The sequence below is a fragment of the Melanotaenia boesemani genome, chromosome 7 (assembly GCF_017639745.1).
Source record: "Melanotaenia boesemani isolate fMelBoe1 chromosome 7, fMelBoe1.pri, whole genome shotgun sequence".
In the NCBI taxonomy this organism is placed as follows: Eukaryota; Metazoa; Chordata; class Actinopteri; order Atheriniformes; family Melanotaeniidae; genus Melanotaenia; species Melanotaenia boesemani.
The window spans coordinates 37,484,821-37,556,909 of NC_055688.1; the positions used below are offsets into that span (position 1 = coordinate 37,484,821).

Consider the following 72,089-nt stretch of genomic DNA (forward strand, 5'->3'; position numbering starts at 1 on the left):
TATATTTCTATTCATTCATTCCTTTATTGTTTATTTCTGATCATAGAAAGTTATTAAGTTTCAGTGTCTAAATTCTAATCAATCCTTTGTGAAATGAGAAGCAATGAGGTTGAAGAAATTCAGGATATGTTGCGAAAACTTTGGTGAAAGCTTTTTTTCAGCAAAAACTCATGTACAGTAAGACAGTCATTTCTCCTTCTATCCTCTCCAAAGTGTTCCCGCTATGCAAAGAAATACAAACGTGCATTGTGACGTGTATTGGACTGTTGTTAGGTGCAAACATCAAGATTCTATTTGAGCTATAACAAACTTGCTCGTGAAGACTGGCTCTGCTGTTTCTGCTCCATCTCTGCTGCATTTTTTACTTGATCTCCTCTGTCTTTCCGCATCTTTTTGCTGTCGTTGCTGCATTTTCTGCTGCATTTCTTCTGTTTCTGCTGCATTTCTTCTGTGTTTCTACTGCATTTCTTCTGTTTCTGCTGCATTTCTTCTGTTTCTGCTGCATTTCTTCTGTGTTTCTACTGCATTTCTTCTGTTTGTGCTGCATTTCTTCTGTTTCTGCTGCATTTCTTCTGTTTGTGCTGCATTTCTTCTGTTTCTACTGCATTTCTTCTGTTTCTGCTGCATTTCTTCTGTGTTTCTACTGCATTTCTTCTGTTTCTGCTGCATTTCTTCTGTTTCTGCTGCATTTCTTCTGTGTTTCTACTGCATTTCTTCTGTTTGTGCTGCATTTCTTCTGTTTCTGCTGCATTTCTTCTGTTTGTGCTGCATTTCTTCTGTTTCTACTGCATTTCTTCTGTTTCTGCTGCATTTCTTCTGTGTTTCTACTGCATTTCTTCTGTTTCTGCTGCATTTCTTCTGTGTTTCTACTGCATTTCTTCTGTTTCTGCTGCATTTCTTCTGTTTCTGCTGCATTTCTTCTGTTTCTACTGCATTTCTTCTGTTTCTGCTGCATTTCTTCTGTGTTTCTACTGCATTTCTTCTGTGTTTCTGCTGCACTTCTTCTGTGTTTCTACTGCACTTCTACTGCATCTCTTCTGTGTTTCTACTGCACTTCTACTGCATCTCTTCTGTGTTTCTACTGCATTTCTTCTGTGTTTCTACTGCATTTCTTCTGTTTCTGGTGCATTTCTTCTGTTTCTACTGCATTTCTTCTGTTTCTGCTGCATTTCTTCTGTGTTTCTACTGCATTTCTTCTGTGTTTCTACTGCATTTCTTCTGTTTCTGCTGCATTTCTTCTGTTTCTACTGCATTTCTTCTGTTTCTGCTGCATTTCTTCTGTGTTTCTACTGCATTTCTTCTGTGTTTCTGCTGCACTTCTTCTGTGTTTCTACTGCACTTCTACTGCATCTCTTCTGTGTTTCTACTGCATTTCTTCTGTGTTTCTGCTGCATCTCTTCTGTGTTTCTACTGCATTTCTTCTGTGTTTCTACTGCACTTCTACTGCATCTCTTCTGTGTTTCTACTGCATTTCTTCTGGGTTTCTGCTGCGTCTGTTCTGTGTTTCTACTGCATTTCTTCTGTGTTTCTACTGCACTTCTACTGCATCTCTTCTATGTTTCTGCTGCACTTCTGCTACATTTCTTCTGTGTTTCTACTGCACTTCTACTGCATCTCTTCTGTGTTTCTACTGCATTTCTTCTGTGTTTCTGCTGCATCTCTTATGTGTTTCTACTGCATTTCTTCTGTGTTTCTACTGCACTTCTACTGCATCTCTTCTGTGTTTCTACTGCATTTCTTCTGGGTTTCTGCTGCGTCTGTTCTGTGTTTCTACTGCATCTCTTCTGTGTTTCTGCTGCATCTCTTCTGTGTTTCTACTGCATTTCTTCTGTGTTTCTACTGCACTTCTACTGCATCTCTTCTGTGTTTCTACTGCATTTCTTCTGTTTCTGGTGCATTTCTTCTGTTTCTACTGCATTTCTTCTGTTTCTGCTGCATTTCTTCTGTGTTTCTACTGCATTTCTTCTGTGTTTCTACTGCATTTCTTCTGTTTCTGCTGCATTTCTTCTGTTTCTACTGCATTTCTTCTGTTTCTGCTGCATTTCTTCTGTGTTTCTACTGCATTTCTTCTGTGTTTCTGCTGCACTTCTTCTGTGTTTCTACTGCACTTCTACTGCATCTCTTCTGTGTTTCTACTGCATTTCTTCTGTGTTTCTGCTGCATCTCTTCTGTGTTTCTACTGCATTTCTTCTGTGTTTCTACTGCACTTCTACTGCATCTCTTCTGTGTTTCTACTGCATTTCTTCTGGGTTTCTGCTGCGTCTGTTCTGTGTTTCTACTGCATTTCTTCTGTGTTTCTACTGCACTTCTACTGCATCTCTTCTATGTTTCTGCTGCACTTCTGCTACATTTCTTCTGTGTTTCTACTGCACTTCTACTGCATCTCTTCTGTGTTTCTACTGCATTTCTTCTGTGTTTCTGCTGCATCTCTTCTGTGTTTCTACTGCATTTCTTCTGTGTTTCTACTGCACTTCTACTGCATCTCTTCTGTGTTTCTACTGCATTTCTTCTGGGTTTCTGCTGCGTCTGTTCTGTGTTTCTACTGCATCTCTTCTGTGTTTCTGCTGCATCTCTTCTGTGTTTCTACTGCATTTCTTCTGTGTTTCTACTGCACTTCTACTGCATCTCTTCTGTGTTTCTACTGCATTTCTTCTGGGTTTCTGCTGCGTCTGTTCTGTGTTTCTACTGCATTTCTTCTGTGTTTCTACTGCACTTCTACTGCATCTCTTCTGTGTTTCTACTGCATTTCTTCTGGGTTTCTGCTGCGTCTGTTCTGTGTTTCTACTGCATTTCTTCTGTGTTTCTGCTGCATCTCTTCTGTGTTTCTACTGCATTTCTTCTGTGTTTCTGCTGCATCTCTTCTGTGTTTCTACTGCATTTCTTCTGTGTTTCTGCTGCATCTGTTCTGTGTTTCTACTGCATTTCTTCTGTGTTTCTGCTGCACTTCTGCTGCATTTCTTCTGTGTTTCTGCTGCATTTCTTCTGTTTCTGCTGCATTTCTTCTGTGTTTCTGCTGCATCTCTTCTGTGTTTCTACTGCATTTATTCTGTGTTTCTGGGATAGTCCTATCTTGGTTTGCGCTCACTAGAGGGTTTAGATGTTTGGATCTCCACCATCCCTGTCACTGCGGCTCTGGTTCCAACACCCGGTGACCCTTTTAGCTCTTCCATATTCTACTCTTTATATAATAACCAAGTGCACAGCTGAATGGTAGATTTTTTAAAAGTTGACTGGTTTTATTTTGTTTTTAATCAAACTTTACAATAAAATGTCTATTTTTATATGGAAATCAGTCTGTTGTCTGGATACATTGTTCGAACTTGTAAAAATACCTTTACAGGGGGTGTAACACCCCCTGTTGATGTTGTCGAGCTGTTTAGTATATATAGTAAAATTTAACTCCTCCCACACTAAAAAAACTAAGAACACTTAAATAAATTCCAATCAAAAGTTAAACTAAGACTTTTTTATACAGAAATCGTTAATTTCCATCTATTGCCAAACGTATGATTTTCCATCCTCCCCGGCATGCTATAAATCCCCAAAACCAAGTCTCAGATTGGACAGTTGCCTTTTTCATCAAATCACTGGAACGTCTTACAGAAAACACTAAAATTGGATGTTTTTATTTCTGTCTTTTTATGACATTTGTAAATTGTTTTTACCACAATTAAACCCCTCTTTTAATATTCAAATGATGTACTGCAACTCATTTTCTACATTGAGAATCGTTTAATGTTTCTTTATATATTTTTATTTATTTTTCCTGCCAGGTCAACAATGTAAAGAAGAACTTGTTCTTGTTGTTGTGCCGGGTAAAATAAAGGTAAAAAAAAAGAACACTATTGTACATCTGCCATTAGCTGTAATTAAAATACTGTTAATATGTTTATAAAATTGCTTAATTTTTCTTTTTATTTAAACGTTGAATTAATTCATTTACTACATCCTTCCTCAGTTCCTTACGTTTGGAACTATTCAGATTAATGTGAACAAAATTAAGCAAAACAGAAGTTACATCTGCGATGTTTTAAACATTGGTCTTTATATCTGCCTGAAACAAAGAGTACATATTGCTCGTCATATTATTTAATAAATCATGACGGTAAAGAGTCAGAATGTTAGTCTGCATTTGCTCTGTGGCACAATTAGAGAGGAGAAAAGTTGACAAATCTGTTGAATGCATGGCTGATTTCATTCAGCAAGCAGCAGCAGGGGGTTAATGGGATTATCATGCCCTGCACGTGCTGCCATATGAGACCTGAAGGGAAGGCCTCATATGTGCAGAAAAAGAATGAAACATAATTTGTTTCAATGGTTTGTTGATTTACTGTCAACATCCTGAAAGAATTCCGGCTTGTTTCAGGATCATTGTTCCTGCATCATCGTCCCACCTGCTGATGGGAAGCAACGTGCAAAGCTAATCTGCTAATAGTACATTTAAAATAATTCCTTCAAGAAACTTGGTTTGTGTGTCGTTCACAGTACAGACCTGCATGCAGCCTTATGCCACTGTTTTTACCAATCCCCCCCCCCCACACACACACACACACAAAACAGCTATGTCAAGAATAAAACCTGTATTTCTTGTCATGTCCATGTCTTTCCCCCTTTTTATAGTATACATGTATAAACTGGGAGGTATGATGTCACAAGCTATCCTAAACTTTGTGGCAGTGGCAGACGTTAGACTAGAGGCATGTTTACCATTATGTCACATCACTGCTCCTCTTCATTACACTTTTTAATAATTTGGGAGCTGAGTTTTCTGATTGTTGGAGGTTTGCAGATGAGTCTGTGTCCTTTACTGCTGAAACAAGACTGCAGCAGTTTTACAGGGATTCATCAGGTTCTGCTCCTCACACAGTCGTGCAAATTTAAATCTATATATATATATATAAGTCCAGGCTAAATGTATTTTATCTCGTATGGAAAGAAAGTCTTAAATCCTATCAACAAGCAGTAAAAGAAGCGAGGACAACTTTTTATTCTAATATTATTACAAAAAATCAATCCAATGCTAGAGTTTTATTTGAGGTTTTAGACTCAGTTACTAACCCTAAGCTGTCATTTTAATGATGCATCTACAGAACTGTGTGAACTGTTTTTAAATCACTTCGATAAAAAGGTCGATGACATAAGAAATCAAATAGTTGCTCCGAGTCACACCATCACTGTAAGTAGAGAATTTCCCAAGTGTTTTAATTGTTTTACTAATTTTACTCCTTCATCTCTCTCCTCTTTAGCTGATGTTTTATCTCACATGAAAACAACCACGTGCAGTCTTGATGTCAAACCCACCAAATTCCTCAAAGATGTTTTTATAACAGTTGGGCCCAGCATGTTGTCCACCATTAACCTGTCCTTGTCAGAAGGTGTTGTCCCTCCTTGTTTTAAACATGCTGTGGTCCAGCCTCTTTTAAAAAAGCCTAATTTAAGTATTGATGATTTTAACAACTTTAGACCGATCTCAAAACTTCCCTTTTTATCCAAAGTTTTAGAGAAAGTTGTTTTTAATTAGATTTTAGGTTTTATAAATGGAAATGACATCTTTGAGAAATTTCAGTGTGGTTTTAAAGCTCTACACAGCACTGAAACAGCTCTCCTCAAAGTCTCTAATGAGCTTCTTTTAGCCTCAGATAGAGGAGAAAGCATCATTTTAATTCTTTTACATTTCAGTGCTGCATTTGATACCGTTGATCACAATATTTTAATTGATCATCTTAAAACCTGGGTTGGCATCACAGACACTGTACTTGATTGGTTTTACTCTTGTCTTTTAAATTGAACTTTTGCCATCACCACAGGTAATTTTACTTCCTCCTCTGCCCCCATTGCCTGTGGTGTACCACAAGGTTCTATTCTAGGTCCCATTTTGTTTTCTATTTATGTGCTCCCCCTAGGACACGTTATAGCCGCCATAACGTGTACTTCCACTGTTATGCGGACGACACACAGATATACCTCCCGCTGAGACCAGGGGACGCTGGAGGCTGAGCTGCTGTGTTAGAGTGTTTCAATGATGTGAACAGTTGGATGGCACAAAACTTTCTACAACTCAACAGTCCTAAATCTGAAATGATCTTCATCAACCCTCCTCACTCCACCACCCATACTGAAGACAGTCTCAGTCCTCTCTCCTCTAACATCACCCCCTCTGCCAGAAACCTGGGTGTTATACTTGATTCCAGTCTTAATTTTCATCTTCACATGAAAAAAGTCAGCCAGTCCTGTTTCCTTCACCTCCGCACCATCAGTAAAATCAAACCTGTCCTCTCCCGGCCCGATTTAGAAAAGTTATCAATGCTCTCATTTTCTGCAGACTCGACTACTGCAGCTCCCTCCTCTCCGGTCTTGACAATAAATCCTCTCTCGCCTCCAACTTGTTGAAAAGGCAGCAGCTCGGCTTCTCTCTGGTTTTAGCAGAAGACAACATATGACCCTGTTTTAGCCTCGCTGCACTGGCTCCCTGTACGTTTTAGAATTGATTTTAAAGTTTTACTGATTACTATTAAAGCTCGTTTAGGTCTGGCACCCGGCTACATGACAGAGTTACTGACACCCTACGAGCCTCCCCGCAGCCTTAGATCCTCAGGCAGGTCCCTTTTAGCTGTGCCAGGGTCCAAACTCCAGACCAGAGGTGACCCAGCTTTTTGGCTCCGAGCCCCTCGACTCTGGAACGACCTGCCTGAGGAGATAAGGCTGGCACCATCAGTTCATCTTTAAGTCACTTCTTAAAACACACTTTTATCCACTGGCTTTTTTATTTACTTTATTTATTTTTAAAATGTACTCGTGCATGTATCTTTTCATTGTTGATTTTATTACCTTACTTTACTGTGTGCTGTTCAGCACTTTGTAAACCTGGTTTTAAAAAGTGCTAAACAAATAAAGATTTATTATTATTATTATTATTATTATTATTATTATTATTATTATTATATAAAACTCGTCCTTGACCCACCCTCCCCTCTCCCTGGGTAGGCTGGTTGGCTGTTCATCTCTCAGAGTCCTGGGAGCTTGAGGGTCCTCCAGTATCTTAGCTGTTCCTAGGACTGCTCTCTTCTGGATGGAGATGTCTGATGATTCTCCAGGTATCTGTTGGAGCCACTTCTCCAGTGTGGGGGACACGGCCCCCAGAGCTCCGATGACCACTGGTACTACTGTTACCTTCACCTTCCAGGCTTTCCCAAGGACTTCCTTGAGTCCTTGGTACTTCTCCAGGTTCTCATGTTCCTTTTTGCTGATACTTCCATCGTCGGGGATGGCTACATCCATCACTTGGCTTTCCTTTGCTGCTTATCCATGAACCATGAAAAAAATACTGTGACACCTTTCCACTCATTTCCTTCTCATCTACCTCGCTTTTCATTGTATGTCAGTGGTATTTTCTCAGCATCTGATAGATTATCACACAATTTCTGTCATATCCCGTTCTTCCCGTCTCTCTTTCTTGCCCACAGACTGGATTTTCTGCTTATGAGTACTTTAGTTTTATATCAGTCCTAAAAACACCCTCACCCCAACATTTTTCCTCTCACTCTCACATCCTCTCACTTGTTCGTCATCAAACAAACAGTGACATTATTCAGCATGGGACAGAGTCTGAGAGAACGCCAGGCTCCTCTTCATCTGCCAATCACAGCGCTGCTCTCTTCTGATCTCTGAGCTCTGATTGGTTGGAGGAGCTGCCCTGCTCCTTTACTCTGGGGTCTGGATGATTGTGCATGCAGATGAATGATCATGCAACACCTTCTCCATCTCAATCACTACAGGCTTGGCAGGCGTGCACACACACACACACACGGACAAAAACACCTATAACACACTTGCTATTTCTGACTGAAAGGGACTTGGGAAGCTAACAAGCATGTGACATTGAGAAGGGTGAACAGTGCAACACACACACACACACACACACACACTCCATCTGTATGCATAAATCAATAAGCACTCTGTAGCTGCATTTACTGAGGTTTGGATGATAGGAAATAAGAGGACAGTGCATGTTCGTGCACGCGTGAAGGAGTGTGGCTGCACAACGGACAGACTGAGCGAGAATAATGAAAGCATCGCTGAGAGGAGACGTTGGGAGGAAGAGAGGGGAGCTGAAGAAGAAATGTGAGTCAGAGCCACAAAGGGGTGAAGAATCAGAAGACAGGAAGGTTAAATGGAAACTGCACCAAGTGGAGGTCAAAGGGGAGATAATGGAGAGATGAGCAGGAGGAGGAGGAAGGATGAGAGAGGGCAAGAAGGAAGCTGAACCATTTGCTGAGAGTTTTGGTGACACTGTCATGTCTCTAAAACAACAGACTATTTGATTTGAGCTTGAAGAGGCTGGCCAGGAGCAGCCCGGGATTTACTTTTCCACTCCTCTATCATTTTACTGTCACTGAGAGGAGAGGATGTTACTGTTGCATGGCCTCATCGTAGTCTGACATTCATATTCATCTTTATCTTGTATGTTAACCAAAGCTTTTACTGAAAAACTTTGTGGAGCAGCCTGATTTCTCTGATCATTTTGAATCAGGCTTTTGGAAAATGCTCCACTGAATCTCCTCTAGTGAAAGTTTCCAGTGATGTGATGATGGCTGCAGACTCGTTACACAGTTTTGGTTTTACTGGATTTCACGTCTGCTTTCGATACCATAGACCACAGTATACGGATAAATTGACTTGAATCAGAGATGGGGTTTTCTGGATCTGTCTTCCAGTGGTTTTTCTCATATATGGAGTTGCGCAGGATTCTGTTCTTGGTCCTGTTTGTTTTTGTTAAACCTGATGCCTTTTGGTCACCGGTTCGTCATTTTAAAAATGTGTCCTATCCCTTTTATGCTGATGATATTCAGTTGTTTGGTCATTCATTGATTCAGCATTTCACTTGTTATCCAAGCTCCTGGAATGTATGTTTTGCAGCAAATATTTGCTTTTTCAAATTACCTTCAGATAAAACTCAAGCAAAACAGCAACTCTGATTATTGCTGCCAGTAAAAATATCCCCCTGATCAAAAACCTTCTTGGTGCTCTGGGCTCGTCTATTATTTTATGTTTATTTAATCTTCATTAATTTTTATTTTCTAACTTGTCCTGTCCAGCATGGTGGCAGCAGAATGATGGTCTTGCTGCTGTGTTACGCAGAACAATTTGCTTTGGTTTATGGGTATAAGGCTCCTCTTGATAATCTGATTGATTTAATTTTTATTTATTTTAATCTTCTGAATTTATTTTGAATTATGGAATTTATGTAATCTTGCTGGACCTGATTGGAGGAGAGAGAAAAAAACAGTAATAAAGGAAAGTAGAAAAAAAGAAGCGACACAACAGATAGAAGCAACGACCTTCAATCCAACCTGACACCAGACAACCAGCTGCTACACCTGTACAGAAACCCAATAAACTCAGTAACTTAGTAAACTAAGCAGACAATCATCAGGAGTTACTAAAAAAAATAACCAAGACAGCAACAACATATATCACAACAACCAAAAAACCAGAAACACACACACCTGAACCAAAGCCTCTCTAGTGTATAAACCCACTGGACACCTCAGTGACTGTCAGCATGCAGAGGATGAGGAATGAGGAGGATCAGAGATGAGTGTGATCCTGCAAATGTGACCACATCTCTACGGAGGCTAGACACAGACTAGGGCGGCCCAGAGACCTGGGCCATCAGCAGCATCCTTGAGCACCAACCCAAGCCGCCCCACGAAGACCAGCCCGGACCCACCAGGGTCTTTGTGGTCTTCCTTCTTTTCTTCATCTTCCTTCATGGTCTTTGTCTGCCACCAACAGCAGAGAAAGACCATCCTGGACCCCTCCCTTACCCCCATTCAGGGCCCCAAGAGCCCATAATGCCCCCTTCCCCCATCTATCTCGTAACCCATCACTCACAACCTCCCCTGTGCCATATCCACATTACCACAACACTCGCTCTCACACGCCCACATCACACTTAACCCTCCCACCATGCTCTGAGGAAGACAACCCCAGTGGACCAGAGAATACCGAGCCCCAAATCCGGCCCACACCACCACCACTAATGCAGCAGGCCGGGCAGCCCCCCAGGGCAAGCAGCATCTCCATCAGCACAGACACTGGCTCATGGGGCAACCGCCCCCATCCTCCTGCCCCTGGTGGCACCCAGGAAACAACAGTATGAGAGGACCCCATTACCCTCTCCCTCCCCATTCATGACTGTTTGTGAAGTGTGTGTTGTTTTCAATTAAAATTAAGGGGCAGTAACCACATCATGCTGGGAGCGAGGTCAGATGAGCGGCCCCGCCCACCATGCACTACCTGGCACACCCCAAAGAAGTTCTTTGCTGTTTTTCTTGTGTTTTGATGTCTAAGATTAATTAAAACTGAGAGGCGAGTCGCCACAGGGTGGAGCCAAGGAGGCCACTTAGATGGCCACCTCCGCTCCACCCCGCATGACCTGCATGCCTCTCAAGACCATACGTGTGTGTGAGAGAGCAGGGAATGAGCCACTGGTGGCAGTAGGCACCCCTGTTTCCCTGTTTCCCAGAAGGCCCCCCAGGGCAGGACAGGCCAGGAGCAGCCGTCCCCCACAACCGCGACATACAGCGACTGCAGCCAATGAGCCGCCACCAACCCTAGAAGCCCCCACCCACCACATGCGGGTGAGGGAGGAGGGAGGAGGACAGTGGGAGAGCCCTGACCTACGGCTTTATGGGCTCGTCTGTTATAAACCAGCCTCAAGGTTGTGTTTGATCAAGCTGCGACTTTGGAGGGTCGTTCCCGACAGCCGACCAAAAATGGTTTGTGTCATGTGAGAAGTGTCTCTAAGGCAAGGAGGATGTTGTCAAAATCAGATCTTGAAATGACCGTTCATGCTTTTATCTCACCTCATATTGATTGTTTTCACTTGTTTCAATAAGCCGACTCTCAACAGACTTCAGTTAGTGCAGAACTCTGCCGCCAGACTACTGACAGGTCCGCCCAGAACAGCCACATCACCCCTATTTTATCAAGACTTCACTGACTTCCAGTCAAACTTCGTATTGACTTTAAAATTTTAGTTATTACTGTCCAGGCAATACATTGTCAGGCCCCCAGTATATCGCCGACCTGTTGTGTCCCTACTCCTCTGGGCACACCCTTCGGTCTTCAGGCCAGAGCCTCCTGAAGGTCCCAAAAGCCAGTTTTAAAACCCAGAGAGACCTGCTTTTCCGGCTGTAGCCCACAGACTCTGGAATGGCTTCCCTCGTCCCTCCGCATGGTTGATGTGGACGATTTTATTCAGGAAAGTTTTTAGTTGATGGTTGTGTATTTTTATGAAATTATTATGTATCGTTATTGCACCCATTTTATTTACAGCCCTTTGTGATTTTTATCTGTGAATCTGTGGATTTTAATTTCCTAAATTGAAGCGCATGATAAAAACACAAGTTTTAGGAGAGCAGAAGTTTCAGGAGGTGCATGTTCGACAGCTCAGGCTCAAAAACAAGATGTTGCAGTAACCCTGTTGGGTGAGGAGGAAGACCTTGTATTCAACTCTGAGTGGGACAGGAACCTGGTGAAGGGACTTCAGAGCGGGGGTGATATGATCATATTTGCAGACCCTCATCAGGATCCTGGCAGTGCAGTTCTGGATGCTCTTCCCAGATATCCCAATCAGAAGCACATTACTATAGCCCAGCCTGGAGGAGACACAGGCGTGGACATGCTTCTCTGCATCCACCAGGGTGAGGGTTGGACAGAGTTTGGGGATGTTCCTGATGGTAGAATGAAGTCTTACAGAGGTGTTTGATATAATAAGGATCATCTCTGCAAAGTGTCCTGAGATGATGTCGTTGTGAATTAACCTTTACAAGGTTTAAACTACACTGGTGGGAGGGTCAAAAACGTTAGTGGAGATGTGATGTAATTATGTGGTTCAGTGGTGGTTCACCAACCCTGACCCAGCACTGGAGCCATTTTGGTTGAAAGAAGTTTTTCAGCGAATGGGATACACGCTGGGCTGCAACAGTGTGCACAGTTCAGGTTTATTTATAGAAACACGTTTATTGACTGATGATGAGGCTGATTGATTTACATAAAGGAAAAACAGGTGGCATCTCACCTTGAGAGAAAGAGACAGAGCCAAAGATAAGCGTCAAGACTGTCTTTTATTATAAAAGCCCAAGGTAAATTTAATCTAAATTTGAAAGGTTTTGCATTTACTCAGCAAATATAAGTTTAGAATTTGAACATAGGCATACATGTCAGCTGCTTTCTTAAACTGAATTTCATAACACAGAGCTTTAAGCCTGCAGCTGTTTCTCACTGTTGCCCTGAAATTTACTCCCTAAACCCAGCAAGTAAACCCGGTCCCTGACCCCAAAGATGTGAGGCAGCTCAGAGAGCGGCTGGCCAAAGGGGTGTCAGGTCTGGCCATGTACCAAACCCAAAAGGCCAATCCATGGTGTGCATCCTAAAATCGAGTGTCGGAGAGTGTCAGCAGAAACTGGGAATCACCCCATGGATGACCAGGATGGTGGTGACAAAGAGATGGGAAGAAGACAAATCTGTTTGGATATTTTATATATTTTTATGTTTTTTTAAACAACTGCTTCCTTTAAAAGATGTGTCCTATATTTCATCTTTTGTGTCAAGTTATGATTTATCTAAAACCTTAAAGCAACTTAAGTTGGTGAAACAGTTATTTTACTGCATTTTATCCAGTAACAGCTCCAGACCAATGAAACTTGTGAAAATGGAAGATCCTTGTTCACTTGTGTTTAACTTGGTACAACCGAGGTTACACAGCAATAATAGATAGAAATTTATTTTTTTATTCACATCCTCACAGATAAAATACAGCATGTGGACATCCCAGTGTGTGTGTGTAGCAGTAGAAAAACTGCACGTTTATTTCATAAAGTTTAATTATTATGTACAGATTGTGTTTTTATGGATGGTTATTGTTGTAATTACTTAAATGTATTTGACCCCATTTTTCTTTTTATTTATATGTATGAATGATGTTCTTATCCTTCTCCCACCCAAAAACACCAAGAAAGAAGCAATGCTGATTATTCTATGGATTGTACCATCAAGTCCTATAAGCTCTACATCTTTGCAGAGGAAAATTTAGGACATTTATTCTCCAGTCAGGCAACTATTAACTTACATTTACATCCGTTTTGTCATGGAAGGGCCTTATGAGAGAGGGGATGCCTGAAATGTCAGAGTTCCAGCTGTGGATACCAGTGAGCAAACCTTCAGGTGGGCTCCAGCCTTCAGGGTTATGGCATGTTTTGCACATGAAGTAATCCAGGCTCCATGCAGCTCTACTCTGACTGAAAAAGGGTCTATGTGGTTTAACGTAGCTTTGTCATGTTTGAGAAATCAGTCCTGGTGATGAAATTAGCTACAAATACAGGAGTTAGGAAGACGTGGACATTTAGCAGGTAGGAAGGATCTGAAGGTCGACACTGATAGGCTGATTCAAAGTCAAGTGTGGGATGAGTGTTTCAAGCTTCACCATCTGTGGGAACTAAAAGTCAGGATCACTCTGCCTCCACTCCAGCAATTTGGGTAATTATTTTCAACATTTGTCTCTGGCAGCTCATCCTGCTTCACTGTTACATGATTATAAACCACTGACTGGTGTTAAAACAGTGAGAGGACTCCCTGATTTCCCTGAAGTCACCGTCGGGTTTGAGCTTTAGCAGGAGAAAAATATCAGTTACTTGCTGTTTTTCTTTGTAAGATATTACCTCCTGCCTTTTACTGGTTTATAATCCCACCAACTGCATCACAGTGCATTTACAGACCTCCCGAAACTTCGGTTTCTAAGGAAACAGCTGTTTGATCTTTGTGGTGCTTGGTGATCAACGGGAAACAAAATAAAAACTTGTTGCATCCTTGATCAAAAAACAGCTCAGACACAATCAAGATGAAGCTCCGATAAACTCATTTGCAGAAAGGAAACAGAAGACAGTAACAGCAGTAACCATCCATACTGCGTCTAAGATTATTTAAACAGCAAACAGCCTGTGGAGAATATTTTGGGGACCTCTCCAACTCTGTTTCAGTGCACCTACACATCAGTGCAGTGAAATCTAAATCTCTTTGGCTCACTTACTGGGCTATAATTTTAGACATAGCAGGCTGCAAAAGCCAAAGGCCTCTTCAAGTGCCAGTGAGAGGTAGATGAAAGATTAGCCTGAAACACAAGCTTCATTATGCCAACAATAGTTTGATGGGATGATGCTTAACAACCTGATTGGTCGTCTGCAACAGTATTGATTTTGTTAACTAATAGCTGTTATCATTTTTATCAACAACTAATAAACAAGATTAATGAACAAGGATAAAAACTATGATAAAATGAAAATGAGATCCAATCAGATGTAGTTTAGTTGTGTGGAAGAGATTCCATCAGATTTAATCTCGGTGTGTGGTGAAGAGGAATTCATTCAAGGAATTCAAGATGATACAGTTAGCTCTAATGTAGTCTGGAGCCGTCGCTGTCCAGCAGCGTCCAGAGGCTGACGCTTCCAGGACGCTGCATGAAGCTGCAGCTGAGTTTCCGTTTGCACACTGCGCCACATGCTAGCAAGCGGATATAAACACACCTGCTGTATTGAATGCACACCATAACTGATTCAGAAAGAAGACATTATTGGAGGAAGAGAAACAGAGTAAGAGAAAAGACAAGACTCAAGCTAAGACTGTCTTTCACTGGCTGGAAAGCTCTAACAGTACCGGTAGGATAAAGATGATGCTGGATTAGCCGTTGAGGGGGTCGCATCACTGAGAAAATCTGCTAAAGTTCTGTGGATCATCTTTTAAATACTACTGCTTCCCTCTGCTATAATTACATAAGAGGATGACCTGTAGATTATTTATCTCTAGTTGCCTATAATATTTTATTTAGCTGACTAAAGCTAGACTTGAACTCCACAGATTCAGAAACTAAACTGACTAAAACAAAATGAAAATGTAGCCATGAGACCACAGCTGCACCTATTGATGAGGCCACAGAGGTCCAGACCTCAGTATTTTTCTTCCTAACACAGGTAACCTGTTACAACCACCAGGGAATCGGGTGTTAATCATGTAAATTTGAGTGTGCAGGAGTGGGGCGCCCTCTCTCATCTCCTTCTACTCCCAACCAGCCACAGCCTGCCCACAATACAGCAGCATCAGCAGGTCTCCTGTCTGGTTTTAGTTTGTAGGGGTGGGCTTCCTTTTTGTTTTCATCCAGTTTTCTCCTGTGTTGTTAGCGTAGGAAGCTAAGTTGTTTGTACTTTCCTCTGCGTTTGACAATTATCTCCTCCTTTACAGGTAGTTCTGTTTCTTGTTTTGGCCTTGGTCCACCCTGAAGTAAACGTAACTTCTTTTCTGTTCCCTGTGCTTTGTCTGTTTAGTAAAATTCTTCACCTGTTCAGACCTTAATGATGTCTCCATGGCTGCTTGGGACTTAAGGAACATGAGTCATGTTCATAGCGCATAAGAAACTAGTCATAAGTATTGTACTTCAGTTCAATTCAGTACAGCTGGTACAAGTGTTCATAACTAGAAATTTTCATTGGTGCCAATGCAGCTACTGTCTTCTGAGATATACATATATCTGCTTAAAAAAACGCAACATGGAGCCAGCCATGATGGAAAATGTCAGAAAGAAGTAGCTGCCTTGTAAGTGGTTGTTATGGTGATGGAGGCGGTCCTGATGAGTTTGAGGGAGGGGCTGAGGACAGGTGTAATGTCTGACATGGAGAAACACTATAATAAAGAACAGGTATGTGCTTGTGTGCATGTGAAATGAGAGCATGCGAACATGCACAACCATGTTTAAATGCTGAGTCATCTTTTTGGAATCATTGGAAGTCATTGTGAACAAATAAAACTTCTTGGTTCTTTAAATGCATCCTGGTCCTCTGAACTGCTGCATGTTGCTATTATTAGGAGGGATGTGCATGATGCCAATGTTACACACACAAAACTGCTTAATTCTGATGTTATGTCACTATTTAATATGGTCGGTTTAAAAATCGTACAATAAATATTTTGGCATCTGAAATCAACAACATGCACTCTGGACATGATACACAACAACCATCTGACTTTCTAAAAACAGTTTTTACCTCAGTAGAAAGTTATCTCCCACTGATAGTCCTCTTTTATTTACAAGATTATTTAGAAAGTTGTATTTCACCGGCCTAATGACTTTTTAAATGTAAGTGGAAATCTTAATAAATTTCAGTCCAGCTACCGTCCTCATCACAGCCCTGAAACAGCTCTGGTCAACATGGTAACGGATTGGTTCTGGTCTTGTATTAGTCCTGGTTCTGGTCTAGTATCAGTCCTGGTTCTGTTGGATCTCAGTGCTGTGTTTGACACTGTAGATCGCAGAATCCTCAGGATGACCCAGCCGGGCATCCTGCCTTAATGTCACTGGGGTTGTTTACGTGCTCGATAAACTGAGAAAGCTCATTAGGTTTGCTGAAGTGTCTAATCCTGTGTGAGGAACAGACAATCTCTTTGTTTGTATTTCATGATGTGCTGTGACGTGATCATTCTGCTTAAAAGATGCTGCATGTGTGTTTCTTATCAGATTCTGTTCAGATCTCTGTGCTGTCAGACCTCTGAACAGTCTCTCAGGAATTGCAATTCTATTCTTTCTATTCTTCCTATTCATTCTATTCTTTGTATTTTAATTCTGTGTTCGAATAAACTTGTAATCATTCTTCCCTTCAGAACCAGACTCCTCATTCCTTGACAGAGTAACTTTTTTTGCCTCAACAAGACTTACTCTGTCAGTGTCTGGAGCAAATAAACACCTGGATGAGGGAGAATTTTCTACAATTAAATGAAGAAAAAGCTGAGATTATTCTGTTTGGTAGCAAAGAGAAGAGGGTCAGCATTAGCAAACACCTGGAGACTCAGGTTTTGACCAAGTTGGTAACCTTAGAGTGTTGATAGTAGCTGCTGAATGTCAGATCTGAGTTTAAGTTCAACAGGGCTTAACATTTCCATCCTCTGGACTGTTTTCACAAGTTTCAGCAGCAGTACAGAAGTTTAAAAACATGGAAACTTTAAATTATCTCCATGGCATTATACTCCTATATTCCTTTTACCTTTTATATCTAATATTTATATTCCTAACTGATTTAATTATTTCCATAAAAAGCATTAGCTTTTACGTATATTATTCACAGAGCATTAAGGGAGCTTGTATGAATTTTAAACTTCCTTTAAATTCTATGGAAGTATTAAACACAAACAATATGTCCATACACAAGCAGCATCTGTAATGTCACATGTGGATGACTCAAACAGCAGCATTCGTTCATCTTTCTGTTTTGTGGGAAGGCTTTTACAAAAACATGCAGTCTTATTCAAAATGCAAAAAACTCCCACAAGAACCCTGATATGGAATTACATTACATCCTCCTGCATAGACTTACTGTCTCATTAATTTTGCAGTATTATCTGTATTATGGATGATGATATATCAGAGATAACGATGTGAAATTGATCATGCAAGGCTTCCTGGAGCTTTAAAAGGTAATAGGGCATCAGTAGAATAGATAAAAAGGAGGATTAAACATGTAACATGTTTTACTGAATGTACTCTGTGTAGCATGTATTGCCCTCTGAATATTTATTTGCTGGGTGCATTAAAATCCATGTAAGTGTGTTTGCAGTGCATATTTCAGAGATTAATGTGAAATGTAAAGACGGAAAACAAAAATAATCCATAATTTGCTTGGAAAAGCAAAATAAAACACAAATGTTAAAAATCAAGTTAAAAAGGACACAATTAGAAAACAAAAAAAAAGGGGGGGTGGGAGGTGCTGAAAAGCACATGTGAAGCTTTACATGTGAAAAGCACGTGAAGCTTCACATGTGAAAAGCATGTCCACATTTGTCTACATTTGCTCACCATGTGAAGCTGAGTGAGACCTAAACGGGCCTGGTTGCACCTCACCGGCTCCCACGTTCTGTATTCATGCCTCTTTTAGAAGAACAGCACAGTGTGTTTCTTCTGTCATTCGTATATTTTTTCTTTCCTTTGGTCAGACAGTAAAACAAATCAGAACATGTGACTGAAAAGCAGCAAATGAAGACGACGCGTCAACTCTGGGTCATAACCAGCAAGTCCAGGCTGTTGCTCAGCTCTTCTAAACATAAGCTCTGTGCAGTGCTTTCGGCTCACTTTCATCTATAATGATCCTCCACAGAGAAAGTTAGAAGCAGCAGAATTTCCACAGCAAGAGAACGAGGTTGATTCATTTCACTGTTTCAGTTGACAAAGATTCAATATTTGCTGATGTCACAAACTGCCATGAAAGGATTTTCATTTGATTCAGGAGCCAGAAATGATATGATGCTGAAAACACAAGAAATATGTTTTTACTCCTGAACTGAATCAGATATTTAAATGAAAAACAATCTGTTCTTTGAAGAAAAATGGCAGCTGTAGCACACTCCAAAAATTTCAGATAATGTAAAACTGAAAGAATAAATTTCAGTTTGCAGACATGAAATCAGGATACAGCCAACGGCCACGTCACCAGATCCACCTTCACTCGTTAGTGGCATGGCTGTTGGTCTGAGTATTTACTGGGATTTCCACAACCACCTGTAAGGTTTCCAGAGAATGGCAGGAGATGAAAGGCAACAGGAAGTCCAATCATCTCTGGTTCCACACACCAGGGGCCTCCTGTCAGCTAAGAAGTAAAACATGGAGCTGCTTCAGATCCTAGGGTCTTGGGTTGATCAGATTTCTATCAGAATTTTTACTGAATTCTTCTACATCTGTCCAGGAGACGTTTGTTCCATCAGAGCTGCTATCGTCCCACACACGTATGTTTTGGTTGAGTTTAATGGATTTATGTTTGTAGGCGCAACAGAATCCACTTCTTTGATCCGGTTCAGGGTTTGTTTGTGGATTCTCAATACCCCGAGGGAAAAGGGCTTTCCATGCAAACTGACTGGGACGGGAATAAAAAGCTCTGTCCTGCTCTGTCTGCTAATGACAGCGATTTTATTTATTTATTTGTTTTTATTGTCTAAACGACCGAGAGGTTTTCCAGATTCTTCCATCCTGCTCTGGTCACAATCAACCATTACACAGATGCAACAACGGTTTGGTGCATCACCACCACCAGCTGGTCGACCAGAAGATCAGATGAGACAACTGACTGGTTACCGTGTGATATATCAAATAGATCATCCTGCAGCATCCTCGAAATAGAAGCTAGAAAGCTGGTAGAATCTTCATAAATAAAGAGGATAAAGTGGTTTGTCGTGGATTCTGTTCACCGTTGTGACAAGGCCCAAAATCATGTCTTTAATATGGACTGAGTAATAATTTAATTGCTTATGCATTAATCCGTTAAAAATGAAACCTTTTGCATTAACACATTAATCAATAAAAGACAAATAAACATAAACACTGAAGAGAAATGTGTCCACATGTGCACCACTTTCAGCACACACAAACACACATGGATGCACATAGCTGCAGAGATATATGCAACACATACACAGAAAGAGAGAGCATTTGGATGCTTGTATAATTCTCTCTGTGGGTGTCAATTAAATCTCTCAGCTCTGTCAACAGCACAGAACACAAACACACACACATAAACACACACTCGACAGCTCGTGCTTCGTCAACACCGGCTGGCTTGGCACAAGCTAGAGATAAGAGATGAGAACTGGTAACAAGAGCAGGAAAGCACTGCAGGTAAGGAAACACTGCAGCAACACACACACACACACACACATGCAGCATGCTATGACTCTCAAATGAGCTGCAAATGCAAATGTGCACACGCTGGAAGCATCCCTTCATTCCATGCAAACATAGACATGTTAAAAACATACATGTTTCCAGCATCCAGTAACAGACCTGCAGGCTCAGACCAGTCGGACTGTTTTCTGACACACTGCACACGATTCAACACTGCAGCGACAAACTGAAGCTGGAGCTGAATAAACACGGTCGTCTGCAGCAGAGGTTTGCTGAGGCGTCCTGATAAGAACTTCAGACCCACACTGACTCAGTGGAAGGAGGATTTCCTCTTACACAAGGCTTTTATTACAGCTCTAAGGGTGGTTAATGTGATGCCCCATTGTGGAGCAGTAGACAGCTGAATCTGAGGGCTTTTAGTGTAACTGACAGCAGCTGTGATTGTACAACAGTCTCCAGACCAATCAAGCTCGGTAAATTAAAACCACTGACTTCAAAGAGGTTCACCTGGAGTGATGTAAATATGTAAGTTTAGGTTCTTGAGCTTTTTCTAGCTTTTACTAAAACTTGTATGCATGCTCTTTGTTTGGAGCTGTTAAAATGTGCTATACAAAATAGTGAGTTTAGTACCAATCCACCCATCTTTTCATTTAGCTTGAACAGGATACTGAAGCTTTCAACGTTGTTCTTTGGACAATCAGATAAGTATTTAATGTCCGCTTACACGAGTCATTTAAGCATAAATCTCCTAGCTAAAGGGATGAGTCAGTGTTGTGTCTCCTCATAACAGTCTGACTGACATACAGTTTTTCCACAATAAGGTGATTCCTAAAAAGCCATTCAAGGAAAACTTGGTATATGTCAACATGGTTTACAGTTGGAGTTAAAATAGATGGAAAGTGGAGGACAAAATAAGAAATAACAGACCTAAAAAAACTGCAGCAGATGAACAGGATCAGAAATCCCGAAGAAATAGGAACAAATCCAGCAAAGATATGAACCAGGACCTGAGCGATGCATCTGGACCTTCATCTGGTTCATTTAATGTTGGCTGAAGCCTCATCAGAAATGGTCTCCATGGAAACGTGGTTGTCAGGAAGTCATTCTTAATGAAGAAAACAGTTAGAAAAGGCTGAGGCAGGTCACATGACAAGAACAGGACTAAAGATTAGTGGAAACAGGTCTGATTGAGGTCTGGGATCCTCTTCAGATCCCATATCTTAGATTGTCTGATTGAGGGACGGATCCTCTCCAGAACCTGGGCCTCAACAAAAGGTAGAAACATCCAAAGAACTTTGGAAAGTCCTTCAGTGATCCTGGAGAACTGTTCCTGAAGACTGCTTTAACTTAAACAAGACTGCGATGAAGAGTAATGGTGGCCATACCAGATTGCACATGCTGGAAGCATCCCTTCATTCCATGCAAACATAGACATGTTAAAAACATACATGTTTCCAGCATCCAGTAACAGACCTGCAGGCTCAGACCAGTCGGACTGTTTTCTGACACACTGCACACGATTCAACACTGCAGCGACAAACTGAAGCTGGAGCTGAATAAACACGGACCCAGCTTTTTAAACATTTTTTCTCTTCTAGACTGTTTTTCCACATTTTACTAAATCGCTGGTTGTATTTTCTGTTTTATCAGCAATATGTGAAGAAAAGTGGGATCTCACTACTCTCATTATACCTTACAGTACATACGTATTCGGTGTGCAGCGGCCATGGCCTCTCATAACAGTCAACAACATTCTGAAGGAAATGGAACCACAATAACCAGACGTAGCATATTTAATTTCATGCATCTTAGTCAAAAATCAAAGCAGTATTTTCTCATCCATCTTAGACTTTGTCTCCCTGCTCAGGGTGATGGGAGAAAGTCAAGGCACACCTACACATCACAGACCAATGGGCAAACAGCTACAGAGCATGCTCATTCTCAGACCTTCAGTCAGTCTGGAATCACTTCTAGATGTAACATAAATGCTGTTGAAGCAGACAATTTCCTGTCTGTTAGAACTGTACAGAAGTGGGAAGAGCTGAAAAGTTTACTCAAATAAAAGTAGCATTACTTCAAAATAGGGCTACTACAGTAGAAGTATAAAAAGAAAACTCAAATACTTTTATTCAAACGTGTGTTTATGTTTTTATTAGAGCTGTGCACATTAACATATTATTAACTTGCCATTAAAGTTGCTATTGCATGTTAACACACTTCTTCTCTTTTTCTTTTTTTTTTCTTGCTACTGGCTCTGAACCAGAGGAACCTCATACAGAGGCTGCATCCAGGCCTCTTCCTCCATGTCTGGTCCTGCTGCAGCGGTGATGATGGAATCAAGCGAGAGCGGTTTTATTAACACGAAGAAACGTTTTCTGTCTGGAACTTAAGAAAGAAGAAAAAGGACCAACATTCCTCTTTGTCATCAAAACCCATGCAGATGGCAGAAAGTTGTGATTTTTGGACGGGAAAATGCCCAACAAAGACAATGGGAAATGTAGATTTTTTGTTTCGTTATGAACTAAATGCAGTTTTATCCTGGTAGATAGAAGTTTTGGGGTCAGACAGCAAAGGTAAGACATTTTCTGACCATGTTTTACAAACATGCAGCATAAATCGGGTCTTCTTCTGCCTCTGGTTCGGTGAATCTTGGTCGTATTAAGATGAAACTTCCAGCTGTGGAATCTGTGAGATGTGAGCTTTCAGTAGAGGAGCCATTGTTGTGTGTACCTGGTCTTTTAACTAATGTTGTCTTAACTGTGTTTGTTGGTGATAGAAATGGTTTTACTGAGCTGGTAGCTGAGATTCTGGACTTTCTGTGGATACCACACATGTTTATAGTTACATCTACAGACCTGACGCTACACCTGGAAACCAGATGTTAACTCTTAACTCCCGGTAGCGGAGGCTGCAGGTGCAGAGGTGAAGCTAAACAGTCAAGCTAAGAATGAAAGTTTAGAGAATTTATATCCAGAAATGTGGATAATGAAGCAGTGAAGGTGCATGGATGGAAGTTATTGTGCATATTGTGAATATTTCTCTCTCCTCACCATCTAGAAGCTGTGAGATTCTCATCCTGCTTTCTGTCTGTTCACCTGATGCTGATATTCATCACATATTGTTCCTTCTGTGTTTAGAAGGAAGCAGCTTCACAGCTTTAAATCCATCCTGCTGACTTTTTACCTTTTAGTTAGTAAATCCTGAACATTTCATGCTTCTTAACACATTTTTATGTTTATTTTTAGGTTTTAAAATGAAGAAAAACATCTAATTTTTGCAGAAAGAGAACAGACAGACTTTCTTTTATGTGATGTAGATATTTCTGAAAAATTATGTAAATAAAAGTCCATAGTTTTCAACCTAATGACTAGAAAAATAGATAAAAAAAATATTCCTGGGACTTTTAGTGTCATTAAGTTGTAGAAATTCATGCAATTATTCCATGAAAAAAAAAAGAAAATTTGCTAAAAACCTGCATTTGTTGTTTTTTTTTTTTTCTATATTTAAAAACATGAGTTAGTTCTTTAGCATGTTTAGCCGTGTGTTAAGAGCCATTGTGGAAAGTCCAGACGGCCACTTGCTGCTCCAAAGCCGCGGGTTGAACACCCCTGATTTAGTGTTTGTAAACCAAAATTCACGGCATTTTCTTCATATAGCAGCAGGTCTGCTTCCAGAGGAAAAAGGATATTTTGTGCCTAACAATGCGATTAATTGTGATTAATCGCAACATTTCAAGCAATTAATCGTGAGTCAGCATTTTAATCATTGCCCAGCACTGGTTTTTATAAATTGTGTAAACAGACAAATAACCCAATATTCATAATGTGCAATAGATGGTAGCTAACGCTAATTCACTGCTCTATAGAAAATGTATAGAGGTCGGATTAGCTTATGCAACATTTAATGCAACCTTTGAAATCTGTTTTTTTCTCCAAATTCTATCAGCTGACATCAGAGTTGTGCTTAGACTGTAACTATAGCACATATCGAGGTAACATCCACACCATGACACATAAAAGCTCCCTGCCAAAGTCATTTGGCTTGTCAGTAATTTCACACTTGCAGCTAATATGTACCACCTTCTTGCTGTTTGACAAATCATTAAAGAAAACCATTAAACCATCTATTAAATTAGATGAAAGTTGTTCCTTTTCTGCACTTGACACCATGGGTTTCATATGTTTAAACACAGCTGCCTCACTGGGTCTGCGTGTCCGCCATCAACACAGTAAAATCTCAATTAAAATGCCTGCAATGCATCTTACTGACAGCTCTCTGTATCCACACACTTAGATCTGCATGACCAGCCATCGCAGCAGGTGCTAACTCTGTTTGCATTCTGCAAATGAGACAAACACAGAGAAATCAACACTCCAGTGTTTCCCAGCAGCACAACACAAAACATAAAGCCAACATTTAACTCTGACATAGTCAACTTTCATCTCATTTCTATTCCATTTTAGGTAGCGATAAAACATCTTATTCTTCTGTAACTGTTAGCAGACCGGATGGCTGCAGCATTAGTTTATTTTATAGACGTATGCATTAGCTTAGCTTGTGTAAAACACAAGCAGATAAGAAATAATCTAATTAGAAATATAACCAACAACTGATTAGTGGGTTTGTATGGATGTGAAATTATGTGCTGTCGTCGCATTTTTTAAATATAATTTAATATTTGTGAATTTATTGAAAAGGTATTAATAACTAATTTATTCATTTATTCATATGTAATGTAATAACAAGTGTAAAAACTGTGAAATGTCTACTATGGAGGGTGGAGCAGGACCAGTCTGTGGACATACAGAGATTACGTTACGTTGAAGTAATCGATTACTTTCAGTCTGCTACCTGTGTGTTTTTGTTTAAGCAAAATAAAAAATTTAAAATGTTGGAAAAACCTTGTTACAGCTTGGGAAGTACGAGTCTTAAACTGGTTAAAAAGATGGATCTGTTAGGAGCACCATCTTTTTTTGTTTGTTTATTTATTTTTTATTTTTTTTAATTAGAAGACTGAAAAGACTATCGATGGATTTGAGAATAAACTCAACGTTAATAGAGCAACCCATGGAAGTCGCCTCTGCGGAGAATGAGTGTGTTTTAACACACACTCTTTCCTGGTGAGAGAGTTCCACAACCACACTTTTCCTGGATTTTTTTTTTTTTTAACTCGTCCTGCGTCCTGCAGCAACATGGCTGCTCTAGAGGATCTCTGGTCGTCTCCCTCTCCTCTCATGTTACTCCGTGAATCATGGCGGCTGTCGGTGATCAGCTGATCGGCTTTTCTCTCTTGCTGCTGAAAAGGAGGAAATTAGCGTTCATGGTTCACACCGTCACATATTTACCCCAAAGTCTTGTCGTTGGCAGGACCTTCTCTAACACAGTAGCTGCTGATGGTAGACGAGGTTTATACTTCAGCTATGCAGGGGCGGGTCTAGAAAAGTTCTGATGGGGGGGCCAGGAGCACTGACCAGGAAAAGGGGGGCACAGATGAGACACATTTTAGGTCTAGATTTTATGAACTATTGAACTGATTATTACAACAAAAGTGATAATCTGATGTAAAAAAAAAACAAAAGAAAAAACATGTAAAACAAGCAGCCAATGGTGTGTTTTACCAGCAGGTGTTTACTTTGGGTGATGCTGCTGTAGGACTTTTATCACTGCTGCACAAACACACTTCAATGATAAAAGAAAAAACAGTTTTTATCCAGATCATCAGTTTTATCAGAGTTTCTTCATCAATGTCGGCTGTTTAACTTCAGTCGTCCCATCTGCTGCTTTTATGACAGAAATTATCACCATGGAGACGGTTGGTGAGATGATGCTGTATGAATTCTGAATTATCTAGAACATGTAGATCTAGAACAAGGTAGAGATGATTTAGAACAACATACAGAAGTATATTACATGCTGCATTTACTGACCCTTGGACATCTGACTTTTACCCAAGAGAAGCTCAGTTAACAGTAAATATTTGTAGCATCGGTTCATTCTGCTGATATGATGCAGTAAAAACGGGCAGATTTCAGGCATAGTCGCAATTAATTATGATTAATTTGTAAGCTGTGATTAATCTGATTAAAAATATTAATCATTTTACAGCCCAACCAATATATATATATATATATACATATATATATATATATATATACATATATATATATATATATATATATATATATATATATATATATATATATATATATATATATATAGGCGTTTGATACTGTAGATCACAGAATCCTGTTGCACAGGCTGGAAAACTGGGTTGGACTTTCTGGAGCGGTTCTTAACTGGTTCAGGTCCTATTTAGAAGGCCGGAGTTATTTTGTTACGATCGGCAGCTATGAATCGGAGCGAGTGGCCATGACTTGTGGAGTCCCCCAGGGGTCAGTCCTTGGACCTCTTCTGTTCAACTTGTATCTGCTCCCTTTGGGTAAAATATTACAGAACTATAGCATTAGTTATCAAAGTTATGCTGATGATACCCAACTTTATGTGTCTCTGTCTCCAGATGACTGCAGTCCAATGGACTTATTGTGTCAGTGTCTGGAGCAAATAAACACCTGGATGAGGGAGAATTTCCTACAATTAAATGAAGACAAAACTGAGATTATTCTGTTTGGTAGCAAAGAGAAGAGGGTCAACATTGGTAAACACCTGGAGACTCGGGCTCTTAAAATCACCAACCAAGTTTGTAACCTGGGAGTGTTGATAGACTCAGATCTGACTTTCAGCGTCCACATCAAAGCTTCACTAAGAAGCTTTTTACCAGCTCAGAAACATCAGCAGAATTAAAAGTTTATTTTCCCAGAAAGACCAGGAGAAACTCATCCATGCATTCATCTCCAGTAGGCTGGATTACTGTAATGGTCTTTAACAGGACTTCCTAAAAAGAGCATTAAACATCTGCAGCTCATCCAGAACGCTGCTGCTAGAGTTTTAACCAGGACTAAGAGATCTGAACACATCACACCAGTTTTGAAATCTTTACACTGGTTTCCAGTCAGTCACAGAATAGATTTTAAAACCCTTCTGATCTTTACAAATCCCAGAATGGTTTAGGCCCAGAATACATCTGTGATATGTTCAGAGAACATAAACCTAGCAGAGCTCTTAGATCCAAAGACTCTGGTCAACTAGTCCAGACCAGAGTCCAGACCAGAGTCCAGACTAAACATGGAGAAGCAGCATTTAGCTGTTATGCTGCAAACAAATGGAACAAACTGTCAGTGGAGATTAAACTTTCCCCAAATGTAGACATTTTTAAATCCAGGTTAAAAACATTTCTTTTCTCATGCGCCTATGCATGAAATCTGCACGTTAACTTTTTAACTTATCTTACTTTTAATCATTTTAATGTAATTTATTATTTTATTGTGATTATGTGTTGATGCCTTTTACTATTCTAAATATCTGTAATGTCTTTGTTTCATGTAAAGCACTTTGAATTGTCCTGTACGTTAAATGTGCTATACAAATAAACTGCCTATATATATATATAGTGTAGACCCTCTGCCTTCGGAAGTAGAGGGCTGTCTCTGGGCTCTTGGGCCCTTCACTCTGGCCGCCCTGGATGGCCGGCGGCTGCCGATCTTCACCTGCCAGGGCCTGTGCCACGTGACCGCAGGGGGGGCTCTGGCTGGGGCCTTCCTCGGCCGCCCTCTGGGTGGGTCCGGGGTTTATGGTGAGGTGGCTTGGATTGCTGCTTTTGGCCCGGGTCTTTGCCTCTACCCTCTGTGGAGGCGTGGCCACCTCACTGAGGTGTCCAGTGGGTTTATACACTAAGATATGCTTTGGCTTTTTTTTATCTAAGTTAGTATCTGGTACTTTGGTTGTTGTTGTGATACATTTGTGATATGTTTCTTGATTTGGTTATCATTTAGGAACTCTTTATCACTGTCAGCTCTGTGTTTTTTGTAAAAACTCTACGAAATGTGTGTTTCGGTACAAGTGATTGGAGTTTGTTGTCTGGTGATAGTTTGAATTGAAGCTTGTTGCTTCTATCTGTGGTGTTTCTGTCTCCTCTTTCTGCTTTCCCTTTTGCTTCTTTTTGCTGTCTTCCTGCTTTTTCTGTCCCTTCCGATCTGGTCCAGCATAATTACAGAGATTCAATAATTCAAAGTAAATAGATAAATAAATTATTCTGATTATCAAGAGGAGCCTTATACCCATCAACCTCCCCAAACTTGTTCGGTACAACACAGCAACCAGACCATCATTGCTTGCTATGATGCTGGACAGGACAGATTATATATATATATATATGTATAGTTTGTTTGTTTTATTTATTTATTTTATTTTTTCCATAGTGAACTAGCTCAGACTTTGAATCATCTCAACTCAAACAGTTTTATGGTGTAAGGAAAATAACTGGGAGTTAAAAATGTCAAAAATCTTGCTGCAGTAAAAGCATTGCCTCCGCGTCTGCTTCTCTTTTAAGTAATCTGAGTCATTGCTGCATGTCTCATTGTGTACTCCATCCTTAACATTTTACCAAGCGTTTACATGCTAATGTGTAAAAAAAACAATCACATGTTCAATAAACTCGCTGCTTCAGAGCAGCAGCAGAACTAAAAGTCTGCAGGTCTCATCAGGAGATTTTAATTTATATTCAGCTTTCATCTGGCCTCATCTTAGCACAACACACATCCAACTTTTACACTCCATTTGCTTCCACTTTGATCTTCACCAACATTAACTGTTTAATCGTTTGCCATCTGCAGGTAAGATGATGGTTGGGCATGAACATTTCAAAGAACCTCATTTGATAATTAATAAATATCTACAATTAATAAACATTCCTTTAAAACTTAACTATGTTCAAAGGCCAGTTGCAAACTTTTTCAGTTGATTTTTCTCTGCCTGTGACATCTTTTACATTCACATAGCTACCTACGTTTTACATTTGATTTTAACTCCTAAAATTCCACCCAGTCTGCGAGGACTGATGCTTATTTGTCATCAGTGTCTCAGAGCGGTAGTGTGTAGCTCTGTGGGGTAAACTGTGATGGATAGTTTATATTTAGGTAATCTGCAGAGGTTTTCCAGCATTTCTATCCCGTCCAGGAGGTTTACAATCCAGCCACTAAATGTAGTTTTATTCAGAGACTCTATCTGGTGAATCCATAATGATCCATGATAACAGCATTATTTATCACATTTCATCATAAAAACATCACCATCACTACTATGTTGCTAAGAGACCTCTATTTAGACCTGGACATGATGATGAAGCCACTTCCTGTCAGACTTTCCACCAATCAGAGAGCTTTTTACATTAAAAAAGAAACAAAAAAAAACAGTCAGACCTAAAACAATGAAGATTTAAAGGTTAAGGTTTTGTAATTGGTTCTTAAAATCTGTTACGGTCTCACTCCAGCCTAATTCATCACTGCTGAAATCTGATTGGAGGTCAGGAGATTGACAGATTACTGAAGGAGGAGGATATGAACATCTTTGCATGAATCTACAGTATCACTATAGCAGTATCACTGCACCAGAACCAGTATACACTACGCCAGTATACACTACACCAGGATCACTACACCCATAAACACTACACCAGGATCACTACACCTGTACACACTAAATGACTATCACTACACCCGTATACACTACACCAGCATCACTACACCCATATACACTACACCAGGATCACTACACCCGTACACACTAAATGAGTATCACTACACCCGTATACACTACACCAGCATCACTACACCCATATACTACACCAGTATCACTACACCCGTAAAAACTACACCAGTTTCTCTACACCCGTAAACACTACACCAGTATCACTACACCCGAAAACACTACATTAGTATTGCTACACCCGTAAACACTACACCAATATCACTACACCCGTAAACACTACACCAGTATCAATACACCAGTATCATTACACCCATATACACTACACCAGGATCACCACACCCGTAAAAACTACACCAGTTTCCCTACACCCGTAAACACTACACCAGTATCACTACACCCATATACACTACACCAGTATCACTACACCCGTAAACACTACATCAGTATCGCTACACCCATAAACACTACACCAATATCACTACACCCGTAAACACTACACCAGTATCACTACACCCATATACACTACACCAGTATCACTACACCCGTAAACACTACATCAGTATCGCTACACCCATAAACACTACACCAATATCACTACACCCGTAAACACTACACCAGTATCACTACACCCATATACACTACACCAGGATCACTACACCTGTAAACACTACACCAATATCACTACACCCGTAAACACTACACCAGTATCACTACACCCATATACACTACACCAGTATAGCTACACCCGTAAACACTACACCAATATCACTACACCCGTAAACACTACACCAGTATCACTACAGCCGTATACACTACACCAGTATCACTACACCCGTAAACACTACACCAGTATCACTACACCCGTAAACACTACACCAGTATCACTACAGCCGTATACACTACACCAGTATCACTACACCTGTAAACACTACACCAATATCACTACACCCGTAAACACTACACCAGTATCACTACACCCATATACACTACACCAGTATAGCTACACCCGTAAACACTACACCAGTATCACTACACCCATATACACTACACCAGTATAGCTACACCCGTAAACACTACACCAATATCACTACACCCGTAAACACTACACCAGTATCACTACACCCGTTTACACTACACCAGTATCACTACACCCGTTTACACTACACCAGTATCGCTTCTACCGTATACACTTCACGAGGATCTCTACATGAGGATTATCTTCACCAGTTTCACTACACCAGTATTACTAAATCAGTATCACTACACTAATCTGAAGTAAATTTTTAACGTTGTTTCCTAAATATACATCTTTTAAAAAAATTGACCTGTTGCTGCACATTTCTAGAAAAACCTGATGTTAGCATGAAGCTAGGTAGCAGTGCTAATCTATGCTAGCACTGGATTAGTTTTATGCTAATGTGGGGAAACCAGGGGTGTGTCCCAAACCGCGCACTTCTATACTTCGGACACTACATTTAAGTGCTTAGTGCGCTGACACAGAAATTTCAGTAAAAACTCAGTGCACTGAAAGTACCCGGATGCTGCCCTAAACTCGGGCAAAAATCTAGAGCGAAACGATGGACACTACACGCACTAAACGGATGCCATCTTGCTGACGTAGCGGAAGGGGAGGGACTTTCAACCAGTTTTTCAGAGCTGGCAGCCACCGACTCAGCGGTACCGATGCAGGCGGAGGGTATTTTCAACTGTTGTAAGTATGAAGATATTTGATCATAATTCTAATATAAACTGCAGCAGGCTTCTTCTCTCTTCTATCCCTGATGACAGTTATGGATCTGATCATTTGTTGGAGGCTGCAGTAGAGTTAGCAACGTAAATGTTAGCAGTTTTATAGCCGATTTCGCGGATCTAGATGGACTATAAGTGATAAAAATGATTAATGCTATAGGTTCCGTATGTTTATTCATGATTGCTGAACCTCCAGATGAAGCACTGCGGGGTCTCTGGCGTAAACGAAATGGTCCTTGATCTGAAAACTGATTAGGAAACACCGCTGGTTAGAGAACCGGCCCGTTTCGATGGTACCGCTGACGAAGCCGTCGCTGATTGCAGACTCTTATCTAAAGTGATGTACAAAGTACCCATAAAGTACATAATAATGTTTGCTTTTATATAAACTTCCATTCTGTGTTCACCGTAGGTCACTGTGGCATCAAACTACCGAGCCAGCAGTGGCACTGAAGCATTTACCACCTGCGGGCTAGGACGCTGCTGTGGAGAAGAGGAGGCGGCAAGAGAGAAATTATTTAATTAAAATTTTAAATAAAATGTTTTCTGCATCCCTGTTTTAGCGTCTTCATTACTGCATTTCATATTTTAAATGATGATTTCTAGTATAATCGGTTTCCTGTTGCAGACGTGAACGTATCAGTGTAAACACTAATGAAAACAAATGTATAATGTAACGTACTTTAATTCAGTTAAGATATCTTTGCTTATTTAAAAGCTGTTTTAGCATAAAAGTATGACATGCAAACACGTATGTTGACGTGATTTTGGATTTTGGAAGAAAAAAAAAGGTATATTTACCGAGCGGCGCTGCTAAGCTAGTACGTCACTACCGGTAAGTGCAAAACGTTAGTGCTCAATTTGGATCAGGACTTACCCACGATAGTGTGCACTACAGAAGGTAGTGCTTAGTGCGCACTACGCACTACCTTCCAGTGCACTCATGTAAGTGTGCGGTTTGAGACACACTCCAGGTCATATTTAGTTTTCAGTGAGTGTATTTAGGGACTACACAGGTCATCAAGATTTATTGGACATTGCAGCTGAAAATAAACTACAAAGATGCTGAAAGAGAACCTCAGTATACATTTTACTTAGCGTTGACTAAGCTAGCACTACATTTTTAGTTTAATTTTACAGGACGCTAGCAAGGCTGCTAGTTGGTTTAAACATCATGAAAATGTGGAGAAACAGATCCTGTAACCAGTCTGATTTAGTAGAGGAACCTAGAATGAAGAGAAAGAGTGGTATTTCTGACTTTTAGTAAAGAGGAAGGACACAGATCAGGTGGAGACAGATCTCAGTGGAGTATAATTCTTTCACTACATTAGAGTTTAAGGTCATGCAAGGTTGGATTTCTTGTTTTTTAATCCTTTTTTATTGTAATTTTTTATTTGCATTTTGTAAAGGACTTTAGTTTTGCATGAAAAGTTCTTTACAAACAGTTCAACTGATCTGTTATTATAGAAGCATATATGTGTAGACCAAACATAATGACAGCAGAAAACCACCAACATGTTTCATGGCATGTCATGAAACATGTTCATGTCTTAAGTAACGGTCCAACAAACTGCTGTGCAACTGCTAAATGACATGATTTGCCACATCATCATAAAAAACAAAACATAATTTGCCTGCAAAGTGTCAGTATGAGACAATATCCAAAAAGATATTAGAAATGCAATTGGTAGCTATTTAAAAATTAAACCCTACACCCCCCCCTCCATAATGAAGCCAAATCCAAATAAATACTGTAAGCGCTAAATCTGTGGTGTCAGGAGTCTTTAAGCTGCCTTCAGCAGAGTCCACACTATTACCAAAGCTGGCCAGCTACATGTCCTTGAGGGGCCAATTCATTAGTTAGCTGGAAAGCCCAATCAATCACAATGTATCTGGTAAGACTATGGATCATAATTCAGCTCAGGTACAGCAAAGAGAGAAGACAAGGAAATCAGATGATGGATGGACGGAGACGCAGGAAAATAAGACAGAAAGCCAGAGAGAGCGAGAGAGAGAGAGAGAAAGAAGGATGATTGCAGCTTTAACCAGTATCCCTGGAGCTGCTTGGTGATGCAGTAATTAGACATCGCCTGTCAAACTACATGAATGCATTTCAGACTTTTCTAGAAAGAGTCAGACAACAAAGTTAAACAAGCAGGATGTGGGAATAAATGGAAATGCCTCATACAGCTCACCTTTAGCTCCTGCAGAGGTGATAAAGCTACATTTGTTTTGTTTTTCTGTATTTTTCTAACACTAGTTGTACCTCCGTTTATGTTCTTAGAGGTTTGGGTTCCATTACATGATATAAGTTATTGATTAGGAAAAGCATGAGCGAAAGGAAAGCCTCTGATGTGCTCTCCTGGGATGTCAACAGAGGTAAACTCGTAGGGGCAGTCCCAGTGGTCTAACTATGCCTCCTCTACTTGTTTGCAATTGTTCCCTTGTCTTCATTGATCCCTCTTAGATCAATGTAATAAAATGGAAACAGGTGTAGGTTTGAACCCAGAGGGACAAGCAGCGCACTAATCACAAGCCTTTGCTGTGATACGGCTGCCTCTACCCAACACGTCGGTGACCGTGATTCTTTAAGCTAAATTAGAGGGAATGTAAAGACAGTTTGGAGCTTTAATGTAACGGCTGAACATTGCTGTGATTTGGAGCTGAGGAGGTGTTAAGTTGCTAAATGGATTTAGTCACGTCATTTTATCAAGTACGTCCATTCATGTTTGATGCTGTTTGGCAAAGGCTGCTGGGGGAGGATGTGCAAGTAAATAAGAAAAAATGAGAAAGAAGAAAGAAAATATTAAAAGAATTGTCCAAATTTAAGGCTTATAACAAAACAAATAGTCATTACTCAGTCAAAGTTAGTCCAGAGAGATTTTCACATGATGACACAAACTAACGCACCCTCGAATTTTAATGGAACATCAGCTTCTTGTGCGTTATTTCAATCCATTAAATTCTACAAATTCTTTGCTGGATGTGCTTCATATGAAGAAGTCTAAGCAAAATAAAGCTAAATGTCATACAACATGATCCGAGATGTTAACAGCATTAAAATATTCTCTCACATTTTCCTTCTGCTCCAGTTTGGTTGTTTCCTCACTTAAATAAAGATTAAATAAAATAATATTTATTATTATTATTATTATTATTATTATTATTATTATTATTATTATTATTATTATTATCATAAGGGTTCTTATAATAATTTCTGATTCTGAAATAAATATGTCCGTGCTACGCAATGACTCAGAAAAACCAGTAAAATGTTCTCGGGTCCTTTTTGTGAGTCAGATTTTATTTAATCTGTTTTCAGCTCCAGTTTGGTCAGATTGTGAAACATTAACTGTTTTCTGTCATCTGGTTCAGCCAAGAATGGATTTATGAGCATGCTGCCGCTTCACCCTGAAAACCTGACCAAATTAACCCCTTTGATGCCAAAACACTCATGAACTTTATTTATTTTACTTATTTTTATCCAGTTAATTTGGATTATTTATCTATGTGCTATTAATTGACCGTATTTTGTATTTATTTTAAAATATTTTATTTATTGTGTATATTTACATATCAATAGTTATTAATTTATTTACTATTTATAAAATCCTATTTTATATATTTTTTTCTTATTGTTATTTAATTCCAGATTTTTTCCTGTATTTATTTTGTTTTAGTATAATTGTGATTAAATTCAGGCATTGAGGGATTAAATAAATTTGACTGCGTCAGATTTGAACCCTTTCATGCATCGTGTCTCCTGTTTCAAAGCGGTTTAATTGTTTTGGTGAGGAACGAGACGTTTCCGTGGTCATCAGGGAGTCATCCAACACACTGCCACTCACTAAATAAATACAAACACTGAAATTACCAAGTTTGTCTCAGTGATCAACAGGAAAGAAAAATACAGTTACAATGTTCTACAACATTTATAAAAATGGAAAACATATTATTTTATAAATATTTTGTGGAATAGGTAAAATAAGAGAAATAATTAAAAAGTAAAATACTATTAAATAACATTGGCCAAAAGAAACAGAGAAGCTAGAGCTTCCTGAAAAAAAAGGTTTCCTGTTTAAACAGGAAGGGCAGGAAAGATCCACAGAAACTATAAAAACCTACGATTAGCTAATTGTATTTATTGAGGTATTCCAGACCTCACGTGCGCCTCTTCCAGACCTCACGTGCACCTCTTCCAGACCTCACGTGCAGCCCTAGTAAGCAGACGGTTACGCGGAGGTACACCCTTGTGATTGGTCAGTTTGGGATCACGTGTTGCGGATATCTGGATCTTCTCGCTGAATTTGTGTGGTTATTGTTTAAAAACAATAACCAGTGGATCAAGTTGATGAGAAGCTGATGAATTATTTCTTTGTTTTCTTCCACAAGCTAATAAAGACACTGAACCGTACTGGAACCATCAAAAGAACTCAGACCTGGAGAGTTTACCTGCCGATACCACCCCTGCTGCCACCTTCAGGCTAGGAGGAGAAACTGCAGCACAACACCAAAACGACGCGTAGGCCCTACGCTTGAGTGTGAAAGCAAACTCACCAGCATCAGCTACGCCGTAAACACCCGCACGCAAACGCCGAAGAGCGTAAATCTGCCTCTACTTTTTCAATTAAACATGAAGGTTTGATTCATTTCTAAAAATAAATGTTGCTGTCCTGTAATAGGTCAGTGTGCTGCAAACATTGTTTGCTACTCCAGAAAATAGAAGGAATCCAAATGAAAGACTGGACTAATTCCAGACTGTTCCACTTACTGTACATTAGCCCAAAAGCTAACGCTATGCTAGCAAGACTCAAAGCTAAAAACATTACACCGACCAGGACACATTTGATCTGCAGCTTGCTGAATTTAACATGATAACCCCACCTCTCTCCACAGCCCACTTCCTGTGACACAGCTAGTTTTAAGATGGTCACCATTTTATTTATAAAAAGAAATGTTCCCATCAACATACAGTATGGCTTGTAATTCCAGTTTCTAACAGCAGCTGCACCAAGAACATGTTGTAGCTTCACAGCTGCATAACTATTAAAGATGATGGGAAGAGCAAAGCAACATCGAGAGAAACACGTTCACATTGTGGCGATGCACATTTCCATCATAGAAACCATGTTCACATTTACAGAACAGAAGACCAAAGCTGAACCGCTTTTACCAAGAGCTGAACAACTTCACATTCCAGAAAAACAACCACACCAAACGCGAGACTTTTACAGTTCTTCATGCTGATGTATCTTGATTAGGAGATGTGGAAAAATTGGCTTTCAGGCAAAAACGTCTCTGGACGCTGACTTGAATAATAAAAAGAAGTTTATTACAAAAGTTCAGACATCAAAACAGATTTCTGCAGCAAAATCTGGAGGTCCCAAAGCCGGAACGAAGACCTCAAGACTTGATGTGTCGTTCTGTCTTATATAGGGTTTAAACAAAGAAAATTCCTCAGTCCTGTGTCCTCCAATCACAGAGTTTGCCTAGAGGATGCTCATTTGCATGGAATGCATGTTCTTGTGTCAATCCAGTCTGTGGGACAGAGAACCTTATATGGTAAAGACTTAAGTGTGTACCATTCAAATGCTATGCTTGGATACCTCAATGCAAACTAACGTGCAACAAACATTTACACAGTTCTGAATACACTGCTGAAACACTTTTACCAACAACAAAGCAACTTTACATCGATACGAAAAACTTTTACAAGTTCAGGAAACACAATTACAAAGACGTGTTTCACCAAAATCTGTGACCCGTTAGAATCTGTGAGAGTCAGAGGCCATTGTGAACATTTCTCTGCATGTGAGTCTTAGAAGAAAAGCGAAGTCTTCTACTGACGTCTGAGTTTGTTATAATGCAGGTACAGTGAAGTCCCACATTCTGATGGCATCAGAAATGGTGACCTAGCCCCCACCTTTAGTCTGGACTCTTCTAACATAATATGTGACCCTCACATAGCCAGGATTACAGAGGTCACCATTTCTGAGAAGTTTTATATATGTGAGTTTGTATGAAGGACTGTAAAAGTCTCGGGTTTCGTGCAGCTGAAGCTTTTTATCGGAGTATAAACCAGTCTGTAGCAGCTTTTAATCCCAGTATAAACCAGTGTGTAGCAGCTTTTAATCCCAGTATAAAACAGTCTGTAGCAGCTTTTAATCCCAGTATAAACCAGTCTGTAACAGCTTTTAATCCCATTATAAATCAGTCTGTAGCAGCTTTTAATCCCATTATAAACCAGTCTGTGGCAGATTTTAATCCCAGTATAAAACAGTCTGTAGCAGCTTTTAATCCCAGTATAAACCAGTCTGTAACAGCTTTTAATCCCAGTATAAACCAGTCTGTAGCAGCTTTTAATCCCAGTATAAACCAGTCTGTAACAGCTTTTAATCCCATTATAAATCAGTCTGTAGCAGCTTTTAATCCCATTATAAACCAGTCTGTGGCAGATTTTAATCCCAGTATAAACCAGTCTGTAGCAGCTTTTAACCCCAGTATGAACCAGTCTGTAACAGCTTTTAATCCCAGTATAAACCAGTCTGTAACAGCTTTTAATCCCAGTATAAACCAGTCTGTAGCAGCTTTTAACCCCAGTATAAACCAGTCTGTAGCAGCTTTTAATCCCAGTATAAACCAGTCTGTAGCAGTTTTTAATCCCAGTATAAACCAGTCTGTAGCAGCTTTTAATCCCAGTATAAACCAGTCTGTAGCAGCTTTTAACCCCAGTATAAACCAGTCTGTAGCAGCTTTTAATCCCAGTATAAACCAGTCTGTAGCAGTTTTTAATCCCAGTATAAACCAGTCTGTAGCAGCTTTTAATCCCAGTATAAACCAGTCTGTAGCAGCTTTTAATCCCAGTATAAACCAGTCTGTAGCAGCTTTTAACCCCAGTATAAACCAGTCTGTAGCAGCTTTTAATCCCAGTATAAACCAGTCTGTAGCAGCTTTTAATCCCAGTATAAACCATTCCGTAGCAGCTTTTAATCCCAGTATAAACCAGTCTGTAACAGCTTTTAATCCCAGTATAAACCAGTCTGTAGCAGCTTTTAACCCCAGTATAAACCAGTCTGTAACAGCTTTTAATCCCAGTATAAACCAGTCTGTAGCAGCTTTTAATCCCAGTATAAACCAGTCTGTAGCAGCTTTTAACCCCAGTATAAACCAGTCTGTAACAGCTTTTAATCCCTGTATAAACCAGTCTGTGGCAGTTTTTAATCCCAGTATAAACCAGTCTGTGGCAGCTTTTAATCCCAGTATAAACCAGTTTGTAGCAGCTTTTAATCCCAGTATAAACCAGTCTGTGGCAGCTTTTAATCCCAGTATAAACCAGTTTGTAGCAGCTTTTGATCCCAGTATAAACCAGTCTGTAGCAGCTTTTAATCCGAGTATAAACCAGTCTGTGGCAGTTTTTAATCCCAGTATAAACCAGTCTGTGGCAGCTTTTAATCCCAGTATAAACCAGTCTGTAGCAGCTTTTAATCCCAGTATAAACCAGTCTGTAGCAGCTTTTAATCCCAGTATAAACCAGTCTGTGGCAGCTTTTAATCCCAGTATAAACCAGTCTGTGGCAGCTTTTAATCCCAGTATAAACCAGTCTGTAGCAGCTTTTAATCCCAGTATATACCAGTCTGTGGCAGCTTTTAATCCCAGTATAAACCAGTCTGTGGCAACGTTTAATCCCAGTATAAACCAGTGTGTAGCAGCTTTTAATCCCAGTATAAACCAGTGTGTAGCAGCTTTTAATCCCGGTATAAACCAGTCTGTAACAGCTTTTAATCCCAGTATAAACCAGTCTGTAGCAGCTTTTAATGTCAGTATAAACCAGTCTGTAGCAGCTTTTAATCCCAGTATAAACCAGTGTGTAGCAGCTTTTAATCCCAGTATAAACCAGTCTGTAACAGCTTTTAATCCCAGTATAAACCAGTCTGTAGCAGCTTTTAATCCCAGTATAAACCAGTCTGTAGCAGCTTTTAATCCCAGTATAAACCAGTCTGTAGCAGCTTTTAATCCCAGTATAAACCAGTCTGTAGCAGCTTTTAAGCCCAGTATAAACCAGTCTGTAGCAGCTTTTAATCCCAGTATAAACCAGTGTGTAGCAGCTTTTAATCCCAGTATAAACCAGTGTGTAGCAGCTTTTAATCCCAGTATAAACCAGTGTGTAGCAGCTTTTAATCCCAGTATAAACCAGTGTGTAACAGCTTTTAATCCCAGTATAAACCAGTCTTAAACAGCTTCTAATCCCAGTATAAACCAGTCTGTAACAGCTTTTAATCCCAGTATAAACCAGTCTTAAACAGCTTTTAATCCCAGTATAAACCAGTGTGTAACAGCTTTTAATCCCAGTATAAACCAGTCTGTAACAGCTTTTAATCCCAGTATAAACCAGTGTGTAACAGCTTTTAATCCCAGTATAAACCAGTCTGTAACAGCTTTTAATCCCAGTATAAACCAGTGTGTAGCATCTTTTAATCCCAGTATAAACCAGTCTGTAACAGCTTTTAATCCCAGTATAAACCAGTCTGTAACAGCTTTTAATCCCAGTATAAACCAGCGTGTAACAGCTTTTAATCCCAGTAAAAACCAGTCTTAAACAGCTTCTAATCCCAGTATAAACCAGTCTGTAACAGCTTTTAATCCCAGTATAAACCAGTCTTAAACAGCTTCTAATCCCAGTATAAACCAGTGTGTAACAGCTTTTAATCCCAGTATAAACCAGTCTGTAACAGCTTTTAATCCCAGTATAAACCAGTCTGTAACAGCTTTTAATCCCAGTATAAACCAGTCTGTAACAGCTTTTAATCCCAGTATAAACCAGCGTGTAACAGCTTTTAATCCCAGTAAAAACCAGTCTTAAACAGCTTCTAATCCCAGTATAAACCAGTCTGTAACAGCTTTTAATCCCAGTATAAACCAGTCTTAAACAGCTTCTAATCCCAGTATAAACCAGTGTGTAACAGCTTTTAATCCCAGTATAAACCAGTCTGTAGCAGCTTTTAATCCCAGTATAAACCAGTCTGTAGCATCTTTTAATCCCAGTATAAACCAGCCTGTAACAGCTTTTAATCCCAGTATGAACCAGTCTTTAAAAACTTCTAATCCCAGTATAAACCAGTGTGTAGCAGCTTTTAATCCCAGTATAAACCAGCCTGTAACAGCTTTTAATCCCAGTATGAACCAGTCTTTAAAAACTTCTAATCCCAGTATAAACCAGTCTGTAGCAGCTTTTAATCCCAGTATAAACCAGTGTGTAGCAGCTGTCAGACTGGGAGGTAAAATGATGTAAAATGAATGTATGAATAGATATAGCAGCATAAAGGTCGACCAGAAGAAGAAAGCAGAATTTATTACTAACAGAACTTTGTAGAAATAACACACAGACCAACAGTGACCAAACCTTTTCTCATCTCATCGTTCTCTCAAGTCTTGGCTTTCAGGAGAAAAAATATTGTTATTGAAACAAACACACAACAGAAACTATTTCCATGTTTCCACTTTTTCCTCATTTCCAGTTATTCCTGCTACTATTTACCTGCTATCCTCACTAAACCAACTCCAGCTCAGCTGCTTTGTGGCGCCACCGTGCATCAGAAACGTCTTCTTGGCTTTATTCCAGCCATAGAGGAGCATTATTTTTCTTCTTTTCACACACACATAGAACTTTCTGCTCACTGGTTGATCTTTGGCTGCTCCTGATTGGACGTTACCGTCAATCTAAGCTCTCTGATTGGTGGAAAGTCTGACAGGAAGTGGCTTCATCATCATGTCCAGGTCTAAATAGAGGTCTCTTAGCAACATAGTAGTGATGGTGATGTTTTTATGGTGAAATGTGATAAATAATGCTGTTATCATGGATCATTGTGGATTTACCAGATAGAGTCTCTGAATAAAACTACATTTAGTGGCTGGATTGTAAACCTCCTGGACGGAATAGAAATGCTGGAAAACCTCCGTAGATCAGCTAAAGGGTAGCTATCCATCAGTCTACCCTACTGTACTGCAGTCCCCTAAAATTCAAAATCTTACTAGAAATAAAACAGAAATAAAGAAAAGGGACGTTGTTTGAATCATCTGAAAACTGGGTTAACATGCAGCCATTTATGACGATGAGAATGTGAACACTACATAACAAAGCAGCAGAATAAAATGATGTCTAAAGGCTTCATAACCAAAGTCAAAGAAGACGTATTAACCTAAATTAAAAAAAATAATTAAAAAGAGAATAAGAGAATTATACTCAGATTGACATAATTTAGAGGTGAATATCTGCTCTTGGTCAGGAACCACCCTGGTATAACAAAAGAAAGAAAATTTCATTCATAGAACAGAGTTTGAATGAGAAAAGAAATTCAGTTAATAGTTTGGGCATGGAGGACAAATTCTCCCTGGAGGGGCTGTAAAATGTGCAAAAGTGCTATCTTTAAGCATGCGGCTGCACTAAATTAAAACCCGAGCAAGAGAGGAGAAATGAAGGATTTTAAGCTGTCTTCAAGCTTCCTACAAACATGCTGTGTGCTGGTTGAAAGGTTTCATGTCCTCAGGAGCTATCGACACATAAAGATGGCGTGGTGCTGTGATGAAGAGCCAATCCCAGCACAGTGTGATGCTCTGAGGCCGCCTCGGTCCGGAACCAGGCCTGGAGATCTGCTCTGCTGCAGCTTTTAGATGCATCTCTTCTCCATGACACACCAGAACCAAAGGAATGTGTCGTCAGCAGCCTCTGCAGAGCTCAGCAACATGCGCTTGAGGGAATTCAGTCATTTGATTCAGATGTGTTGGAGACAGGATGCATCGAAAAGTTACAGGGTGTAAACATCTGGTTTGAGAGTCATACAGTCACGTGTGCACGCTTCATTTCAACACTTGCACCACGATGATAGAAGCAGCAGCAGTGAAGATGCATCATTTTACTGAAACATGAAGCAGTAAAGAGGAAGTAAATCTGCTGTCTGGCCTCAGCTCGGGAAGCAGAAACAGAAAAAGCCCAAAAAACCTGATTATGTTACAATAATCAGCTACTTTAGAGCAGCTCTGCTGAAGCACGGCTGCTGGACCAAGCAGGTAAATATGACTGTGTTGTAAAACCAAGTTAAACTAGGAAAGAAAATCAGCCACACTGAGCGAGTTGTTGTCCAACGGGGGTCAAACGTGTCTCAGATCAGGTTCACAACCGTAATAATAACAATACATTTTATTTGTGGCGCCTTTCTTGACACTCAAGGTCCCCTTACAGGATAAAACACAAGAATAAAACAAATCAATAAATACACTCATAGATTAAAAGATACATAAAACAATAGTAAAAGCCGGTTTCCAGTTTAAACAGACGACAGGCAACAAGCAGCAGTAAAATAACCATAAATAAAAAACTCCTCATTTCTTCCTGTTTTTATCACAAAGAAGTACAAGTTCATCATCATCATCATCAGCCTTAGTAAATATGATGAAGAAATTTAAACTATTCTCTCATTTACGTCTTTTATCTACTTTATACTGAATATTTTTATTCTTTGAATTTTGTATCTAAAATGTATATTTAAATATATTTGAATAAAAATCATTTGATATCATTTTGCTTTTTAAATTGAATCATTTAATATTTATAAAATGATTTTTATCCTTTTTTTTGCATTACTTACACTTTGTATACAAAAAGGATTTTATTTATTTATTTAGTCAATCATAATGACTTTATTTACATATTTACATGGTGACGACAGCTGGAGCAGCATGGATCTATAAACCAGCAAACGTTTGGAAAAATCCAGGATTCCACATGAGCAGAGGAACTTTTCCACATCTAGAAGTCGTTTTAAATGTACGTACATGTACACACTGCTGGTGTTCTGTGTAGAGCACTCTGGGTTGTCTACATGAAATGTGCTGTACGAATAAACTCTTTCTATGGAGCTGAACCGGTTCTGCCTGGAAACACTAGAGATTACAGTTACTTTATTATATTACAGTTACTTTTACTCTTTTAAAAAATTGAGTTTGAGTTTAATGTCTTCTGTGCATTTTCATATTTGTCTGATTCATCCCACGCGCCAGATTGGACCTTATGATGGACCAGTTTTAGCCCCCGGGCCGTATGTTTGACACCCCAGCTCCAGGATGTTTATCTCTGGTCATATTGCTCCAAAGCTGTCTTTGGTCTGAAGGATGCAACACCCCCACATTTCTACACATAATACTGCATTCTTTCAGTTATAATAATAAATTAAAAACATGTAGTTTATTCATACAAATCTTTTTTTCTTTTTTTTTACCCATGCAAGTTAAACTGGGAGCACTGGGTTGACATGCAGCGATGAAACGGAACATTAACTTCCTGCCATCCTTAAGGGGATTCTGCAGATAAATGAAGCCTGATGCGCGAGCAGGAATGAAGATTTGTTCATGTCGGAGGGTGAAAGTGTGACTTTTCAGTTTGGATTGAAAAAAAGTCAAGGAGGGAGCAAGAAAGGGAAGAACTATCTAAGACTGAAGCGATGGCGGTTCAGAAACCGCTGTAGGACTGCCGACAAATACCATTACACCCAGCATCCAGCCAGTATCACGACCAGCACGATTCCTCTCCATGAACCGTCTCTGATCGGCTAAACGCTTCCTTTTTTTATAAGACCTTCAGCCTGCGGTCCAGAGGAACATCACATGAGTTCATGAAGGACTTGACTGAAGCAGCTGAAACCTTTCTGTTTCTTTCATACTCCACCATGTTTCCATTGAACATACGTTTGGGTTCGAGGCTTGAGGCCAAATCCAGTTTTGTCTGTGGTTTACTGAACGGGCGAATGTGTCTGAATAATTTCTAAAATCTGAAACCATAACAGGAAACACAGTTTTATTATTAATTATTCACATTCTGAACAAACATTTGTCCTTTTTTCATTATTTCACCAGTTATGTCATTAGTCTGGTCCCTGTGTTCTTCCTTCCCTGTAGACACTGACCCAAATTGCTTTTACACCCTCATCATAAATGCCTGGACATAAAAGGAAGCATCATCATCATCATCATTAACACATGCAGCTACATTGCCTCTGAAATGTTCTCTGCCTTTAGATAAAAAAAAGGCTTGAAAATAAGACAAAACTACAGAGAACAATAATTTTTTTCTCTCTCCCTTCAAAGCAAAAGGCCTTCAAGCATCAATAATCTTTCATCCCAGTCAGACTCACTGCTGTACTTTAAGCTCACAGCGCCCCCAGTGGCCAACTCTGTAACTACAGCAGGATGCAGCATTTTCCTGCAGGCTTTTACCAGCTGTTCCTCCACTTATATCCCTCCAAACACACATGCATTCAGCCAAGCAACCCCCTTCAGGTAAGAATACACTTTGAGGCACAAAATATGAGATTTTACAGAATGACACAAGTGTCTCCACAGCAGAGACGAGGGATGAAAAAAACAATCAGAGGCCCTTTACAGTTTTGTTGCTCGATCTTGAGTTAAACTACAGAGAAAATACGAATTTCCTTGTCGTCTTGTGATGCAACTGTTGCTCCAAAATAAACCCAGAGCTTCCAGGAACAGAACCCCACTCAGGAGCCAAGTCACTGCAGTGAAGTGTTGGACTGAAAAGACACTTTCTCAGCCAAATTTCACTTTTTTCCTCCTGGTGTTTCTGTTCTCTCACAGAGCGCTAGCATCAAGTAACTGACAGGGAGTTAAGGGGTGGAGGGAAACATGGTGGACATATCAGATTCTCTCACCTCCCCCGTTTTAATTCATAACCACCATCAGTATTAATAAGTAATGAGGACAATTCTCTGGCATGTGGATGAGTCATACTTTCTGCTATTTGGATTCTCCAAAGAAACAGGAAAAAATGTATTTTTAACTAATAAAAAGACATTAATGTTTGATAGGTGACTCAAAACAGACCTGATGGGTAATTACAGAAGTCAAATTTTCTGTAGAGGACATGAACCTGATGTTCAGGTAAACACTTCGTTCATCTCATTAGCTCAACAAATCTGCTCTTTGTTTTCTCCAGATAACCGGCTTACTGTAAAGTTATCACAAGATAACAAGCTTTGTTTCCTTCATATCATGAGCTGATCAAAGTGAGCTTGAATACGAGTGATTACCCCCTAATTTAACTGGTAGTTGTTGCAATTAGCATCTGTAGCAGCGAGTTGAGGCATGCTATCTCCAAACCCATCCTTGTTACTGGGAGATAACAAGACGCTTAAGTTGTTATCTGGGCTTCCACAGAAAAGAAAAAAGCTGAAAAAGAAACGATTAAGAGCATTTGATATAATGACATAAACAGTCTGAAAGCTCAGGCTGACACTGGAAGATGCTGAACGAAGCCCACAAACCCAGCAAACTGAAGTTAGCTGGAAAAAACGCAGCCATGCAGCTTCTCAGCTCCTGAACCGAGCGGCGTCGTATGAAGCCTGAACGTTTGAACCTAGCAAAGCTGCAGTTTATCCAATACAACCACAACTGAAAGCAGAGTCTCCAGCTGCATGGGAAGGCTCCAAGGACGTCACCTTAAAGAAAAAGGGGGACACGGTGCAAACAGGTGCTGATTTTAATACCTTGATTTCAACATGATTATACAAGAGAAAATTAACCAATATACAGGAGATTTATAACCAATAGAAAATTGTATTTATTATACTTTCCATGATACATTCTATTCATTTGTAATGTTGAAAACACTCATAAGTTTAACTTAACAATACTTTTTAAATAAGGACCAGATAGGCTGAGAAAAGAATTTCGCAGTAGAACCCGTCTCCACAATAAAACCTCAAACTAGATAAATTAAACAGAAAGATCTGAAGCCTTCATGTCTGAGTATTATTTTACTAATATTGCACATGGTGTTGATTCTGTCCAGATTTAACAATTTAGAACTTCCATTTGCAGCCTTCCAACGCGACCATGCCAGAAACATATCATGTTTAATGCACATTTATTTTGGTTGCATAATGTTTAGAAAAAACCTTTTACAAGATACCGTGGGAGATATAAGAATACGGAAACTGCTTGGAACGTCACAGACTCTACAGGCCTCGGCTCATTAAAAACAAACATGACAGATCACATTAAAATCCCGTCGTTTGGTGGGCTGAGAAACACCCGCCACACTTCTCCAGGCCTGAATGACCTCCCCACTCTCTCTGTATAATCTGCTTTAAATAATAACAATAACTCTTTAAATAATCCTGCATAGAAAAATAAATGAACTATGTAGTTACATTTTTTCTTCTTTAAACTACCAATTGAGAGCTTAGGAGGAAGGAGGATCACAGATTGAATTAGATTAGACAACTCTGGCTTAGTCTCTGGGTGATGATGCTCCGTTGCACAGTACGAGTGTGTTCCTGTGTAGATGTTCGTCTTTCCTTGGAATTTACAAACCAGTCCCACAGATACAAATAATGTAAGACTTACAAAATAAATTTGGGGTTACGCTTACATGGCAAGCAGCTTTGTCATTTTTTTATTCTTTTTTTTTAATCCTTGGGTTTTTGTTGGGTTTTTTTTTCATTCCATTTTTCAGAAATAAGGTCCTCTGACAGAGTATGTGCCGTTAAATTTCACCCAAAAACATACGTTTACATGTTGAAGAGAAACACAACTCCATTCAGAAGACACTATATTTAACATGGCTCTTTACACAAAGAAAACAAGTCGTGAAATCATTCCCCACTAAAAAGAAAAAAAGAGAGTTTTCCCAGGGGCCTGGAAAAACAGGAGCCATTTATCCTCCCGGCAAAGAGCAGGTGTACTGCTACTGGTGGGTAATCCAGACAAGATGGCCGAGTCTGCAGATGACCCCATAAAAATAAAGAAAAAACAAGAAAAATGAAAGTAGCATCCACTGAGTCACTAATTCTGTTCATCTTATCCCAGAAGTTCCAGAAGTAGTGAGTTTGGATGCTCTCCAGAGCAAAAGAACGGCAACCGATGCTCCTTTTACAAAACCAAAAAACACATGGGCTGACGGCGGCGAGGTATTTGCTCAAGCACTGTTTTCAAGACCCTTTGATTTGGTAGGAAAAACAAAAGGAGGAAAAGAGAAAAGAGAACAAAAAAGAAGATAAGTACCTGTTTCAATAGCAGCAAAAAACACTAGGACTGTCTGGGTGTCCTGCGGTCTGTTTGCAGACTCGTACGGCTAGTGGCATGAATAATCCAAAACGTCTTATAATCTGAAAGAAATCCTCGCTGATTCTAGCAATAGCTTTGTCGTGTGGAGCCATTTTGTCCATCTCTGCATTGGTCATTAAGGATTTCCAGAAGGCACTTTTTTTGCTGTGTGTGTGTGGAAATGCAAAGAGATGAAGAGAGAGCCGAGATCTGGCAGCTTGAATGTAGCCAGAGGACGACAAAGAAAGAGAGAGAGAGATAGGTGTGTGTTTGGCTTGTCTGTCTGCCTGCATGTGTGTGTGTGTGTGTGAGTGTGTGTAATCAATGCAGAAAATCAAACACAACATCCCCCCTACATCTTACTGAGGGCAGTCTGCTCCTCGAGCACCTGCAGATAATCAGGTGTTCCTTGGAGCTTGGCTTTTAACTCATAATACTCACTTTTCCTTTGCTCCACCACGATCTTACTGTGGTTCCCACCTATCAGCGAGGACTTCTTCATCTTTTTATCCAGTGTTTTCTCTGGGTAGCGGATTTCGTACCCACCCATCCCTATGCTGTTGAAATCTCTTTTGGTGTCCAGGAAGTTGTGGATGAACATGCTGGGCTCTCGGTTGGGGAGGAACTCCTCCAGCTCGTCGATGGTGCTCAGGCGCTTGTTGCGCTCCAGGGTGGAAAGCGAGTCTTTATCCTTGTCGGCACTGTTACGGAGGATGATCTTCTGTCTCTGTGAATCTGCGAACTTAAAACCAGCGTCCATGTCCGAGGAGCGTCCGATTCCGCAGGTGTGGCTCTTGCCGATGTGCTCAATTGTCTGAGGGATGAAGGTTTCGCCTCCCAGGTCATCTCCAGGGATGGAGCCTTTTTTACCAGATTTGTGGCTGTGGCGGCGGAGCTGCAGCGACATGGAGCCACACTCCTGATTCCCCAGCCCCTCCTGCCTGCCCACTGGTTTCTTATTCCGCCTCAGGACAAACACTAGAAGGCAGAAGGCCACAAACACAGTAAGGATAAGCACCACCAGGATGCTGAGAATCATAATGGAGAGAGGCACGGGCCCTCCTGGAGGAGCCCTGTCAACCCCTGCAGGTGACGCTGAGGTCATAACAGGGGTGGCGCTGGTCACAATAAAAAGAGGCCTTGCAAGTTTAGGACAGAGTATCTCATTTTTTAAGAGGCGCAGCTCAATGTTGGCAAACTGCACAGGGGAGGCACATTTCACCTCCTTGACAGCCACTCCATCACTTAACTTCTGCAACCAGAGTTTAAGGGCGACCAGATCGCAGGAACACTCCCACGGGTTCCCCTCCAGGTCTATCTGGGTCAGCGACCGCAGCTGGTCCAACACGCCGCTCACCGGCAGAGTCATGAAGTGGTTGTTTTTCAGGTTGAGTCTGGCTAAAGGGACACCGGCAAAGACGTAGGCAGGGAGGCTCCGCAGGACATTGTTGTTGAGGTACAGGAGTTGTAAGTTCGGCATGGAGTCAAACGTACCCGCCAAGATTTCTTTGATGGCATTGTATTCCAAATACAAGTACTGCAGATTTGTGAGGCCCAAAAACATCTCTGGGTGTAACTGTTCCAGCTGATTTCCATTCAGATACAGTCTCCGTAGATTAGTGAGGTTAGCAAACACACCTTTCTGCACTGTGGCTATTTGATTGCTGCCAAGATGAAGCAAATCTAAGCCTTCGAACCCTTGGAAATCAGTCAGGCTGATGTCACTGATGTAATTCCCACTTAGGTGCAGTTTCTTAGCATTTGGGGGTTTGGGGATAAGCTCAGCTAGACTTTTAATATTCCTCTCCTGACAGCTTACACTAATGCCAAAGTCTGAGGGGTGGGCTTTACAGCTGCAGGGCTGTGGACACAACACCGGAGGGGTCCGTGTCTGAAAGGAAACAATCTGGCTGTTCCTTCCAAAAGGTGGCAAACCAGCCACAATACCGTTTCCGTAAATCTTAGACGAGTCTGTGGCTTTCGCCGCTTTGGTGGCAACGGGAGCCACGGTGGTTGGAAACAGTTTGGAAGGAACCTGACCATTATCAGGTGGCGGCATCCTGACATCAAACTCACTTCCTGTTCCCAGAGGACAAAGCTCCTGCTTGTTGGTTTCTTTCAGGAGCCTCCCATATAAGTCACTCGGGGTTTCGCATATGGCCTCGCCAATGAAAATACTGTAAGGCATGTTTTCAAGCCACGCCTTGAGCGGTGCCAAATCACAGGTACAATTCCAGGGGTTGTCATCCAGCTGCAGCTCTACAATACGCCCAATGTGCTCCAGCACCCCCAAATAAGGAAGCTTCTGGATCCTGTTCCCTCTTATATCCAAGTGTGTGAGCGAGGCAAAGCGGAATATGTTGTCAGGAAGTGCTTGTATGAGGTTATCATTCAGGATCAGCACTTTTAGCTTGTGCAGTTTGTTGAAAGCTCCTTTCTCAATGTATTTTATCAAGTTATAGTCAGCTTGAAGGTATTCCAGGTTTTCAATGCCTTGGAAAGTGTCTGCTCGCAGCACCTTTAACTCATTATTGTTAAGGTGCAGCTGTTTCAACGCACTCATCCCCATGAATGCTCCACCCTCAATGTTCTGCAGTTTATTGTTCCCCAGCTGCAGCGACACAGCGTGGGTGAAGTTCAGGAACGAGTTCGGATAGAGTATGATCAAAAAATTGTTCTGGAAGTTCATGTGGTACAAAGACGAGGCTGGAGGGATGAGCTGCGTTGGCCGATAGACGGTGATCTTCTCGCAGTTGACGTACAGCACGTTCTCCACCGACATGCAGGAGCAAGCGTTGCAGGTCTCAGCCATCAAATCCGAGGCGGATGGGTCTGCCATCGGGAGTCCGTCCGACATGGAGGAGAGGGAGGAGGAGAGGGAGCCGGAGATGGAGGAAAAAAAGGCTGCCAGCAGGAGTACGAGCAGCATCTCGCCGATTAGAAATCCTCCCCCAGAAAACCATTTAGTAACCTTTGAAGAGAGAAAAAACAGAGAGACGGGTGCATGCACAAACATTCAATCACACAGACGTACAGAACAAGACCAGACATGCACAGAGAAAACCTTTAAAATGCATATCCGTGTTCATCAGAAGCTTTCCCAACATTTCTAACGCCACTTTTTATTTTCCTCTTTCTGTTTGCTTTTTCACCTAAAGATGCACATTATTAATTATTCAACTTCTTAGTGCTATTTTACTCTTCTCATTCAGATGTTTGATGCAGATTACTTAATGCTGCAGGAAAAAGTAGCACAATTACTGAAATCCACCAACTGCTGCATATCTGTGCATCTTTTCTCTGACAGTCCAAATCATGATGCATCGTCTTGAAAATGTCAGAGACAGCATGACTCTGGTCTTCCCCCTTCAGCTCCTTCAACACAATCAAAGTCAAACGCTTCTCTCTTTTTTCCAGGGGGTCTCACCATGCAGCACACTCAGGCTATTTAGCAACTGTGAGGGCGAGGGGGGAGAGAGGAAGGATCGGGACTGTGGCTATCACTGACATATTGAGGGGGTTTCAAGCAGGATTAATTTATTCCTAGAAACCATCTTCTAGATTACCGACATAAATTATCTAAAGAACTCAGAATTTTAAGGGATATTTTGTCCAAACTTAAAACCGACCATTTTTTAAATCTGATGTTCCAAATAAAGGAGACTTACTAGAAGCTGCGGTGGTGATGGATGCGGCTCCCTCCGGAGACGCGGGGCAGCGTTGCTGAGACATGGATGGAGACGTGCGCAAACCGTCCTCCCGGCAGAAGTAGAACGCAGACAGTTTTGCGGGGCGCAACAAGGTTTCTCCAGTCCCTACACCCCCATGTATGCTGTGGATCAACACCAGCCGAGAAAAACTAGAGAGGGGGGTTGGAGGGGGAGGGGGTGCGGCGGAGAAGGAGAAACAGAGGAGAAGAGGAGGGGTGAGGAAGGGGTGGGGGGGTCCGATTTCATCCAATGCGTCTCTTGCTGACGGGCTCCTTTTGCTTGGAAAAATCACCCCGCTGGTCGTTCGGCCCCCAAGGTGGTTGTACTACCTCCATGGGAGAGCCTTCATCTGGCCACGGAGGGGGGGGGAAGAGAGCCGGAGGAAGGTAGGGGAGAGGGGGTGAGCAAAGGGTGAGGCAGGCGACGTTTTCACAGATCCTGACGGCGCCTCCGGTGATTCCAAAGCGGGGAAAAAGGCGCAAGACGGACGATGATGCGGTGAAATAAGTCCCTCATTTTTCTTCTCTTTCTTCCTTTTTTAAAGAGAGAAAGGGGCGAAGAAGAGGAGCAAAAGAGCGACGAGAAAGGATGCCTCAATACTGTGCGTCTGCCTTCAGTTCGTTCAGCAACCGATCCAAGGAATAAATACTGGTTTGTTTCGAGCGAAGTTGCGCACCGGGATGAAGCTCAGAGGGCAAAAAGCAGCCAGAACGCTCCACGCGCGTGATGTGTGTGTGAGTATTCATTTCCATCCTGGCCATGTAAATCCAGTCCTGCTGAAAACCTGCTGCGTTTTTCCTCCATCATCAGTTTATTTGGCAAGGAAGGAGAATTCTTATTTCTGTCTTATCCAGCGTGACAAAAAGAAACAGGATCGATCTTTAAAACAATCTTTTAAAAACGGGATCCATGAAAAGGACGAAAAAAAGATAAATAAGCCAGGTTAAAAGAAGCTGGTGCGTAAAGATGAATAATGCAGTTATTCAGCCTTCAGTCCGCTGTGGTGCGAGTGAGGAGCTGGAAAGTCCGCGCGCTCTGTGGCTCCTTCGGCCCAGGAAGAGAGAAAGCTCATAAAACAACTGAAGGGGTGAATTTAAGGATTTCAAGCGTCCATTTAAAAGAAGAGATATAGATGTATATAAATATCCAGGCGGAGAAAACGGAGGAGAGAAGCGAGCTCCAGGAGAGACAGAAGAGTGTGAGGCTGAAGTCTGCTGGTTCCTTCTGCAGCCGCATTCACTCCGCTTCCCACACGACTACCAGGAGATGTGTAGAGAGAGAGGGAGGAGAGCGAGAGAGAGAGAGGGAGAGAGAGGGAGAGAGAGAGAGAGAGGGGGGGGGGCGTGCAGACCTTGAAACAGATCCATTGTGTTGAGCGCGCGCTGCATTTCTGCATTTTCTGTTAAGATCCGCTAATTAGGCTCTTTTTCTGTCTTTTTGATTCAGTAGACTCTCTTCGTCTCCTTCTTTTTCTCCTCCTCCTCCTCCTCCTCCTCCTCCTTCTTCTTCTTCTTCTTCTTCTTCTTCTTCTTCTAGTTCCTCTCCAGTTGGAACCTCCGAGGGGATCGAGATCAAAGCTGATGAAGAGCGAAGAAGAAAGAGAGAGCGGGGGGAGTGTGTGTTTGAGTGAGTGGGCTTGGTGGCTTATAAGAGTGAAAATCTTTCTACCTGTCAAATAGGTGCATTTTGGGCTTAAGCTGCGCGTCCCCGTGGTCCAATTGGAGAGAGAGCGAGCGCTTCAAACGGGAGCGCGCCTGTGAGCGGCATTTTAAACAGAAGACAGAGGCTGAGAGGAGGAGGAGGAGGAGGAGGAAGAGGGGGTGTTATTGTAGAGTGCTGCAGTCAGAGCAGAAAAGAAGGAGGTCGGAAAGCAGTCAGCCCGGATCCGGGCAGGAGCGCGCGCAGGTAGGGATTCAAACGCCGCTCCTGACAACCCACATCATGAAAGCCCCTTTCCTTATGTGCGTGTGCGTGCGTGTATTAATGTGATGAGCGCGGGGGTGGCGTGGCGCAGCGCACGCGCTCTCGCACGTCCAGGTGACACAGTTTGGAAGGAACGAGGACCTGAAACCTGACAGCCTCACCTCTGGTTTCCTCTTGCAACAGGTCGCGGAGCCAAGTGACGCACGAGAGAGAAAGAGTGAGAGGGAGAGAGAGAGACGGAGAGAGAGAGAGAAAGAGGGAGAGAGAGAGAGGGAGAGAGAGAGAGAAAGAGTGAGAGGGAGAGGGAGAGAGGGAGAGACGGAGAGAGAGAGAGAAAGAGGGAGAGAGAGAGAGGGAGAGAGAGAGAGAAAGAGTGAGAGGGAGAGAGAGAGAGGGAGAGACGGAGAGAGAGAGAGAAAGAGGGAGAGAGAGAGAGGGAGAGAGAGAGAGAAAGAGTGAGAGGGAGAGAGAGAGAGGGAGAGACGGAGAGAGAGAGAGAAAGAGGGAGAGAGAGAGAGGGAGAGAGAGAGAGAAAGAGTGAGAGGGAGAGAGAGAGAGGGAGAGACGGAGAGAGAGAGAGAAAGAGGGAGAGAGAGAGAGGGAGAGAGAGAGAGAAAGAGTGAGAGGGAGAGAGAGAGGGAGAGAAAGAGTGAGAGAGAGAGAGGCAGAGACGGAGGGAGAGGAGGAGGAAGTGAGAGGGAGAGAGAGGGAGGAAGTGTGGATTCCAGCTTGTAGGTTTAGATGATGGAGAAGTAGTAAAATAAAAGCAGAAAAACCTTTAAATAAAGTTTTAGAACTTTATCACCATGTTCTCCTTCATGAACTTTCCTTTTAGAAATATCATGAACCTGAAATCTCTGGAGAAAATAAGTCATGTTCCAACAATATTTGGCCTCATATTAACATATTTTATTCATTGTTTTATTTAATTAATTTAACTTTTGCACATTAAATTTATTTACATGTTTTATAGTATTTATTGTTGTTTATTTTATTTGAGATTTTTATATTAATCCAAATTCATTTCTATAAATATGTATAAATCTATAAATTAACTTTTTGTAAATAAAATTGAAATATTTTTGTAACTTCACACATAAAATGTATATTTTTATTTTACATGAATTTAATTTTAATTTAATGTTAATGTTTATTTTGCTAATCATACGTGTAAATATTTACTCATCTCCAGGTTTATTCCAGCTCCCAGACCAGCATGGATCAATCAAACCAGCAAACATTTAGGCCCAAGTATCTGGAAGGGAAAAGTCCACATGATGAGGAACTTTTCCACATCTAGAAGTTATTTTAAACATGTGCATTTCCACATGTGTGTAATCGTGACCCACTGAACTGACTCGCCGCATCACATCTATGAAGTCAGAGAGATAGAGCACATAGAACATTCTCCTCCCGGTTTATTACTTTTATTAAAAAACAGATGCAGTTTAAAGTTATTTTCATATTTATCCCCTGAGCCGGACCTTCTGGCGGACCAGTTTTGGGCCCTGGGCCATAGTTTTCCTAACTCTGTGTTACACATAAATCCCAAACTCCTGCATCTGGTCCAGGATTTTTCTCTGGCTCGTTATTCTGAATCCTTCCTCAACCTGCAGATTTCAGCTCCTCCAGGGTTTGATTCTGTGGAAAAGTCCTTTTTGTCTCTGTGTTTTCCCTCCAGGCAGCCAGGCTTTCTTCTCACATCTTAAAGCGTTTCTCCAGGCTTTCTGGAAGTCATTCAGAGTTTTCTTCAGACATCGACTGATTTCAATTTCATTTTCAGTCCATGAACCAGTCCACAGCCGGCTGGAGCCAGAAGACTGAACCAGTGTTTTGTTGACACACAACAGCCATTTTACCAAATAACCAGCTGGAAACTGTTGAGCCTGTTTGTCACCAGCAGCCTGGAGCAGAAACGCTCCGTCTGCTTCTGTTTCTGTGGAAAAACTCAAAGTTTAGACTTTATCTTTATCTGAGAGCTGTTAGCAGCACCTTAAAACAGGGAGTAAGACGAAACGGCCGTAACCCATAAACACCTTGAAAAAATGGTAAGAAAAGTCCAATTTTTTAAATATGAGGTCTTTATTTGGCCCTTTAAGAAACTGTAACAAAAACATTTTTTTGTGTGTGTGAGGGGGGGCATCTACCATTTATTACCATGTGATACATTAAAAACATTATAATGTGGTTTTCTGTTTCAGGGTATCTATTAGGGGACAGAAGACGAGCATCAGATTCTGTTCAACAGGAAGTTTTGACCATAAATTAAAGCAAAATGTCTCAGAAACTGTATGAGACAAATATGTCACGTCGGGCTCTTCTGGGTTAAAAACATGAAACTGAGGTTTCACGTGATGTCCTTACAGCACAGGCAAAGACCTGATCCAGGACCTGAAGCATGCAGCTGGGCCTTCAGCTGAACCATCTTTGAGCCTTCAGAAATGGTTTCCATGGAAACGTGGCTGTCAAGAAGCCTGGGAAGGCTGAGGTGTGCCACATGACACAAGAACCGGACTAAGGATCAGTGGCTACAGGTCTGATAGAGGGACGGATCCTCCCCAGAACCCGGACCTCAACGGGTCTGATGGGGGGACGGATCCTCCCCAGAACCCGGACCTCAACGGGTCTGATGGGGGGACGGATCCTCCCCAGAACCCGGACCTCGACGGGTCTGATGGGGGGACGGATCCTCCTCTGGGGACCTTGACATTGTTGAAGCCGTGTGGGATCACCTGGACAGAAAACAAACCAAAAGCAGAAACATACAAAGAAGAGTTTTGGAAAGTCCTCCAAGGATCCTGGAGAACTATTCCTGGAAAGCCCTTCAGGGATCCTGGAGAACTGGTCCTGGAGACTAGTCAAACCCTGTAGATCCCTTTTCTTCCTCTCAGGTCAAGTCTCCCTCAGTTTCTCGTGGTCTTTTAAGGTTGAAACTAATTTTTTTTTTCCATTCATCCACATCTCAGTCAGGAAGTTGAGCGACAAGAAGAGACAATTTACAGTAAATTAATATACTTGAAAAGTGATCTGAAGTTTCAAGAATAGAAATAAAATCAAATAAAATTTGATTATAGAGCAAATAAAAAGCCAAAAGAGAAGATTTCTCTTAATGAATTTTGAAACTACAGTTAATTTTTTAGGAACAAATTTACTTTCCTCTCTAGTGGGTAAAGAAGCTTTCTCTAAAAAACTGCTATACATTTTTTTCTTTTTCTGTTTTTCCTTAAATCACCCTATAAAAAACACCAAATATGTAATCATTCAAATTAACTGAACCCATAAAAATGTCAATTTATCCAGAGATGATTCTGTTTTAGTGAAAATAAATATTCAGAAAACTTTTTACGTATTTTCGGGATTTGAGACTCATTATAAACCATAAATAAATCATCCGCCAGCTCTATTTAATGGAAAACAACCCATTTTTGTGTATTTTATTTCCATTAAAAACAATGACATCATGTAATTAAATGGACATTGAAAGGGTTAAAATAACTAAAACTTGCATATTGTATAGGTTTGTTTAGGACTGAGAGATCGGAGCAAAAAGTGGAAAAAATATTCATCTGTAATGTTTTAATAGCAGTTTGAGCTTCTCAGACAAACTCACAAACTGCTTTTATGAATGTTTGTGCATCGTTCAGTCACTCATCATGACTGTTTCTTGTTTTCAGGACAATTTAAAGAGAATTTAGGAACGACTGAGACTTTTTCACAGTTAGTCTGGAAGAAAATGTGATGCGAATGGTGCCATCTGAGACCTGGAGAGCCTCAACGTCCTGTTTCAACTTTAAATGTTCAACTTTAGAGGTTGTTTAGGCAGAATAAATGCAAACGGTGGATGTGGCTGAGTCCATCCTTCTCCTCCTCCTCCTCCTCGGTGTGAGTGTGTATTATGATGTGAAACTGTGAGCATGTGTGAGCTGATATTTGACAGCGTTGGCCATGTTCCTACGCTGGCTGTGACTGGCCTGAGGGAGGCAGCCTAAGAGGCCGAGCCAGGCCGTTGGCAAGGCCCCTGCTTCCGTCTCAGCTGCCGTCGGTAGTCTGGCCATGTGGCTGATTCGCTGCTTCCTGTCTCCAAACGCTGGAAAAACCTTCAACCTGGCGTGCTCCAATCCCATTTGTTGGATTTAACCTACAGCTTTATTATATGTCCTTTGAATGTGTTCATACATCACAGCCCTCAGTGACTGCTGCAGGTTTGCTGTTTGATGTGTCGCCCTCATCTGGACGGAAAAGTAACTGCACCCCAGCAGCAGGCTCAGGTGAGGCCTCCTCTCTAACCTCTATGGATTTCTTTCTATCAGACACCTGCTAGCTTCATGCATCTGTTGTAGAAACATGTCACACAGACACTTTGTTCTTTTTCTGTCTTCATAAAATAAAGATTTTCTCTCCTTCTGATTTTCTTTCATTAATATTCTAATCGTATTTTTAAAAATGATTTATAGGTTCATGATAATTAAATGAGAGTCTCTTAATCTGATTTACTCCAGTGAAACTTCAATCCTGCTCACTAATGAAGTGTAAGACAGTGATGGAAACATGAGGGTGGAAGCGAACGAGTCGTCCTCCACAGTGTCTCTGTTCCAAGTCTAAGACGTGTCACATGAGGCCTCATTCTGCAGTTTATCAATCTAAACACACTGCAAACATGATCTTAGCATGATGAAACGAGCACGTAAACTGAGAAGATCCAGATTTAATCAAGTAAAACGATCTGTCCACGTCCAGGAAGATAATTACTCTCGATAAGAACAAATAGACACGTCAGAAACACCTAAAACAAGCTGTGAAACACTCGAGTCCTTTAAGGGAAAGAAAACCCCAAACCACCCCATTAATAGCCTTTATTCCAAGCTCCACCTTTGTCCTCTTATTAACCCCTTAGGTACCAAAGTTTTATAAGAAAATCTTATGTAAAGGCAGACTGTATTTACTGTATATATATAATATAAAATGATCATTTAATTGTTATGTGTAAATGCCATTTATTGACTATTAAAATAAAAAAAAAGGAAAACCTTGATCTCAAGTAAAGATTTTTCAAATTTGTTAAAAAGGATATTCTATTTAAAGAATTTTTTATGCTTCAGTTTTTAGGCTCCAGCTGTTGGAATATTGTTCCTTTTTATGTTTATTTTTTTACATCTATTAACATCATATTAGTCTTTGAAAGTGAGTCCCACACAAACGAAATTCCTCTCCTTGATTTTCTTTCAAGCCAACGAGTATTTTTCTGCTTCTGTTCCAACATTTCTTTGATGGTATTGTATTCCAAACACAGGTACGGCAGATTTGTGAGGCCCACAAACATCTCTGGTGTTCCAGCTGGTTTCCATTCAGATACAGTCTCCGTAGATTAGTGAGGTTAGCAAACACACCTTTCTGCACTGTGGCTATTTGATTGCTGCCAAGATGAAGCAAATCTAAGCCTTCGAACTCTTGGAAATCAGTCAGGCTGATGTCACTGATGTAATTCCCACTTAGGTGACTTTTCTTAGCATTTGGGAGTTTGGGGATAAGCTCAACGAGACTTTTGATATTGCTCTCCTGACACTAATGCCAAGTCAGAGGGGTGGGCTTTACAGCAAAACCTCGAGGCTCCAGCTGTTGGAATATTGCTCCTTTTTAAATATTTATTTATTTTTACATTCATTTACAATGTGAAGCATCACGTTAGTCTCCAGAAATTAATCTCACACGTGAAATTCTTATGGGCTGTTTCTGTTTCTCTTTCCTTGATTTTCTTTCTGTTTAGTGGTTCCTCCTGCAGAGCAGCAGGGAGGTGGGTGGTGGAGAACTGTACAGACGTGACGGAGTAAGAAAAGACTCTCTGATGGGAGAAGTTTGTCAAGTGTTAATGAATCAACATGTCGGTGCATCGCTGCAAACTCTCAGAAATCCCTACAAGCAGCCTGAGAATAACCTGCTGAGAAGCTTTACTAAGTGAGGCGTGCTAATGGTCCATGTCTCCGCTTTGCCCGGATACAGTGGTTGTAATTGTGCGATGTTTCCTGACACATTACAAGCACTCAGCGCTGCTGCTGTTCTTTGCCAGATGCCCAGGGAAATGTAAATCAGTCCCTGTTTGCACGGCTAGAAAGACGAGCAGCAGGGCTCTGAGTCATGAGGAGCCCTGCTAGAGATATTCAGAGTTTAGGTCAGCATACTCGCACACTGACTCCTCAGTGCTCGCTTCTGATTGATTACCATGCAGAGCGCGCTCCGTGGCCGTGGTTTGAAACCAGGCTGAGCAGGTCTGAGCTGACCTACATGTGCACGCAAACACAAAAACGTCCTGTGTGGGAAGACAAAGAAGTCCACAAAAGTGCTTTTATAGCAAAGATGTGAAACAATGAAGGTGAACTCAATGTTCCTGCAGTTCCTGAACGCATCATCTCTTTTCTGTGAGTTCAGGGCAAGCTATTAACCCCTGTAGGTAATCAAGGGTTTTTATCCTTTCAGGTCATTTTAACTCAACTTTTGGCCACTATTTTTATTGTTTTGCATCATGTGGGAGGATTTCTTTGTAAGAAAGTGTTTCTCTTGAAAACTTTGAAGTTCCTGCTTCAGTTTTGGTCAAAGGTCAACAGGTCACTGGGGACAAATTTACTTCCTCCTCCCAAGTAAATGCTAGAAATAACCGTGGCCCAGAACGACACACAACTTTGAACTCCTATCAGCTGACTCTGTTACCATGGCAATGAGTAAGCTTTGGGCAGTGATGCTGATTCCACCACTTCCGCCTCAAGGTAGTAGATGACGATTTATCAAGAGGAGTTTAAAAACAGAACTTCACTAAAGTTTTCCAGCATGTCTTCCAGCTGACCACTGCTGCAGGACATCTGTGTCCCATAAGCAAACTGATGTTCAGGTTTCTTTGTCACATCATTATTTTTAGGAGAAACGATGTTTGAAGGATGGAAACCATTTCATTTGACTGTTAATTGCACATCCATGTAAGCTGATGATGAATAGATAAAGAAGAAAAAAGACAAGAAGAAGCTAATCAGTTTGATAAAGGCTTAAAATATCGTGTTGACTTAAACGCTGTAATAAAGCAGCGTGAGTCACTGCGTGTTTTCACCGCCTTAACGCTGATAGTGACACCTTGTTCTGAGCCGAGTGTGCAGCCTGTTACTCTGTAAACCAGCGATGAAAGGAAAATAAATGCCTGCAGTGGCAGCTAGTTTAACATAAATCTTTAGTGTTTGATAGCTATTTATTTATCTAGCTGCATGCATCATGGAACAAGGTTCTACCCCTATTTATCAGAAAACAGCTGAGGAGTGCAGAGCATGTGGAAATATGCAAATGAAGACTCACAGACACATTTACAGGGAGACAAAGGCAGTGTTTGGTGCTCTGGGGATGAGCTGCTGAGAACATACTCAACATATAGAATATCTCAAAAGAATCTGGCCTTTTTGCATCAGTGTGTCCATGGTGTCTTTTCAGGGTACTGTCTGTCCAGGTTCAGTCTGGAGCTCTTCACCACGTCCACGGAGACACACAGAGATATAGACAGAGGTTAATTGGCCTCAGATGCACCTCCGTGTCCCAGTGGACTCAGTCTGCCGCTCAGCACAACAAGCCCCAGTTTCCACTGAGAAGACACACCATGTGTACTGTCGTCTGATAGTGGGTCAGACTGATTTTTCTTAGAGACTGATTACTTCACACTAACTGCATGACCATAAACAGCAGATGTCTGGTATTAATATTTCTGTTTATTTTATTTATTTATGTATTTAATAGGGACAGTGCACATTAATGAACATTTCTTTTAGTCAGTGACAGATGTAAACATGCTGGATTATAGCAACAATGCTAATTTGCATCCATAGTGCCTAGGCAGGTAACACAAAAACATGACAAGACAATGGACAGGACAATAGATCACAATAACAGCACATCACAAGACAGGACATTATTAAGAAGTTAAAAGTCGGTGGTTACAGGACTGGTTTGCTTTAAACCACTGCTTGAGCTGAGTTTTGAAGGTAGATAATGTTGGACACTCCCTTATGGAGAGTGGAAGACTGTTCCAGATTTTGCTGGCCTTTACAGAAAGAGCATTTTGTCCAAAGGCTGTTTTTCTGTGTGGGACCTCACAGTCCCCTCTAGACCAGGCCCTGGTCCTAAGACCACTGTGACCCCTTTTTTTAAGAAAGTCAGACATGGGAGGTGGGGCAAGTCCATGTAACACCTTGTACAAACAAGCAAATTTAAAATTTTTAAAGTTCTCGAAGCTCAACAACTTATACTTTTTCAAAATATTACAAACGTGGAAAGACAATGGTTTTCTATCAAAGACCTTAAGTGATTTTTTGTAGAGTGATTCTATGATTTTGCCTGTATTTACACCTGCCAGGGACCAACATGTGATACAATATTCAATGTGTGACAGAATCATTGAATGCAAAAACATTCTAGCAGCACCAAGTGTTATGAAAGGTTGTATTTGTTTAAAATTGTTCAAACTGAATTTCACTGTGTTAGATATTCTTTTAATGTGGCTCCTAAAACTTAGTGTGGAATCAAGTGTCACACCAAGGTACTTGAATTCAGAGACAATTTCTAGATCCTGTCCTCCCAAAAATACACCTGAATGTTTGATGTCCAGTGGTTGCTTTGTGAACATCATACAAACAGTTTTAGTTGTATTTAACTGTAGGCAAGATTTAGAAAGCCACTCATTTACAGGAACCATAGCTGAAGTTACAACAGAGGCTGCTTCTTGAATATTTTTTGCACTGGTGAAGATGACAGTGTCATCAGCGTACATTTGAAATTCAACATTAACACATAAAAAATCCTGCTTCTGGATGACACCAGGACCACCTTTTAGTACCGGGTCAAACCGTTCTCTGAATTCTTGGAGATAGATGGAAGCATAAGAATCTCCCGTTCCACCGCATCCGCGATGTGAATCTCTCGTTCTACCGCATCCGCGATGAGAATCTCCCGTTCTACCGCATCCGCAATAAGAATCTCCGGTTCCACTGCATCCGCGATGCGAATCTCCCGTTCCACCGCATCCACAATGAGAATCTCCCGTTCTACCGCATCCACGATTAGAATCTCCCGTTCCACCGCATCCACGATTAGAATCTCCCGTTCCACCGCATCCGCGCTGAGAATCTCCCGTTCCACCACATCCGCGATGAGAATCTCCCGTTCCACCGCATCCGTGCTGAGAATCTCCCGTTCTACCGCATCCGTGCTGAGAATCTCCCGTTCTACCGCATCCGCAATGAGAATCTCCCGTTCCACCGCATCCGCGATGAGAATCTCCCGTTCTAACGCATCAACGATGAGAATCTCCCGTTCTACCGCATCCGCGATGAGAATCTCCCGTTCTACCGCATCCGCGATGAGAATCTCCCGTTCTACCGCATCCGTGCTGAGAATCTCCCGTTCTACCGCATCCGCGATGAGAATCTCCCGTTCTACCGCATCCGTGCTGAGAATCTCCTGTTCTACCGCATCCGCGATGAGAATCTCCCGTTCTAACGCATCAACGATGAGAATCTCCCGTTCTACCGCATCCGCGATGAGAATCTCCCGTTCTACCGCATCCGCGATGAGAATCTCCCGTCCTACCGCATCCGCGATGAGAATCTCCCGTTCTACCGCATCCGTGCTGAGAATCTCCCGTTCCACCGCATCCGCGATGAGAATCTCCCGTTCTAACGCATCAACGATGAGAATCTCCCGTTCTACCGCATCCGCGATGAGAATCTCCCGTTCTACCGCATCCGCGATGAGAATCTCCCGTTCTACCGCATCCGTGCTGAGAATCTCCCGTTCTACCGCATCCGTGCTGAGAATCTCCCGTTCTACCGCATCCGTGCTGAGAATCTCCTGTTCTACCGCATCCGCGATGAGAATCTCCTGTTCTAACGCATCAACGATGAGAATCTCCCGTTCTACCGCATCCGCGATGAGAATCTCCCGTTCTACCGCATCCGTGCTGAGAATCTCCCGTTCTACCGCATCCGCGATGAGAATCTCCCGTTCTAACGCATCAACGATGAGAATCTCCCGTTCTACCGCATCCGCGATGAGAATCTCCCGTTCTACCGCATCCGCGATGAGAATCTCCCGTTCTACCGCATCCGCGATGAGAATCTCCCGTTCCACCGCATCCACAATGAGAATCTCCCGTTCCACCGCATCCGTGCTGCGAATCTCCCGTTCCACCGCATCCACGATGAGAATCTCCCATTCCACCGCATCCACAATGAGAATCTCCCGTTCCACCGCATCCGTGCTGAGAATCTCCCGTTCCACCGCATCCACGATGAGAATCTCCCGTTCTACCGCATCCGCGATGAGAATCTCCCGTTCTAACGCATCAACGATGAGAATCTCCCGTTCTACCGCATCCGCGATGAGAATCTCCCGTTCTACCGCATCCGCGATGAGAATCTCCCGTTCTACCGCATCCGCGATGAGAATCTCCCGTTCCACCGCATCCACGATGAGAATCTCCCGTTCCACCGCATCCGTGCTGAGAATCTCCCGTTCCACCGCATCCACGATGAGAATCTCCCATTCCACCCCATCCCAAAGCTGCTCTGTTAATTGAGAGGCTTAAACTGTTGGTACAAAGGATGCAAAGAAAATATCCCACCACACGATTACACCCTCCATCTAAAGGATCGATACAACCTTTCACTCAAAGTGAAATGAAAACTTTGATTCAATCAGAACGAGGAAAGAAAACCTACATCAGAACCAGGAAGGACGGCCATCTTTCTGGACTGGTTGGGGATAGAGAGGACAGGAAAGACTGTAAGCTGTATTATGTCTGTTAAGCTGTTTTTCTTTTTTCAACATTGTGTTAGATGGAAATCAACAACTTGCAAATATTTTTATAACTCTTTGTTTTTGTCCCTTCCAGGCTCCTGTTTGTAATTTCAGGTTATCAGCTTATTTAATCTAAAAAATAAATTATAAGACAAGTTAAAACATGAATCACCAATTCTCCATCATATCAACACAGATAAAAACTACTGAGTCTTAAACTTCGTCTTGTCCTCTTCCTCTCTTCATCTTTGTGTCTCCTCTGTCTATCGCTGTCTCTGCTTCTCTCCCTCTCCGAGCCTCGGTGTCTTTAGATATGCTAATCAGCTCTCTATTTATAAATCATTGTAAGAAAAAACATCGTGGTGAAGGGACAAATAACAAATGCCCCATTTCTGCAGAAGGAGAAGAGAGGGTTGAAAGAAAAGTGATGAGAAAGAGGCGATTGTTGACTTCCGTATGAAGAAGTGAGCCATGTCGTTATCTTCCCTGGATACACGGGATAAAGTCTGAAGACAGAGTCAACGTCAGCGATCTGATTCTCTCCAGGGTCTAGGAGTTTCTGCTATGGACCGGCTTTCTCTCCTTCCGGGTCTGAGTGTGACTCTTGGCTGAAAATTTTTCATCATAAACCTCAGCTCGTCCACTAGATTAATGATTCTGCAAATAAACGTCTATCATAAGTGGAAGAAAACAGTGTCTTCCATGGGACTCTGGACCACTGTGTTGTCCCTAACAATGGAAGAATCAAACCAGCATGGTATTCTATAATTTTGGGGCTCTGGAAGAGAAGGTCCTGTCCCCCCCTAGCTTTCACACTGAACTCGGGACGACAAAGTGTCACAATGCAGCAACTCACCAGACCGAATGACCAGACAGCGATTACAACACTGAATTTATTGAGCTGACTGGCAGGCTGGTTCAGCACGTAGAGAAGCTCAATGCGTTCACTCAGGGTTCCACAACAGTCAAAGTTAGACTTTCTCACCACAAAAAGCCACATTGGTCTGAAAAGTTGCAATGACTAAGAAGACCTACTTTAGCCATAAGGAGCAGAATCCAGAAGGCAGTTGGTGATGCAGGCAGCCGGCAGGTGGAGGCAGGTGGAGAGGGGGCAGGCAGGTGAGCAGCTGATGAGTGGCAGGAGGTTCTAAAGCAATAAGGCAGAAACGGCTGCAGATAAAACTGACTCCCCTTCCAGAAAACACACACGTGCTCCATGTGTACTCCACATGTGCTGTGCAAACATGTGGTTTGGTATGTTTTTACATGATCCACATCTGAAGAACATTTGATGATCACATGTGAAGCGCATGTGATCCACATGTATGCACATGTATGTACATACCATCTGCAAACAGGTGGGAACATTTTCATGCAATCATGTGAAAAACATGCTTCACATTTCGATCACATGTTGTAGACCACATGTGAATCACATGTGCAAGCATCTGATCCACTTGTGCTTTACATGTACAAAGATGTGAAATACATGAGCAAACATGGTTTTGGATAGTTTTAAAGTGACCCACATGTGAAGAACATGTTCATGCATATATGAACAACATGTGTAACCATGTGAACCAAATGTACAAATGTGGTTTGGAAAAGTTTTCACATGAGCCACATGTGAAGCACAACACGCCACCTGCAACTGACAGTAAAAGAAAAGGAAAGAAAAGAAAGAAAAGAAAGAAAAGAAAGAAAAAAAAAGAAAGAAAAGAAAAGAAAAAGAAAAGATGGCATCCTCAGCCACCTGCCCCACCACAAAGAGCAGCTGGTCAGCTGACCAGAAAAACCAAGCAGGCCATCCCGGTGGGTCTCAGATAAAAAAGGTACAAGACCATTTAAAACTTCATAAACACACATGAAGATTTTAAAATGGGCTCTGAAGTGCAGAGACAGACCGTGGAGTGAAGCCAGGACGGGTGAGGTTCTCCTGTTTCAGGGTTCTGTTAAAGGCCGTGCAGCAGCAGCTGCAGGACGTGTTACCAGCTTCACAGACATAAAAGCAGAATTTCATTTTCTTTGAATCTAATTGTAAATCACTGGTTTCAGGTTTACTTCTTTTTATTACCAGCAGTTAAAGCGACAGACTAATAGAGACATTAAAATGAGCCACTTGCGGAGCACACTAGCATACTTTCCTCCTCTTTATCTTGCATCTCAGGGACATCAAATGCTTTGGCAGCGCTTCGTGCCTGTACCTTCAAACTAAATTAGTATTTTTTATTCTGGTTAAAACCCATCAACTGCTGCTGGAAACAAATCAAGGACTTAGTTTAATCTTCACAGCCCACTCATTGGGTCCCTGCCCAGCAAGCGGCTGATGAGCGCTCCTGTAAATTAGTGCTCTCCAGACATTCCTGTGTTTAAAGACGATTCTTTATCTGGTAAGTTTGGAGAGACAGATCAAAGGAATGACCTTATTTGGGTCAAATAGCTTGTTAAACTTTTCCTGACTTCAGGAAAATCCAGAACTGTGTTGATGTTACCTTGATTTTAGAAAAATGAACACTTTCTTCCTCTTAGGAGCAGAATTATATCCATCCATCCATCATCCATCCATCCATCCATCCATCCATCCATCCATCCATCATCCATCCATCCATCCATCCATCCTTCATCCATCCATCCATCCATCCATCCATCCATCCATCCATCCCTCATCCATCTATCCATCCATCCATCCTTCATCCATACATCCATCCATCCATCCATCCATCATCCATCCATCCATCCTTCATCCATACATCCATACATCCATCCATCCATCCTTCATCCATCATCCATCCATCCATCCATCCATCCATCCTTCATCCATACATCCATCCATCATCCATCCATCCATCCATCCATCCATCATCCATCCATCCATCCATCCATCCATCCATCCATCCTTCATCCATCATCCATCCATCCATCCATCCATCCATCCATCCATCCTTCATCCATACATCCATCCATCCTTCATCCATCATCCATCCATCCATCCATCCATCCATCCATCCTTTATCCATACATCCATCCATCATCCATCCATCCATCCATCCATCCATCCATCATCCATCCATCATCCATCCATCCATCCATCCATCCATCCATCCATCATCCATCCATCCATCCATCCATCCATCCATCCATCATCCATCCATCCATCCATCCATCCATCCATCCATCCATCATCCATCCATCCATCCATCCATCATCCATCCATCCATCCATCCATCCATCCATCCATCATCCATCCATCCATCCATCCATCCCCTCTCCTTCACTTCGTTCAGCTCATCCAGGTGAATCCTGAAGCCAGCCGGGAGCTGTAATCCCTCCTCCTGGGGCTTCCTTAGATTTGAGTTTTTGAAAGAGAGGACACCTCGGTAGGAATGGGAAGCCTTGTTAACTCTTTTCCTGATGCTTCCAGTCATGCCACCGGCTGTGAGAATGTGAGATCAGAAACGAGTGTGAGATCAGAAATGCGATGCAAATCCAATATAAACACATTTGATTTATGTCACATTGTCGAGGATTTTACCAGGTTCAAGCCGAATCACAGATGATTTTAAAATCTGTGGAAACACATTATTTTAGAGCTCATAAAGAGATGTGAGGACGTCTGATCACCCTAACAATGCATGTGTACCTGTTACTACTGCTTTTAATTAATCTGCATGATATAAATGAAATATGAAATATTCTTTTCAATTGTTATTTCCATAAAATTATTTTCATTAATGTAGAAATACCTAAAAATTCTATTTAAAGGAGCAAATCTGTTTCCCTCATTCTGACTCATGCACTTAATTTCTTATATATATATATATATATATATATATATATATATATATATATAAAGCTGAGGCACTGACATCCTTGGAGCAGTTGGAGTTCTGCCAGTCTTTTCTGTAATGGCATCATCCATCTGACCCACAGGCCATCCCATCTATTCCTCTCAGGCTCGAGACACTCTATCAGATTATCAGGCTGTATATATCTTGGCATTAGAAAGAAAAACCTTGATCTGAGCCTTGGCTGGGCTTGATGGTCTAAAAAGATTATCTGGTGCCTATGTGTGACAAGGTTACAGATTTGGAGTGAATAGATAAAATGTGAGCAGCAGAAATAAAAACCTGACATCCTTTGAATCCTAAACACATTTAGAGGCACAAAAGCAAATCAGCAGCCAGTTCAAAGCAGTAAACTCCAAATTCTCTGCATTAGAGACGTGAATAAAGTCCTTGTGTCATATTTAAGAAGCGATGGTAGCGACTGACACAGAAATGCAAAACATCTATTTAGCATGCTAGCAAACATGCTACAAGGCAAACGAATACCATGTGATAGCAAAGATTCAACAAGGTGGTGGAAACGTTCCTCGGAGAGTTTGCTCCATGCTGACATGACAGCATCACTGCACATCCAGGACGAGAATCTCGAGATCTGGGACCTCATTTCTAAACCTGTGTTTAGCAAAGATCACAGCGGGTGGTGCGCAACGGAAACATGACATGCATGCACACAAAAACTTCAGGTTTAAATGCTGTACTTATTTTCCTTCTAAAATATGTATTCTGTTCTATTCTATTCTATTCTATTCTATTCTATTCTATTCTATTCTATTCTACGGTCATTTAGGAGACAGTCATTTATTCACTTTTACTTGCATCCATTGAAGGAACCAATGAATTCAGTTAAATTCAAGAGTGCTCACACACATCATTTCCATCATATCTAAGAGGGGGAAAACAAACATATGGAAGGTGAAGTTGAGCTCCTCATTGACCAGGTTCAAAAAGGAAAACCAGTTTATCAGGTGAAGACAGTACGAGCAGAAAGGCAGCAGATGCTGTCAACGTCGGGTCGTCAGAGGGTCCAGAATTTTTAAAACGGGTCAGACATTAAAGTGGAGGCAAAAAAAGTGCATCAGTCTCCAGAGGAGGAGTGTGTGCACCACAGGTGGAAAAGAGAAGATAATACCTGACCTTCACAAAATAAAACGGAGGCAGACTAAGACAAAGACCGGCCACCGGATGAAGATTCAGGTAACGTAGTTTACTTGTGCATCGCATTTCATGTTCAAGACAATTCAAAGTACTTTACACAAAATATTAAAAGCCTCCCAGCAAAGTGCAGAAGAAGCAGTAAAGAGTACATTAAAAGAAAAAAAGAAAAAATCAGAAAATGTCATTTTAATTATTAATCAAGACGAGTTAAAAGATACGAAGCAGATTTCATGAGAAAAGAATGTTTTTAAACTGGATTTAAAAGTTTCATGTTCCTGAAAGTGTGGGCCAGAGGACACAGACGGACCAACAGATGTCGTTCACAGCGTTCACTTTTTTATCTCTTCTGCTGCTTCTCCATATATAGTCCGGACTCTGGTCTGGACTCTGGTCTGGACTCCAGCCTTGACTCTGGTCTGGACACCAGCCTTGACTCTGGTCTGGACTCCAGCCTGGACTCTGGTCTGGACTCCAGCCTTGACTCTGGTCTGGACTCTGGTCTGGACTCCAGTCTGGACTCTGGTCTGGACTCTGGACTCTGGTCTGGACTCCAGCCTTGACTCTGGTCTGGACTCAAGCCTTGACTCTGGTCTGGACTCAAGCCTTGACTCTGGTTTTGACTCTGGTCTGGACTCAAGCCTTGACTCTGGTTTGGACTCAAGCCTGGACTCTGGTCTAGACTCCAGCCTTGACTCTGGTCTGGACTCTGGACTCTGGTCTGGACTCCAGCCTTGACTCTGGTCTGGACTCAAGCCTTGACTCTGGTCTGGACTCAAGCCTTGACTCTGGTTTTGACTCTGGTCTGGACTCCAGCCTGGACTCTGGTCTGGACTCTGGTCTGGACTCTGGTCTGGATTCTGCTTTGGACTCTGGTCTGGTGTCAGGTCTGGACTCTGGGATGGACTCTGGTCTGGACTCTGGGATGGACTCCAGCCTTGACTCTGGTCTGGACTCAAGCCTTGACTCTGGTTTGGACTCCAGCCTTGACTCTGGTCTGGACTCCAGTCTGGACTCTGGTCTGGACTCTGGACTCTGGTCTGGACTCCAGCCTTGACTCTGGTCTGGACTCAAGCCTTGACTCTGGTCTGGACTCAAGCCTTGACTCTGGTTTTGACTCTGGTCTGGACTCCAGCCTGGACTCTGGTCTGGACTCCAGCCTGGACTCTGCTCTGGACTCTGGTCTGGACTCTGGAATGGACTCTGGTCTCGACTCTGGGATGGACTCCAGCCTTGACTCTGGTCTGGACTCTGGTCTGGACTGCAGCCTTGACTCTGGTCTGGACTCTGGTCTGGACTCCAGCCTGGACTCTGGTCTGGACTCTGGGATGGAGTCCGGATTTGTCAACTCTTGGTTGAGTCTTAAAGTCTGTGGCTGACTGGATGCCAGGTTAACCAGGTTAACCAGGTTAACCAGTTTAACCTGGTTAACCAGGTTAAACTGGAAACCAGTGTAAAGATGTTAAAGCACAACTTTTGTGCCGAGAAGACTGAAACCAAACGAGGCAGAAAAACGCTTTTAAAGCTGAGACATAAAGTTAAAAACAAAAACTAGACATTTTACCACAGAGGGTTAAACCCTCGGCTGTCATAGCATTCGTTCATAGATGCTTCTACTATGTCTCAGAATCTGCAGCTGGGTCATCTAGATGCAACTCTAGATGACCCAGCGTCATTTATTTTATTTATTATAACCTTTATTTACCCAGGAAGAACCTCCCTGAGATGAAAAATCTCTTTTCTAAGACTGTCCTGGCCATGACAGCAGCAGTGCGGTTACAAGTTCTCCAAACACAACAAAACACCTTCAGACTGGCTAAAAGTTTTAAAGGTTAGAACACATAAAGGAATAAATAAATAAGAGCTTTCCAGCAGCACTTGAACGCAGCATGTATCGGTAGAACTGCGAGCTGAGAGCTGAGAGCGTGCAACCCTGCACAGGAACAGAAAATCTGCTGTTTATGTCCGTCCTGCATGTGGAAACATCTCCTGTGTTTACAACATGCTGCACACATTATAACACAGATTTTAAACCTTTATTAAATCCGTTTCCCTCCATAGCCCCATGGTCTCATCAGCTGTTTGTCCTTCACTCAGTTACTTAATGAAATCAAATTTACCATAAATCCAACTTTTATGACTGATTTTAGTGCACTGAAATCCCTCTTAATCATCGTCTTCATCCTCTCCTTTGAACAGCTTATTCTGCTCGGATCAGTTTAAATCACCCTGAATGTCTCTCTTAATCAGCTCCTCACACTCCTCTTAATCCAAACAGCTGCAGAGATGCTACGTCAGCTGAAACAATGACAGAGCTAGTTTTATTAGCAAGAAGCATCAAATATTAACAACATGCCTGCTGGGTGGCCGGCGTGAGGGAGGAAGTGGAGGAAGGGCCGATGTTTGCAGCGCTGCTTGTAATCAGTGTCTGGCTTCATTAGGGTGAGACGAGCTGCTGATGAGTCACACAAAGCGATCGGTTGGGTGGGAGTTCTCATCACATCATCACATCCACCTCCGTGTTCTACATATAAAATAACGTTTTTCTGGATTCACGCCAAACTAAACCACTGAACTCTGTACAGAATGTAGCTTCTACAGACATGGTGGCGCTTCACGAGGCCTCGCTTACTTTTACTGAGAGAAAAACTAAAAGCATGACTCAGAATTTCAGGCTGTCATAGTGACAGTAGTTCTCATTATGCAAATAAACAATGAGGAATATACAGGATGGAGGGAGAAAGGGAGGGGGATGAATTCATTTAAAACAACAATAATAATAATAATGATAATAAAAATAATAATGAAAAAACAAATAATAATAATAATAATAAAAATAATAATAATAATAATCATAAAAAATAAATAATAATAATAATAATAATAATAATAATAATAAAAATAATAACAATAATAAAAAATGAATAATAATAATAATAATAATAATAATAATGATAATAAAAAAATAATAATGATAATAAAATAATAATAATAATAATAATAAAATAAAATAATAATAATAATAATAATAAAAAATAAATAATAATAATAATAATAATAACAATAATAATGAGAAGACGAAGAAGAAATACCCCAACTCAGCTATCTTATAGTTTTGGTAATAATAATATTACAAGTAGCAACGGGGTAGAGAAGGGGAGGAAAAAAAGAATAACAGACATAGATAAAAATAGAATACATAAAAACTCATTTTAACAATAATATTAATAACTGCAATAAAAAATAACATTAAGAAATATAAAAAATATAAATAAAAGATATAAACTTTGAAAGAGCTGATTAGTATTATAAACGTCTTTTTGAAAGAAAGGCTTTAAACATGACTCACATCACAGAATAAACAGAAAGAAGTTCACACGAGGCCAACGGCGGCTTCAACCACCAAACCCACCACGTCACACAGCGACACACACCTTCTGTCATTAGTTCAGAAAACAC

General features: G+C 41.3%; 1 protein-coding gene across 3 annotated transcripts; it reads right to left on the minus strand.

Moving 5' to 3' along the window:
- Positions 1–43,943: 43,943 nt before the first annotated feature.
- Positions 43,944–51,798, minus strand: slitrk4 (SLIT and NTRK-like family, member 4). Of its 3 annotated transcripts, none has more exons than XM_041990766.1 (3): positions 50,848–51,798; positions 47,621–50,150; positions 43,944–45,570 (listed from the first exon to the last, which is right to left on the minus strand). In XM_041990766.1, exons 2-3 carry the CDS (start codon positions 50,106–50,108, stop codon positions 45,317–45,319), a joined length of 2,742 nt encoding a protein of 913 aa, XP_041846700.1. In that variant the 5' UTR covers positions 50,109–50,150; positions 50,848–51,798; the 3' UTR covers positions 43,944–45,316. The 3 variants fall into 3 exon arrangements, with proteins under 3 accessions (XP_041846700.1, XP_041846702.1, XP_041846701.1); XM_041990768.1 differs by lacking the exon at positions 43,944–45,570 and adding an exon at positions 45,598–47,072; XM_041990767.1 differs by lacking the exon at positions 43,944–45,570 and having other exon boundaries at positions 45,598–50,150.
- Positions 51,799–72,089: the final 20,291 nt, after the last annotated feature.

Bases quoted from the DNA above. Each gene is read 5' to 3' on its own strand.
- slitrk4 (XM_041990766.1), bottom strand. From the start codon at position 50,108: ATGCTGCTCGTACTCCTGCTGGCAGCCTTTTTTTCCTCCATCTCCGGC. The intron at 45,571-47,620 runs GTGAGTATTATG...TTTTTCTTTAAG, and splicing joins CGTGGTGGAGCAAAGGAAAA to GTGACGTCCTTGGAGCCTTC.